At 40.8% G+C, this 72,089-nt stretch overlaps 2 protein-coding genes and 2 long non-coding RNA genes across 5 annotated transcripts; 1 reads left to right on the top strand and 3 right to left on the bottom strand.

The window, feature by feature from the left end:
- Positions 1-11,328: 11,328 nt before the first annotated feature.
- On the top strand, positions 11,329-12,970 carry LOC132889797 (5-beta-cholestane-3-alpha,7-alpha-diol 12-alpha-hydroxylase-like). Its single transcript, XM_060926638.1, has one exon. The coding sequence runs from the start codon at positions 11,329-11,331 to the stop codon at positions 12,865-12,867; it is 1,539 nt and encodes a 512-aa protein (XP_060782621.1). The 3' UTR covers positions 12,868-12,970.
- A 10,415-nt stretch (positions 12,971-23,385) lies between these two features.
- LOC132883286 (zinc finger BED domain-containing protein 5-like) lies at positions 23,386-30,685 on the bottom strand. The gene has a single exon (XM_060916709.1). The coding sequence runs from the start codon at positions 26,405-26,407 to the stop codon at positions 25,457-25,459; it is 951 nt and encodes a 316-aa protein (XP_060772692.1). The 5' UTR covers positions 26,408-30,685; the 3' UTR covers positions 23,386-25,456.
- Positions 30,686-31,615: 930 nt separating this feature from the next.
- On the bottom strand, positions 31,616-51,415 carry LOC132883290 (uncharacterized). The gene is made up of 4 exons (XR_009654299.1): positions 50,925-51,415; positions 34,560-34,664; positions 32,343-32,550; positions 31,616-32,094 (listed from the first exon to the last, which is right to left on the bottom strand). It is a non-coding gene; the product is annotated as an uncharacterized LOC132883290 (long non-coding RNA).
- Positions 51,416-60,272: 8,857 nt separating this feature from the next.
- Positions 60,273-63,194, bottom strand: LOC132889795 (uncharacterized). 2 transcript variants are annotated; one of them, XR_009655095.1, is made up of 3 exons: positions 63,070-63,194; positions 60,939-61,017; positions 60,273-60,751 (listed from the first exon to the last, which is right to left on the bottom strand). It is a non-coding gene; the product is annotated as an uncharacterized LOC132889795 (long non-coding RNA). The 2 variants fall into 2 exon arrangements; XR_009655097.1 differs by having other exon boundaries at positions 60,964-61,017.
- Positions 63,195-72,089: the final 8,895 nt, after the last annotated feature.

Here is a 72,089-nt window from a genome sequence, read left to right as displayed (position 1 = left end):
TCAAAGAAGAAGCCGTATCTAAACACGATCCAGAAGCGCAGACGTCTTCTCTGGGCCAAGGCTCATTTAAAATGGACTGTGGCAAAGTGGAAAACTGTTCTGTGGTCAGACGAATCAAAATTTGAAGTTCTTTATGGAAATCAGGGACGCCGTGTCATTCGGACTAAAGAGGAGAAGGACGACCCGAGTTATCATCAGCGCTCAGTTCAGAAGCCTGCATCTCTGATGGTATGGGGTTGCATTAGTGCGTGTGGCATGGGCAGCTTACACATCTGGAAAGACACCATCAATGCTGAAAGGTATATCCAGGTTCTAGAGCAACATATGCTCCCATCCAGACGATGTCTCCTTCAGGGAAGTCCTTGCATTTTCCAACATGACAATGCCAAACCACATACTGAATGAATGAATGAATGAATTTATTTATTTCGAACATGTATAAAAATGTATGTAACTATTTGTACATACAAAAGAAAGAAAATGAAAAAAAGTGACAAAAAAGAATAAATAAAATAACATAAAAAGCTAAGACATTACAGTACACCGCACATTGTTCGAAAAAGGAGTGGGAAGAAGTACAATACTTTTTTTTTATTTCCCACCCGTTTTTAACTACCCCGAAATCCAAACTACATTAATACACCTATAAAAATATATACCATATATACACTTCATGATTATCCATATAAATATATAATTACAAAAATATATACTACATACTATATATATATATATATATATATATATATATATATATATATACACACACACACACACATTATATATATACACACACATATATACATATACATATATATATATATATATATATATATATATATATATACACACACACATTTACACACATACAGATATACATACATACACATACACATACACTTCATAAATATCTATATAAATATTTAGTTACAAAATTAAATATATACTTCATTCCATATATACACTTCATAAATATCTATATAAATATATAATTACAAAAAAATATATATATACTTTATACCATATATACACTTCATAAATATCTATATAAATATATAATTACAAAAATAAATATCTACTACATACCTATCCCTGTAAATACGAAGATATCTATCCCATAAATAAATATATACCATATACTAAGTTAGTTCTAATATAACAATCAACCCTATTCTATTTATCCCTTATCATCCTCCATTAACATACTTCCTCTTCAATATACTTATTTAAAAATATTTTTTTGTACCTTTTTTTAAACAGATTTATATTTGCACTTTGTTTTATTTCTGTCTCCAGTCTGTTCCATAAAGTCACCCCACAGCTCGATACGCACATGCTTTTCATATTTGTTTGAACCTTTGGTTTTTTAAAATTTAGGTCTCCCCTTAGATTATATCCCCCCTCTCTCTCACTAAACATTCCTTGTATATTTTTCGGCAATAGATTATTTCTTGCTTTGTACATTATTTGTGCTGTTCTGAATTTGACCAGATCCATAAATTTCAACATGTGTGATTTTATGAATAGTGGGTTTGTGTGATCTCTGTATCCTGTTTTGTTTATTGTCCTTATTGCTCTTTTCTGTATTGTACATATCGGCTGCAGAGTGGTTTTGTAGGTGTTTCCCCAGACTTCGACACAATAAGTCAGATATGGCAAAAATAATGAGTAATATAGAGTATGCAAAGATTTGCAATGAAGAATATATTTTGTTTTCCACAGAATTGCCGAGCACTTTGCCAGTTTTGCTCGTACGTATCCGACATGAGGTTTCCAGCAGACTTTAGGATCCAAAATCACACCAAGAAATTTAATTTCCTGTACCATTTCTATCTTAGTATTGTCTATTATCAATTCTACATTACAATCTATTTTGTGTCTCCCAAACAACATAATCTTTGTTTTGCTTAGATTTAATGATAATTTATTTTTGTCAAACCATAGTTTTAGTTTATTTATTTCAGTTGTGATTATCTCTAAAGTCTGCTGCAAATTCTCACCGGAACAAAAAATATTGGTGTCATCTGCAAACAAAACAAATTTCAGTACTTGCGAAATTGTACATATGTCATTGATATATATTATGAATAATTTCGGACCTAATATTGACCCCTGTGGTACCCCGCATGTAATGTTCATGAAATCAGATTTATGGTCACCTATCTGCACAAACTGTTGCCTGTTTCTTAGATAGCTCGACAGCCAGCTCCACCCAACTCCCCTAACACCACACTTTTCTAGTTTACTTAATAATATACTATGATCAATAGTATCAAATGCTTTTTTTAGGTCCACAAATACTCCAATTGCTATTTTTTATTGTCTACACATTTTGTGATTTCCTCTATTAGTTCCATTAGTGCCATCGATGTTGATCTGTCCGTTCTGAATCCATATTGACTGTCTGTAAGGAGGTTGTGTTTTTCAATGAATTTGTCCAGTCTATCTGAAAAAAGTTTTTCGAGTATTTTGGAGAATTGGGGGAGTAAAGAAACAGGCCTGTAGTTTGTGAAATGGTTTCTATCTCCATTTTTAAACAATGGTATCACTTTTGCAATTTTCATTTTGTCTGGAAATGTACCTGATTGAAAAGATAAATTGCAGATGTGGGTGAGTGGTTTCACAATTCCCTCAATAACTGTCTTTACTGTTAACATGTCTATATCATTCCAGTCTGCAGAGGTTTTGTTTTTACATTTTCTTACAATTTGGATAATTTCTTCCTCATCAGTTGCAGTTAGAAAAATTGTACTTGGATTTCTGTCCCCCATATCTTCTATGTCCCCACATTGTGTTGTCTCGGGTTCCTTTATTTTTGCCGCTAAATCTGGTCCCACATTTACAAAGAATTGATTAAAACCATTCACCACATCCTTCATATTATTTATGGTCTTATCATTTTCAGTGTAGTACTCTGGGTAATTTGTAGTTTTGGATCCATTTCTCACAATACCATTTAGTACAGTCCATATACCTTTAATATTGTTTTTATTTTTGTCCACTAATTTATTATAATAGTCTTTCTTACATATCCTTATAATATTAGTTAATTTATTTTTATATTTTTTATATTTTTCCTCTGCCTCTATAGTTCGATGCTTTAAGAATTGTCTGTATAATATATTTTTCTTTTTGCAGGCGTTTTGTAGCCCCTTGGTGACCCACGGACTATTTGTATATTTATGTATATTACTGTATTTCTTTATAGGACAATTTTTATTATATAGTTCATTGAATATTATTAAAAATTCCTCATATGCTTTATCAACATCTTTTTCTTTATAAACTACATTCCAGTCCTGTATTATTAAATCATTTTTTAGTGCAATCATGGTTTCTTCAGTTTTCACTCTTATATATTTATAATTTTTAGTATCCTTTTTCTTGCTATAATTACAGTAATATACATTAAAAATAGGTAGGTGGTCACTGATGTCTGTTAATAGTAGTCCACTCTCTATATTATTTTCCAGGATATTAGTAAATATATTATCTGTTAAAGTGGTGCTGTGAGAAGTGATCCTGCTTGGTCTGGTAATAGTTGGGTACAGTCCCATACTGAACATTGAATTAATGAACTCTTCTGTCATTTTGTGTTTCTTATGATTAAAGAGGTCAATGTTAAAATCACCACAGATGTACATGACCTTCTGAGTTGATTTTATAAACATACTTTCCATCCAATCTATAAAAACTTCTATGCTTGATCCAGGAGATCTGTATATACAGCTCACCGTTATATTTTTCATTTTTTCACAGCATATTTCTATTGTAATACACTCCATCCAATCATCAACAGCTACCGTCATTTTATTATTAATTTTATATTCCAAACTATTATCAACATATATTGCCACTCCCCCTCCTCTTTTGTTCTTTCTACTGATATAATTTAATTCATACCCGTTCAGCTCAAAATCTACTCCCATCTCATCGTTGATCCAAGTTTCTGATATGGCTATTATATTGAATGGAGTATTGAACTGACTGAGATATTCCTTCATTTTATGGAAATTGGCATACATACTTCTGGTATTGAAATGAATAATTGATATCTTATTTCCGTCTCTGATCTTTGCATTGTATTGATATTCAGTGTAATACCGGCAGCTGATATTGATGTTGCTGAAAAGATTATTTTCCGGATCAGTATTATTTTCCATATCTTGTATTTTGTGCTCAGTATAAAGGAAAGTGTCCAGTTGTTGTGTCCAGTGTCCAATCCTTGTGTCATGATTGTAAGTTGCTTTGATTGGCTCCCTCAGAATTTGTCCAGTTCCCCAATATCTCGGATGACCAAGATCTTGGCCTCTTCTGGAGATCCCTTCAGCTTGATGAAAATCTTGCAGTTTTGTGTCCAAGTGTTTTGGATTTTCCCCTGTTTCCTTAGTAGTCTCGCCTTTTTTGCAATGTCTGCATTTTTTTTTGTTAAGTGCTCATTTAAAAACACATCTGAGCCTTTCAGTTTCTTCCCTTGTTTTAACAGTTGCATCTTATGCTTTCTGTTGGCAAATCTCATTATTACCACCGGTTTGCCTGTGTTGCTTCTCCGTGGGAGAGGGTGACATGCTTCGATGTTACTGCTTTTTACCTCAATCCCCTTGGAGTGCAGGAATGCTAACACCTGTTTCTCCACAGAGTTAGCATCCTCCTCATTCAGTTCCTCTCCATCTCTTCTCGCCACTGCTCCAGCATATGAGCGGGGTTGAATTTGCAGTCCGGTCACAATGATGTCATTTATCCGGGTATACTGCTCCAGCTCCTCCACTCGGTTCTCGAGAATGGCGATCCTCTTTTCCTTCTCCTTGTTCTGCAGCCTCAGAGCTTTGACCTCTTCTACCAGGTCCAAGATGGTCTTCTGCTGCATCCTGACAGCAGAGATTTCTTCACCCAGAAAGTCGATACTGCATCAATTACAGCATCATGGCTGCATAGAAGAAGGGTCTGGGTACTGAACTGGCCAGCCTGCAGTCCAGATCTTTCACCAGGGATGAGAATTTTCCACCGATCGGCGGATTTCTGACTTTTTCAGACCAAAATGATCGTTTTTGAGCATGCGCGCGCAACATTAGGGTCTGCATCACGCATCTTAGAATGTGCGCGCACGAGGGAGACTGTGTGCAGCGTTGCCAGATACTGCTGATGTTTTCCATCCCAAAATATGTTCCAAACCCGCCAAAATGCACTTAAAACCGCCCAATGTGGCAACACTGCCTGTGTGCTTGTTCATGTAGCGCATGCCAGACAAAGAGCATCCTGATTGGGTTACTCAGCAAAATAAGCCAATCAGCTTTCAGTGTGGGTGGGCTTTTATCTCTTTTCTCGAGGACCGGAGTTTTCAGCTGAGTCAGTGCAGCCTACAGGATCGGCATGGCAGAGAGAGCGCGCGCCCCCAAAAACCAAAATACAAAACCCACTTCAGCTCAGATTACACAAAAGAATCTCCCTGTCTAATAATCTCCCTGTCTAATAGTAATATCCCTGTCTAATAATCTCCGTCTAATAATAATATCTCTGTCTAATAATCTCCCTGTCTAATAATCTCCCTGTCTAATAATCTCCCTGTCTAATAATCTCCCTGTCTAATAATAATATCCCTGTCTAATAGTAATATCCCTGTCTAATAATCTCCGTCTAATAATAATCTCCCTGTCTAATAATAATCTCCCTGTCTAATAATAATATCCCTGTCTAATAATCTCCCTGTCTAATAATAATCTCCCTGTCTAATAATCTCCGTCTAATAGTAATATCCCTGTCTAATAATCTCCCTGTCTAATAATAATATCCCTGTCTAATAATAATCTCCCTGTCTAATAATCTCCCTGTCTAATAATAATATCCCTGTCTAATAATAATCTCCCTGTCTAATAATCTCCCTGTCTAATAAGGGTCAACAATAATGACAGTTTCGCGCTATGTACTGTTTGCAGCAGTGGTTTCAGCATTGCCCATGGTGGCTTAAATGATTGTAAAGGACATGTTGAGGTGAGGAGTGTCAGTTCATATGCATTATATTTAGGTCTACAACAGGCTGTCATGAAAAGACCAAACTTACTGAAGATTTCCGTAAAGTAACAATGTATGAATATACATCATATATATCAAATACACGTCATATATAAGTGTGTATCTTTTATAAATTGGGTTAGCTTATCTAATGTAGCATGTTGGGGAGAATCATAGTATCGTATCTATATTTCTGATAAAATTTTAGGTATTGGATTGGATTAACTTTAATACTCCCCAAAGGGGAAACTCAGTGCCACCATCAACATACAATGATACCGTGTATAACTCTCCTACTTATTGCTCATTTCATAGGGGATGGAGGGGGAATTGCTGGCATGTGCCACGTGGGAGCGTCTGGCCAAATTTTTAGGCCGAGATGAACTTATAGTTTTTGATTTAAAAAGATTTTCCAATATGTAATGCCCATTGTACATGGCTGTTCTTTAACTCAAAATCACCATCTTGATCTTCAAATTGACTGTATGGTATATGTATTACATTACACAACATCCTGTCCAGATAAAACCTCGTTAGTACACACAACAGTTGAAAGGGAAGTGATAAGTGATGTTGAATGTTGCCTGCTTAATATGCAAGACCTCCTGCTACCATGATAACATCAGAAGAAAGCTTCAGAGAATTATATGATAGAACTTTTTTCTGGTTTGCACTTCATTTTAAAGGATTAAAGTATTCAAAGACATGAATAGCAAAAATGCAGAAATATAATACTGTAGAGCTCGTTTATATTAAAAGGTGCATTGATTTTTTGAAGTCATCAAATGTGAATTGATTAAAAACAAGTCTCTTGTACCATATTAATCATTTTCACCTGGGAGTCCACCAAGAAGGGGAATTTATTTCCAAATAAATTGCAACTTTTTGCTGATAAAATTAATGGTTTTGGGGTAAAAAAAAAAAAAAAAAAAAAGCCCAAAATCATTAGCCCCTGGAACCCCTGGGCCCCGCCCCCCGCCGCCCTGGTTTTTTCAGACTTTTTAAATATTTTTCATTCTCATCCCTGCTTTCACCCATAGAAAACATTTGGTGCATCATAAAATGGAAGATACGACAAAAAAGACCTAAGACAGTTGAGCAACTAGAATCCTACATTAGACAAGAATGGGTTAACATTCCTATCCCTAAACTTGAGCAACTTGTCTCCTCAGTCCCCAGACGTTTACAGACTGTTGTAAAGAGAAAAGGGGATGTCTCACAGTGGGAAACATGGCCTTGTCCCAACTTTTTTGAGATGTGTTGTTGCCATGAAATTTAAAATCACCTAATTTTTCTCTTTAAATGATACATTTTCTCAGTTTAAACATTTGATATGTCATCTATGTTCTATTCTGAATAAAATATGGAATTTTGAAACTTCCACATCATTGCATTCCGTTTTTACTTACAATTTGTACTTTGTCCCAACTTTTTTGGAATCGGGGTTGTACATGGCACACTTAATTTTTCTGTGTAAATACTGTGAAATTACAGTAGATTCACTTAGCAGTGCATTAATTCTATCTATTCTATCTACAGTATCTATTAGTGAAGTACAATGACAGATGCACACTATGCAAGAATGAATAACTCGCTACTATTACAATTACAACCCCAATTCCAAAAAACTTGGGACACTGTGTAAACATAAACAAAAACAAAATGGCAAAATTTGCAAATCAGGGAAACCCTATATCTCATGGGAAATAGTACAAAGACAATATATCAAATGTTGAAACCAAGAAATTTTAGTGTTTTTGAAAAAAATATATGCTCATTTTGGAGCCAGCTCCACAGAGCCAGGCAACTGTGAGCTAGAAGAGAGTGTGTGTTCTGTTGCCTTTGTTTTGTTTTCTTGACTTATGTACAGTGACTGAGTTTGAGAAAGGCGCTATATAAATTATTATTATTATTATTATTATTATTATTATGGGTGGCACGGTGGTGTAGTGGTTAGCGCTGTCACCTCACAGCAAGAAGGTCCGGGTTCGAGCCCTGTGGCCGGCGAAGGCCTTTCTGTGCGGAGTTTGCATGTCCTCCCCGTGTCCGCGTGGGTTTCCTCCGGGTGCTCCGGTTTCCCCCACAGTCCAAAGACATGCATGTTAGGTTAACTGGTGACTCTAAATTGACCGTAGGTGTGAATGTGAGTGTGAATGGTTGTCTGTGTCTATGTGTCAGCCCTGTGATGACCTGGCGACTTGTCCAGGGTGTACCCCGCCTTTCACCCGTAGTCAGCTGGGATAGGATCCAGCTTGCCTGCAACCCTGTAGAAGGATAAAGTGGCTAGAGATAATGAGATGAGATGAGATCATTATTATTATACTTCAGTAGTTTTAGTGTCCTTCTACTCAAGTAAATACACAGTGAACCATTTGACTGTACTGTCAGTCACGTTGATTCAGTCGAGTTGATTCCTTCCCTGCATCATTTCCACAGTGTGGCCTCAAGAAGGAGCAGTTTGGGTCTGAGGATTCAGTCAGCTGTGCAGTAGATAATGCAACAGAAAAGGTAAATGTTGATGTGAAAGGATTTTAGGACTGGAGGAATAATTTTTGGGGCAATTAGATGAGTCTGACAGTAAGTTGTGTCCTGTGGAATTAGGCGTGTTAAAGTGGCACAAACTGAGGACTGTGTTTGAAAAATACACCACGTCAGACCATTGAATTGAACCTAACAGTGGCTGCACTTGGGTGCATTATGATAATGAGGGCTTGTACTATAGATATTGATCATGTTTAAATGCTGTCCTGGTACCCTTTAAAGAAAAAAAGTGTATTTACCTTGAATAGTTTCCTGTTGCTTTCCTGATGAATGTAAGCTTCACTGGAAATATTCAAGAACTTGAACTAGGCCAGATATAATTTTTCCTCTTTACTTTTTTTGAGTTTATGCAAATTCATAAAAAAACAGTCTGCAGCTCACACACACACACACACACACACACACACACACACACACACACACCTGTCCTTTATCCAAATAAGTTCCAGTTGAAATGTACAGTGGTGCTTGAAAGTTTGTGAATCCTTTAGAATTTTCTATATTTCTGCATAAATATGACCTAAAAAATCATCAGATTTTCACACAAGTCCTAAAAGTAGATAAAGAGAACCCAGTTAAACAAATGAGACAAAAATATTATTCTTTGTCATTTATTTATTGAGGAAAATGATCCAATATTACATATCTGTGAGTGGCAAAAGTATGTGAACCTTTGCTTTCAGTATCTGGTGTGACCCCCTTGTGCAGCAATAACTGCAACTAAACGTTTGCGGTAACTGTTGATCAGTCCTGCACACCGGCTTGGAGGAATTTTAGCCCGTTCCTCCGTACAGAACAGCATCAACTCTGGGATGTTGGTGGGTTTCCTCACATGAACTGCTCGCTTCAGGTCCTTCTACAACATTTTGATTGGATTAAGGTCAGGACTTTGACTTGGCCATTCCAAAACATTAACTTTATTCTTCTTTAACCATTCTTTGGTAGAACGACTTGTGTGCTTAGGGTCGTTGTCTTGCTGCATGACCCACCTTCTCTTGAGATTCAGTTCATGGACAGATGTCCTGACATTTTCCTTTAGAATTCACTGGTATAATTCAGAATTCATTGTTCCATCAGTGATGGCATGTTGTCTGAGGGAGTTTTTCTTTGCCACCATCGCCACAGACTTGCTCATTGGGGGTAGATTAGGGATAAAATTAGCTCATGTTTTAAGTCATTCAAATTTTGTAAAGCTGCTTTGCGACAATGTTTATTGTTGAAAGTGCTATACAAATAAACTTGACTTGACATTACAATAATCCAACCTCAAGGTAACAAAGGCATGAACTAGTTGGCATCATGTAGTGACATTATATTTCTTATCTTAGCAATATATGAAAGAAATATATGAAAGATATGAAAGAAAGCTGTCTGGGTAATGTTATCAATATGAGTTTCAAACGAATGACTGGGGTCAATGATCACCCGAGGTCTTTTACTGCTGCATGTACAGTAAAGAAACAGAAAGGCCATCCAGAGTTACTGTGTAACCAGAAAACCTACTTCTAGCTGCATGTGGTCTGAGTACAAGTACTTCTGTCTTGTCAGAGTTCAGCAGAAGGAAGTTGATAAGCATCCAGTGTCTAATGTCCTTTACACATTCCTCAGTTTTATTAAGCTGGTGTCTCTCATCTGGCTTTGCATCTCACACGTCACAGTCCGGTCCAGTCCATCCATGCCTTAGATTTGAGTCTTGGGTCCTCACTTCACCTCAGCTCGCCACTCGTGACATCACATAGTTTTTCCTTGCTACCACTGCCACAGGCTTGTTCATCAGGGATAAATACATTTATTTGGGATAGAATTAGCACTATGTTTAAAGTTTTTAATTTTCTGTAAAGCTGCTTAGCAATAATGTCTGTTGTTAAAAGCATTATACAATGAAACTTGGCTTGACTTGACCATTTATATCAACAAACTGATAGCCATCAGTAAAATAATTCCTGAGCCAGGAGATGGCTGTTCCCATAACTCCCACAACATTTTCTAGTCTATCCAGGAGAATGGAATGATCAGTGGTGTCAGAAGCTGCACTCAGGTCAAGCAGCACAATAGCCCTGATCAGAGGCCAACAGTAGGTCATTTACTATTTTAACTAGTGCTGTCTCTGTGCTATGATGAGGTCTAAATTCTGACTGATACATTTCATGAATGTTATTCATATGTAGATATGAGCATAACTGCTGCGTCACAGCTTTTTCAAGGATTTTGGAGATAACTGCTAGTTTAAAGGATTTGAGTACTGTGGCAGCGATGGTGTGGTTGAGTGTCAGCTGTGAACAGCAAGGAGTCAGGTTGAACCAGCAGGTAAAGTGCATGTGATGGGTTACGCCTGTGTCTAATTACTGGCTGTCTATTAATTTGTGTCTCTGTGTGTCTTTCAGATACCTAGTAATGAGAGACAGCTGTGTCCGGCAATCTGTGTGTGTGTGTGTGTGTGTGTGTGTGTGTGTGTGTGTGTGTGTAGAAATAGTGAATACAGTACAGTGCTGAATGGGTTCTACTGCTGAATATTTTCTTACTGGGAGTTTGGAGACTTTCCAGTTCTCACTCATTCATGAATGCTGTGGTGTGGGTTTGTATGCTATACAACATGGAACAATGGGTTTTGATATCTGAGATGATCTACATAGCACTACAGGGATCTAAAGTACAGAGGATGGGTGGAGTCTGAGCTCCATGTTTTAAAACAGGCACAAAGCTGAATTCAGAGTGCACACTGTACACTGTTGACACAGAGAGAGAGAGAGAGAGAGAGAGAGAGAGAGAATAAATACCATGAGCTTTCTGCTGCAAATTCTTCTTGCTTTGATCATCTCTGTGCTTGGGGGACTTTACCTCCTCGGAGCCTTCCGCCGTCAAAGGCCTGGAGAACCTCCTCTGGATAAAGGTCTTCTGCCATGGCTGGGACATGTTCTGGAGTTCAGAAGGGACACAGCAAAATTTCTTGAGAGGATGAGAAAGAAGCACGGGGATATTTTCACTGTGCAGCTGGGAGGGTTTTACTTCACCTTCCTCATGGACCCACTGTCCTTCGGCTTGGTGGTTAAAGAGGCCCGGGCCAAACTGGACTTTAATCAATTTGCTAGGCACCTGGTCCGACGTGTTTTTGGCTACCATCCCTTAGTAGAAGATCACAAGCTCATACAAGCATCCAGCAACAAGCATCTGATGGGTGATGGGCTGGTGATGATGACACAAGCCATGATGGCCAATCTGCAGAACCTCATGTTGCACAGTATTGCATCTGGAAATGGTGGTGACAGGCCATGGCAGGAGGATGGGCTTTTTGCTTACTGCTATAACATCGTGTTCCGTGCAGGGTACCTGGCACTTTTTGGAAATGAGGTAGCCAAGACCCCAGAAACTGTGAACAAAGCAAATGAAGTTGACAGAAAGGAGTCAGATGAGCTCTTTTATGAGTTTCGTAAATATGATCAACTTTTCCCAAAACTGGCCTACGGAGTTCTGAGACCTTCTGAGAAAATGGAAGCAGAGAGGCTGAAGAGGCTTTTCTGGAATGTTCTTGCTGTGGAGAAGGTGAAGAAAAAAGAGAACATTAGTGACTGGGTGTCTGAATCACAGCAGATGCGTTCTGAGCGTGGAATGCATGAGTCCATGCAGGACAGACACATGTTCCTGCTCCTGTGGGCATCCCAAGGTAACACTGGTCCTGCATCATTCTGGCTTCTTCTCTTCCTTATGAAGCACCCAGAGGCTATGAAGGCGGTGAAAAATGAGATCGATGACGTTGTGCGTGAAACTGGACAAGAGGTGAAGCGTGGTGGCCCACTGATTAACTTGACTCGAGACATGCTCCTCAATACCCCGGTTCTGGACAGTGCTGTGACTGAGAGCCTGCGCATGACGGCTGCTCCTGTGCTTACACGAGCCATACTTGAGGACATGAGCCTGAAAATAGACAATGGGCATGAATACAAGATCCGCAAAGGTGACCGTGTGGCCCTCTTCCCCTATACTGCTGTCCAGATGGACCCTGAGATTCACCCTGATCCACACACCTTCAAATACAACCGCTTCCTCATGCCGGATGGCAGCAAAAAGACTGAATTCTACAAACAAGGAAGGAAAGTGAAGTACTACAACATGCCATGGGGTGCCGGGGTCAGCATGTGTCCCGGGAGGTTCTTCGCCACCAATGAGCTCAAGCAGTTCATCTTCCTCATGCTCACCTATTTTGAGTTTGAGTTGAAGAACCCAGATGAAGAGATCCCAGACATCGATGTGAGGAGGTTCGGATTCGGGACGATGCAGCCAACACGGGAGATCCCATTCCGATACAGGATCCGGTTTTAAACAACAAAAATGGTCAATCTATTAATCTTTTACACATTACCTGCATGCTAGACCACAGTTTATTACTATTATTATTTGGATAACTATTAATAGTTCTGCTTATAATTTGTGTGAAAGTAAGTTTTATTTTGATTTATTGTATGAACAGCACTTTCAGGTTTGGGAAGAATAAAATAATAATAATAATAATTATTATTTCTTCTCTGGACTTTTATGTTTATAATACAATTGGGAAAATGTGACATAGAAATATTGACTTAGCCCTAAGCAGATTTGTAAACTAATTGTTTACTTGCGTGATACATGAGTGCCTGTATAAAACACAAACAGTTTGCACAGTGTGAAAGGTTTCAGAAACTCAGTTCCAGCATCAGATGCTCGGAATAAATGTTTTCCTATCTTACAGGGTATGTTTTAGTAAATAGATACACACATTTCTCAGTACACTTTTTCAAAACTCTTCACACAGTCCTCTTTACTAGTGTGCAGCTTCAGACTGCTGTAAAACTACTGAACACAACAATAATGACCTAATTCAAACAAAGTCCAGTTTAGGGAGCAAACTCTTGATTTGAGCTCATGTGGAGCACTCAGACTATTTAAAACCAGACCAGGTTATGAATTCAAGACATTAAAAGCAAAAGGGAGATGATACATTTTCTTTTTGAAGAATTATGCATTAGTATTGAACATACGGTTCACACCTGTATCGTACACTGTGTGCTAGATATGAAGAAAATGATAAAAGCCAATAATTCTGAGTGCACAATTTAGTAAGATATGTAAGAGCTGAAAGAGAATCGTCACCTTGGGGAAACCAGATAAATGGTTATTTAAGGGCTATGTTCACAGTTTGTGCCCTTTAGGCTATGGAACAGTAGCGGAGTTTTAGCTGTAGAGGATCATAATCCTGTCATGTTACACAGAAGGACTGAAGTTCCAAGATCTACCTCCAATGGGGATGAAATCCAGGCTGGACTTTGGATCCTCTGAAGACAGCGCTGAAATACAGAGATGGTGGTTTCCAGTAAAGAATATATTGTGAAGCACTGAGTAAATTTAGTGCCAATTCAGCATCACTATAATTCAGTGGGGACTTGCAGCAGAAGGAAGCCAGCCATGTTATCTGGCAGGTGTGAATATGCCACACCCAACACACCAATCGGAGTGTACATACTTTTGCACATGAGTTGAGAGTGCAGTTTCACTCGACTCATGACCAGTGTGAAAATCCTGACTGAGTCATGCTTCTGAGAGCCAATGTTCTGAATGCTGAACCACTCATCACCATTGTTCGCATCAACCAATCACTGATCACCATGACTCCCAACAACCAATCACTGATCACCATTATTCCCCTCGACCAATTATTGATAATAATAATAATAATAATAATAATAATAATAATAATGTACACTTATATAGTGCCTTTCTCAAACTCAAGGTCACTTTACATAGTTGGCCATTAGGGGCCATGGTGCTGAAGGACCTGCCACCCAGGGTAGAGAGTCTGGTGTGGGGGGCAGCAAGGAGGTTATAGCTAGAGGATCTGAGAGAGCAGGCTGGAATGTAAGGAGTCAGAAGATCACAGATGTAAGAATGAGCAAGGTTATGGAGAGCTTTGAAGGTGAGTAGTAAGAGTTTATATTTAATTCAGGACAGAACAGGTAGCCAGTGAAGCTGAGAAAGGATGGGGGTGATATGAGCAGATTGTTTGGTATGGGTGAGGAGTCTTGCTGCAGATTTCTGAATGTATTGTAGTCTTTGAATGGATTTGGTAGGGAGGCCAGTGAAAAGGGAGTTACAATAATCTAAGTGGGACATAATAAAGGAGTGGATCAAAGTTTGGGCATCACTAGTGGAAAGAAACGCGTGAAGCTTGGCAATGTTCCGGAGGTGAAAGAAAGCAGTCTTGGTGAGGGATTTAATGTGGGGATCAAAGTTGAGTGAGGGGCCAAGCAGTTTTCCAAGGTTTCTAACAACAGATGAAGATTTAACAAGTGCACACTGAAGCTGGAATATTTGGACAATGGAGATTTGGGACCGATAAGCATGATTTCTGTTTCATCTGTGTTAAGATTTAGAAAATGATTCTGCATCCACAGCTTTAGGTCTGATAGACAGTCATTGAGGGAACTGGGGGGGGGGTCAGTGGGGGGGTGTAGTGAGATATGTCATCAGTGTCATCCACCATCAGAAGAGGAGGAATAATCACCATCATTCCTACTGACCAATGACAGATCACCATTTTTTTCCATCAACCAATCACTGATCACCATTGTTCCTGATGACCAATCACTGACCACCATTTTTCCATAAACCAATCACTGATCATCATTGTTCCCATTGGCCAATCATTGATCACCATTTTTCATCAACCAATCACTGATCACCATTGGGGCGGCACGGTGGTGTAGTGGTTAGCACGGTTGCCTCACAGCAAGAAGGTTCTGGGTTCGAACCCAGCAGCTGGCGAGGGCCTTTCTGTGTGGAGTTTGCATGTTTTGCCTGTGTGGGTTTCCTCTGGGTGCTCCGGTTTCCCCCACAGTCCAAAGACATGTAGTTAGGTTAACGTGGGGCGGCCTTGGGCTGAGGTGTTTATCTAAGTATTATTCTTGACCAAGAAGGCAGTAATTTATTTGTGACAAAAAATTAAGTGATGTCATTTTTAAGTTAGTTTATAGCTAGGATTGTGATTTAAGATTGTTAGAGTTAACCAGTTTCTTTAATGTTGAATCTGAAGTTGAAATAATTGAATGTTCGATGTAATGGTAGCCTTATTGCTGAACAAAGTGTTAAGATCCTTTATTATTTTGGACTATTGCATATACTATGGCAGGGATTTAGATTTAATTGTTAGATCTAAGATGCATTTAGTGATTTAAGTTAGTTTTATAGTTTTAAATTAGTTTTATAATTACAGAATATAATTTAGGATTGTTAAGACTTTATGATTCTAATGTTAAGAACATATTCTTGATATGAGATGTTTTGCTTATGACTGTCTTTGTTTAGGTTTGTTCTTATTTTTTGTTTACTTTCTTATAACATATCTTTGTTGAAAAATTCCATCATCATCTTAAGTACATATTGCCCTATGTTATATCTGACCTGAAGGGGTGTACGTAAGCAATGACCTTTAAAATCTGTCTGTACCTTGCTATCATGTCATATCATCAGAAATATGTCATTATGTTATGATTTACACACACACACACACACACACATACATCTGAACATTCCATCAGAACAGTGATGTAATTAAAATGTGACCTGCTCTCACACACACACACACACACACACACACACACACACACACACACATAGATACAGATATCAAAATGATGTCACTCACTCACATAGACACACACATACACACATTTATGCACACACACACATAAATATCAAACAGTGATGTCATTTACACACAGATAACACTCACATATAATAACCCTCTGTATTCTTGTCTAATTGGGGGAACTTGCGAATAAAGATGTGAACTACATTGGGGTTCCTGTCTTTCTTTGCGACTGACCCCCCAGACGTCTGGGTGGTACGAGGGCGGGGGTCCCGAGAAGTAAGTTGACCGTTTCCGACTGGGTGAACCCCAACAATTTGGTGTCAGAAGTGGGATACTTCCAATCAGGTAAGGGGTCTCTTTTAATTGATTAGTTGGGGGGGACTTCCGCCTGGTTGGTAGTATCAGAAAATAAATAAATAAATAAATAAATAAATGTTTATTATGTTATTGGTAATCCTCATGTATAGGCACGGGACGTTTTTTATTTTGGTGAACCTCGTAGACTTTTGTTTACGGAATGTTTTTTGGTGAACCTCGTGGAAGAGATACGGGAAGATTGATTAAACCTCGTGTAAAAGCACGGGAGGGCTATCCTCGTAATTTGTTTACGGGACGGTGATCCTCGTGAAGTGAAGGAGCTGTCACAGGAAGAGCGTGCTTTTTATGTTAAACCCATAATAATTACCCTAATTAATCTCGGGACTGATTCCTTCGTGCCACCATGGGGGGAAAAATTGTATTGTATTAATTGTATTAAGGTAACCGGACCCCGAGAAACAATCCACGGGATTGGATGAATTGCTGTGGTTTAGCATTCTACACAAATTCTAGACAATTTGGCTGGCTCAGTTTTGATTTATCCTCATTCAGGTATTTGCAATCTCTAGGAGCTGTGTAATGTATATTTTAATTGTTATAGCATTTATATAAGGCATTACTGGATATGCACAAAATAATGAAACAACAAATCAGTACTCTGGACATGAACAGTCAGAACTGTGTTCCTGGTGTGCATAAATGTCAAACCTTTGGTCAATCAAACCTGTATAACCAACTTCCAAAATCCTTATTTCCCTTATAAAATCCTTATAAGATGCAAATTAAAATGATTTACCTAAAATTTGAATGATAATTAACAATGATATATTCCAGTTACTTTTTATTCAATATTAATAATAATAAACTTTAAGAATGAATACAAGCTTCAATGTTTGACAAAAAAACAAACAAAGTGTAAATGTTATGCGCTCTTTTATCATTGTGGGAATTGATTATAGCTCTAAATAAATATTGAAGTTTTTTTTTTTGTTAAAAAGAATCCGTATAACTTTATTTGTACGCCCGTATACTATGTTTATTGAATCAAATCCGGATAAAATACGGACATTCTGTATATTGTGGATTTTAATCTCAACGAAAGCTTCACTGAATCGATTCTTTAGAACAAACTCGCATGCGTGTGAATCAATTTACTTGATTCTTGACTCAGAAACTACGGAAACCTTATTTGTATTCCTGTTTTCAAATTGTAAACAATAATCACACTCTCATGCTGCATGAAATTAAAGTATGAACTTTCCTCAAACCATTACGTGTGCATGAACTCAACAAATGCAGTCCATGCGTCTGTATCGATTCGCTCGATCGAGTCATTTTTATGTTTCGTCCCGAAAAAGATCCGAATCGTTTGTGAATCTCATCACTGTTACGGGAGGAGAGAAGAGATCCTCTTCCCTTAACACAGAAAAATCTGCTTCTTAATCAGTTAGTTCCAGCGTTTGGTGAGTAGATCATCTGTATTTTATATTCATTGTGTGTCAATAGTCCGAAACTTGTAACTGGAAATTCACGAGTGGTCTGCGAGGTGATCTCTGAACAGGTCCCTGAGCACTCTACAAGTCTATTAATGTGTTTTAATAATTAATAGTGCAGCTATTAATGCAGTTTCATGTCTAGAGCTTATAAATGATGAATACGAAGTAGTTAAAACTAAGACAGAAGTATGTGACGGCAAAATTGTGATGATTATGTGTTAATAACATTAGCACTCCAGTTCCCATAATGCTTGTGAGCTGGGCATGCGCACTAGATGGGAGAGAACAGATATGGAAAAGGTGTAATAAAAGGCATCAAATATATTTACCCTACTTGTGAATGGAAATGCCGAAAGTTTAATGTTTGACCTAATGTTTAATGTTGATCTGGAACATTTTAAAACTGATCGTGTAGTGGTATTTTTATTAATCATATGTAATTCTAACCTTTAAATATCCTATATGGACCCTTTTCACGTGACGTCACGACAAACACGGCCGCCATTTTGGACATGTACTACCAGTAGTTTACCACAGCCAGCATTGAGGAACGGCAGCAAAGAAAGTGTTTATTTTCAGCAAGACTTCCATCATGCCACTATATTGTTGTGCACCTGGATGTAGTAACCATCAACAAACAAGGCAAGGGTTATCATTTTATCGGATCCCGACGGAGAAGATGGATAGCGGCCATTAAAAAAAATTAACAGATTGGCAGCCCTCGGCATACCAGCGCTTGTGCAGTGACCACTTTGTTGGAGGTAAGACGAATAAAATTAGCCAGAAAAGGCATTACATTGCTGTTAACATTCTGTAGTGGCGAGTGTGTAACCAAATAGGCTAAAATAACCCATTGTAACCTCTTTGTTCTTCTGTAGTAGCTATTAGCTAACGACATTAGCTAGCGTTGTGTTCCTTTGCTGTTGGTAGACTGTAGGACAGATCAGAGGCAGTGTCCTACAAACAGCGCTTAATTTGAGGGGGAGCAAGCCGGAGCGCACTCCGGAACCTCGGGCGTTGGCTCCGGCAGCTATTTACACTGGATCCGGTGATCCGACACCTCTTTTGACTATGTAACAAAAAAAAAAAAACAAATAAATAAATAAAAAAATGCAAGTTTATTTAGTGTTAATGTCTGATTTTGATATCTGTCTTGTTGGTGATTTCTCTCATGAAACGACATCCACAAAATATCTGCAGATGAACTTAATTTGCAGTGTTATTACAAAACATGCCCAGAAGCGCAGCGCCCCGCCCCGCCCCCTTTTTTCCCGCACCGGAGCCGCTCATCCTCTGCGCTCCGGGACCTCCCACTTTACAAATTAAAGCACTGCCTACAAATAAGTGTTCAAAACAAGAGGAACATGTATTTGTCTCTTAAATCCAGGCCGTTCCCTGTAATCTGTAACAACGGTTGGAGAAAGTAATGGCAAATAGTGAGTGCACAAACCGTAGAAGGGAAACTGTACACAGCGCCAGGGCAGTGTGATGGTATGTCTACTTTTAGATTGTGTTAGCTTATCAATGAACACACTCGTCACTCGACGAGTTTCACGTCTTTACGACGGATACTTAAATGTGTGTTAGGTATTATTGTTGCAGTCTAAGCAGTCATTGTAGCAGCTAGATGAGCGAGAACCGAAAGGGTCTGTGCCATAAACCGTTATTTCTGTACGGCGTTGCTAATGCGTCGTTACTGTTGTTATTTCTCCCTCTGCTCGCCCTGTAAATGCCCTACGTCGCTGGATAGCGAAGGTGTTTTCTGCATCTCGCTCCTTTTTCTTGTATGTTCTCCGTTTGTCGCCTTCCTCGCATTCAAACCAATTCGAGCCGAAGTCTGCTACATGTCCAAAATGGTGGTTGCGTTTACGAAGGTCACGTGACTGAAAAGGGTCTATAGAGATCTTGCATTCACGTGACCGGAAAGTACACAACCGCCATCTTGTCGGTCAAAAACACCGCTGAATACTGCTGCACTCGTGTACAGAATTTCAACCGATGGACTACACGGCTCATTTTTCTAATGAACAGATAACTAGGTATATGTCTAAAATAAACGATCTACAGATTTGTGACCCTTATGGCTTACCGGATGGAGTTTTCACGACCGGATTTTGAACTGCCAGCGGAATACCCGGACGTGTATGATTACCTCATCAACTTTCCCTCGCTGTTCAGTGGTGAAGCACTGCGTGCTTATAAATCTCTGGACAGTTATCTTTACAGAAATTCAGGATTTGTCAGCAACTCAGATGTGGCATCTTGTAAACAAGAATCCTCATTGGACGGGTAAGTCACTTAAGTATTGAGTATAGCACTGACCAGCCGATTATAGAATAGAATAAGGTAATTCCAAATCATCCGTGTTGTTTACCATGGATCTGGCATTGGAGAGATAGAGGCTTAGCAGTGGAGGTTTGAGTAGCTGTTTTCTGAGCTTAGTCAACAGGCCGGCTCTGCAGCCTCGCTTTTGCTTCCGCTCCCGGCACCGCCTCCTTCGCTTTGCTTCCGATAACAATCCACGGAGACCCCGCTGGTCTTGCTATCCCGTCCGGAATGTTTTTTTTTTTTCTCGTCCGGAATGTTGTGCATGCGATGGAAATCGCTACAAACTGTCATTTTCTGCTGGAAACCAATGTCCAGTAAGTCCATACGGTTGTAGTGGATATTGAAGTCCGGTACAGATGAACAACACGCAAAAATACACACAAAAAACATAAACGTGCACAGGTAGGGAGAGCTTGTAGCCGCAGCCGTTGTAGTAGAATTGTATATAGTAGGGTTTTCCAGAAGAAAAGGTAGAAGTAAAAGTAGAAGTAGAAGGCGGAATATGGCGTTTGACCGACAAGATGGCGTCTGTCACAATCTGGATCGGCTGTGACGTCACATGCAAGTGCTCCATACTCCTGTTTCTAACGCGTTTTAGTAAATGTGGACTTGTCTTGTCTGGGAAACATGCAATTAGTTCAACAGCGAGCTAACCCGCTTTTTACTTCATTTTTGACATTTTTTGAATAATTGTCGTCCTATTATAAATATAATATTTTGAATAATTGTTCCGTAGCAATATGCTCTGTCTCTTTTCTCAGTCAGCATTGAGATAAGGCTCCCAGACTGTTACAGATAGCTATAATATAAACAATCCATGCAAGAGCATAGCAGACAAGGACACACAGAAATCTGCAATGGGCAGAGAAAATCATTATTTTTTTGGCACTTTCTCACACAATAATAAATTTAATAAGTAATCTCTTTATATTACTAGGTAAATTCCATATACATAAAGTCAAAATGTCCAAGATAACCAATTCTCATTCCCATTAATACTGTTAATTGAATTAAAAATGTATTTTGAGTCTCTGTCACATATCGAATCCAACAAAAAGTGCTTATCAGCTATTCAATTTTATTCAAATTACATTCAGTGAAATTGTTTGTCATTTCAATTTGCCCTGTTTTTTATCTCCTTTTCTTTCTTTAAACTTATTGCTCCTTATGAGGCTAAGCTTAACCATGTTCCTCCTAATTTCAAACTATTGATATGAAATGCTCTGATTAACTGTTTGCTGAGTTTTAAACCTCCATACTTTTGCCTTTAAAAACCACAGAGGATATAGAATAGATAGGCTTTTAATGTTTTTAGTTAACCATAATTTTTTCAGCAAGAAACAGAGTTAACAAACGTTTACTTGAAGAATGTTGAAAAAAAAAAGAGAGAAAAATTTTTCCTTCCAGTGGTGTTTATAAATCGGAGACTTGGGTTTATCTTTATTTAACCATTAAGAAAAGACATCATAAATTATCATGATTATGATACATTGGCTTGTATAAGTATTCATTGTCCTTGAACCTTTCCGCATTTTGTTGCACTGCAACCTGGAACTTAAATGGAATTGACATGAAACTACACAAAATATGATTCAATATTCATGTGCATCCTGTTTATGTTAAGCAGTACCTCTCTCTCTGGATCGATGTCTTCCTACAGTCTCTTCTCGAGCAAGGCGTGGTGAGATCGTGCACCAGCTCGTACAATACACCTGTCAATCCAGTACCTAAACCCGATGGTACCTGGCGTTTTACACAAGATTTACGTAAGATTAATGAATTGATTGTTTATTCTGTAATGTCACAGGTTCCTGCTCATCATTGCTGTTTTTCCATTAATGATCTCTGTTCTGCCTTTTTCCATGCACATGTTTGGACTCAAGGTTTCATTGACTCTCCTGCTGTTTTTTTCAGCTGTAATTCATAACGCACTCTGTGACCTTCTCCCTCCCTCAGGACTCTGTGGTCTGTGTGTTCTGGTATCTGCTGAGTCACCAGAAATCTGCCAAGACACTGACACTTGCGCCTGCTCCAACATCTGGCGCACAAGGGCTTTAAGGTTTCCAGAACCAAGCTGCAATATTGCATGGACACTTAAGTATTTGAACTTTTGAAGTTTTGAACTTTCTCAAGGCTGTCATTCTAGACACAATACGCCCTGCAACTAAACATGCACTGATGTCTTTTCTGGGTCAGAAAATGGATCCCTGACTGCTCTTTATATGACAAGCTTCTCCGTTCTGCAATCTCTCATCACGATCCACTGCAACATCCTTTGACCTGGACTGACACTATGGTGGTTGCTTATCACTCCCTCAAAAGCACCCTTTGTTCTGCCCCTGGGGTTACCTGATCACTTCAAGCCCTTCCACCTCTATGCCTGTGAACAGCTGTTGGCCCGGAGCATGGGGGGGGGGACTGCAGCATTGTGTGTTTTTATCCAAAACATTAGACATTGTTGCTCAAGGCTTACCTGCGTGTCTAAGGGCTGTCTCCACATGTGCTTTGATGGTTTTAGATGTGGAAAAATTGGTTTTGTCTCACCCACTGATCTTGCACTCGTCACATCAAGTTAAACAGGTGTTGCAAAATTTACAGACCCATTAAATTAATTTATCAGTAATTTAATAGATAATCAAATTAACATATGACTGTTTATTTTCTGTTCTACTAACGATCTCGATATTCGTGTCTTTTGATAATGTAGGTCACGCTCTCGCACGCCTCCTTAACTCTCGGGATGACATTGATATTGTCTGTCTAAAAATTGTACATACTACTAGTATCAGGTCTGATCTCTCCTCCAGCCCTCTAGGGATAGGGGAAGTACTCTTTGTTGGTGGTTCTTGTTCTAAACGGTTCTTGTTTTATAATTTATAATATTTATCATACCTCTGTGGTTACTCTGTGTGTTCACTGCCTGATATTCTGCATGAGGCATACGCTCTTCCTTTCTCATTTGATTTTTGTCATCTTGATTGTGAACAAATTCTCTAAATGGGTAGAAGTTTTTCCTTGTTCTCGAGAGAACACGAAGGTAGTTACTCGAACTCTGGCAAAAGAAATAATACCTAGTTATAATAATAATGATACATTTTATTTATAAGTGCCTTTCAAGGTACCTAAGAACACTGGACAGTAAAAAAGAAAACAAACAATAAAAGCAGAACAATAAAATAATAACAATGAAATAATAAGAAATCAATAATAATTATTGTTATAGTTATGGGGTTTCAAATGCCATAGACTCAGACAAAGGTACCCCTTTCACCTCAAAAGTCACACAAAACCTTTGTAAGTATCTCTAAACTAAACTGGTGTTTTCACATTCCTCAATCCTCTGGTATTGTAGAACGTACTAATCGAACACTGAAAGAAAAATTAATTAAGGCCATGCAGGACACAGGTTTGGTTCTGTAATCCATAATTCATTCTGGCTGAAATTCGTGTGACACCAAGAAATTCTCCCCTGGAAGAAGGGAACTCCGGCTCCGGGTACCTCTGATTTGAAAATGCATATGGATGAGTATTCTGCAGCCCTTATAGATAAGTTGCATAAAATTTGTACCAAGGTCAATAATACAATATTATCTCCACCACACATCCCTTTCACATGGGAGACAAGTGCTGGTGTGACTTTTTGAACGATTTGGACAATTGGGAAAACCTAGATATAGTGGGCCTGCAGACATAGTTGCCATTACTTTTACTGCTGTTTTAACTGATCTTTTTCCACAGTGGATCCATGCCACGTGATTGAAGAAGGCTCCATAACAAAGTTGTGTTACAATGACAAGTTTGCTGCTATTAACGCTTTTTTGTGTCCCTATCTAGTCTCCCTCTGGCCAGTTTTCTCTCTCTCTGTCTCTCTATTTCTGAGCTCTACACAGATTCGACTGAGAATCCTCAAGACGTTGTGAACAAAGAGGGGAAGAGATCTCGCGCCCCGTTTGGAACCAATCATCCCCACTACAACCATGACAGTCCTCATCACGGGTTTCGTGACTTCATTGTTGTTCGGGGCAGGGCTACCCGCCCGAGCCTTCGTGACTGCTTCATCTTTGCTCGGGGCAGGGTTACCCGCCCGAGCCTTCTGGACCACTTCATTGGTCGGAGCAGGGTTACCCGCTCGAGCTGGACTTCGAGACAACATCTTCTGGACTAACTTCGCTAACTGGACTGCACAAGCGCACACCACACGAATGTGTTATGTCTTTCATCTGATGCCGTCTTCTACTATTATTACACATCTCTATGCTCTGAAACTCTGTATTCTTACAGGACTCTGTTCTCACTATAGGTCGATATGCCTTCTAATTTCATTTTCCCTCACTGTTTTAGAACAAATTACTCTGAAGGAAGTAGCGTGTATTTGGGACGAATTAAGAGGTTTTGAGTTTCTCTAAGCTCCGGTGAGGTGGGACGAGGGCTGATCGGGCATGCCCGCCCTCTGAGCACCAATATACGTCAAGAAGGGCAAAGATTAACTCAAGATTAATTCTCGATGTAATCACGAGGTGATAATGATCAAATATGATCCTAGGATTTGATAATAGTGATACTATTATCAAAGGGGGGGATTGTTAGGTTTATATAAGTATTATTCTTGACCAAGAAGGCAGTAATTTATTAAAATGGTGACAAAATTAAGGATTAATTTCTGTTCAGTTAAAATGACCTTCTCTCTCGGCTGGACATTGTTTGGGAACATTTTGCTTGTTTTGATATGAGATTTGCTTGTCTTTGTTTAGGTTGGTTCTTATTTTTTGTTTACTTTCTTATAACATATCTTTGTTGAAAAATTCCGTATTTGCGTAAGCAATGACCTTTAAAATCTGTCTGTACCTTGCTATCATGTCATATGATCAGAAATATGTCATTATGTTATGATTTACACACATGCATACATCTGAACATTCCATTAGAACAGTGATGTAATTAAGATGTGACACACACACACACACACACACACACACAGACACAGATATCAAAATGATGTCACTTATTCACACCCTCCCATAGACACACATACACACACACACACACACCCCTCTCTGAGGTCACATACAAACACACACACACATTCGACAGACACAATAGCCGTTTAGAGAGATTATAATTTGTTATAAAAGGTGTTTGTAATCTTTCATCTTTGGTGAGAATACTGTGAATAAACAGCAGTGAAACTGATCTCTGGTTCTCTGTTTTTTTGCGGTGTTCCGTCCCAGAATTCTGCAGGTGGTACGAGGGCGGGGGTCCCGAGAAGTAAGTTGACTGTTTCCGACTGGGTGAACCCTGACAACCATTCAATACCATTGGAAACTACAAAAGAATTCAAAATGTCAAAAATTGCCTCAGCAGTTGAACGGGTTGGCAGGGGTCTACAAAACAAAAGGTCTTCTTTTATTTTGCCATTCTTTTCGTATCGAATGTAGGCAAGCAGATTTGATACGTTGGCAATGTCAGTTGATTCGTCCAGTTGGATGGCATAAAAACGGCTCCCTTTTATGTTCTCTATCAGCTGATGTAGCACATTGTCTGCCATGTCATCAATTCTGCGCTTGACAGTGTTATCCGACAGTGAAAGGAGTTTGATCGGCTGCACTGCTTTCTCTCCCAACATCACCTCAACTATCTTTTTAGTAGCTGGAAGAATCAAGTTCTCTCCATCAGTGTGTGGTTTTCCCGTCTTAGCGATGAGCTTGGAGACCAGATATGACGCTTCCACAGCCTTTGCATTGTCACTGCCCCTGGCAGTACCTTCCATTATTTTTCTCTTGCTCTGGTATTCTTTGAGCTTGTTCTTAAAGAATTGTAGTGGCTTGTTCGCATACTCCCCATGCTTTGTCTGGAGGTGACGGCGCAGTTTACAGGGCTTCAAGGCTTCATTCGAAAGTGTTTCGGAGCATACCAGACACAGTGGGAGTTGTTCAGCCTCTGAGCCAGTCCAATAAAATCCAAGACCCAGGTACTCATCACTGTATTTTCTTAGGCATTTTCTTTTCTGTTTGGCAGGGTGATGATCACTTGTAGACTCGCCCTCAGCCTCTGGAATCTCTTTTCTTTTAGTTCTCGCTGTTGCTAACCACCTATCCATTTTGATGCACCTTTTTGGCGCCTAAACTAGCTTAACTTTGTATCCTCACCATGACAACTACCACTTTTACACTGACTTTGCCGCGGATTGTAACGAGTCAACAGCCAATAAGGGGTTGCAACGTTCATCCTTTTACTTTGAAAACCACAAATATAATTCAGGAGATGGTAGCATTTTTTTTATTATTATTTTTGGACACTCAGGCACACACAAATATATTAAGATTTTTAGAAAATGATTTGACGGCCCCCTTGCAATGCCTCCGCGGCCCACCAGAGGGCCGCGGCCCACAGGTTGAAAATCACTGCCATAGAAGCATTAAACTACAACTAAACTTTATACATTTTCGCTATGTCGTGTATGATGCGGCCTAGAGGTCCATTACGATGGCGTTTCCCTAGCCACTCATTCCACTCAATCCACTCAATCAAGCTGCTCCTCCTACTCAAGCGAGTAGGACGCTTCTTTGCTTTGCTCCTGCTTTCTTAATCTTTATTTCTATACTTTACTTTCTCATTGAATTTCCACTATTTTTTTTCTCATTTTATTTTTCATCTTTATAAGCTTTTAATTTAATTTTAATTTAATTTCCACTTTTTTTTTTTAAATGCCAGGAAGCAAAAAATCCTGCAAAAAATGCATGGAATTAGAACAGAGGATTTCTATTCTGGAATCAAAGATTAATGCTCTGCCAAAGACGGACGAATTAAAAGCGATATCTAAGGAAAGGAGTACAGAAACAGTGGCTGAGAATGCAGAGATTGCACTCCGACAGACTGAGGACATTGCAGATCAAGTGGAAGAATTCATAACTCAAGCTGTGCAAAATGTGAGTACTGAAAACTGGCAAATGATGGGTGCTAAGCCCAAAAACAAAAACAGAAGAGTAATTACTTCAACACCAGCTCGTTCTACAAATTACAATAGGATCTACAATCCTATGGAAAATCCACAGCCCATAAGGCTTCAGAACAAATTTGAATGCCTCAGGGATGTGGAAGAGGATTTGTCAAGCGGACAAACACATAGTAAAAAGAGATCACACCAAGATCAAAGAGCTGTGGGAAGAGGCAAAAAGCAGCTCGTAACACCACCTGATCCCACAACCCTTGTTCTTGGTGATTCCACTGTAAGACAATTAAAAGGTTATGAGATGATTATTTGTTGTCTTCCAAATGCATCCATCTCTGACACCAAAGACAGCATTTTGAAACTCATGTCCGAGCATAAAACTATTAAACGTATTGTTGTGCATGTGGGAGCAAATGATGTTTTTAGAGAACAGCTGTTTGTCCAAGATGATTTCAGAAAACTTTTTTCTGAGCTCTATAAGACTGGAATTCAATCTTTTATCAGTGGCCCACTCCCAGCGAGAGGAAGTTTTGCTTTTTCTCGACTCTTCAGTCTTAACACCTGGCTTGGAAAAACTTGTTCTTCATTTGGTATGAACTTCATAGACAATTTTAACCTTTTTTGGAATCGCAGAGAATTTTACAAGCCAAATAGCACTGAACTCAGCTGGATTGGAGCCAAAGTCTTAGCAGACCACTACAAACTTGCAATCTTTTCTCAGCCAGCACCGAGGAAAACAGTTGATAAGATGTCACAGACTGACATAGTTACAAAGCCTAAACAATCATCTTTGCAAGTCGTCATCAAGGACACAAACATCTGTCTTGCAGGCCTCCCAACATTCAAGGACAGACGACTCCACTTCTCCTCGGATGGATTTCCCAAATAGCATGAAAAAATTGCTTCCAGTGGCTACACTCTCTTTTTCCAGCCCAAATCTGTCGCGACAAGCAGTGTACCCAGTTCATCAAAATTGTGTTCGTCCAGGACTTTCAGCTGGCTACAAATCTTTTTCACCATCCAAAAGATACATGTCATCTCCAATCCTTTCACCCTCAAACCAAATGGAACATTTAGAAAGTCTTGTTTGATGTACTCTGGGTCCCTGCAAATGGGTGTAGTGTTGAAAAAAAGCTGGGACCCAATGTTGACACTGTTCCTGTGTTGATAAGAAACAGAAAACATAGAGCACATTTAACCCTGGGGGTGAACCAATCTAATCTCCTTCCTGTTTTAAAACAGCATCAGAGTGCACAACCAGATATTACTTCTAGAATTTCTGTAAAACTAGCTCTTCTGAACATTAGATCACTTTTAAACAAGTCATTTTTAATTAATGATCTTATTTGCAAACACAATCTTGATTTTTTGCTTCTAACTGAAACCTGGCTGGATCAAGCAAAGAGTGCTACCACCCTTATTGAAGCAGCTCCCCCAAATTTTAATTTTTTGAATGTTACCCAACAAGGGAAAGGTGGAGGGATCGCAAATATATTCAAAGTCTCTTTTCAATGTAAACAATCCTCACTTGGTGATTTTATGCCCTTTGAACACTTGTGTGCACTTGTTACATGCTCTCCTAACATATTATTATTAACTATTTATAGGCCTCCGAGACATTCAGCCAAAGTCTTTCTTGAAGAGTTTGGTGAACTGTTATCAGTCATTTGCTTAGAGTTTGATTGTCTTATTATATCTGGGGATTTTAACTTGCATGTAGATAATACTGATAACATTTATGCCAAAGAACTACTTGCAATTATTGATAACTTTAACCTAGTACAACATGTACAGGGGCCGACCCACTCTCGTGGTCATACTCTTGACCTCGTCATCACAAAGGGTCTTACTGTTTCTAATACTGTTGTTGACCTGGCCTTATCTGATCATTTCTGTGTTTTCTTTGAAGTTTCTATGTCTCCTCACATTCAGAATAGCTCAACGACTATAGGTAGGAGAGTCATAAAAGACAACACGTGCTCTTTTTGAGCAAGCTCTCTCTCAGAACTCAACCAAAATGTCAGACTCTGTAGATGATTTACTGGAATTTTTTAATTTAAATATGACCCAAATTATGGATGATATTGCTCCATTCAAAATAAAAAGAGTCAATGATAAGCAGAAAGCACCATGGAAGCAGTACCCGGCTGTTAAACTGCTAAAGAGAGAATGTAGAAAGACTGAAAGAAAATGGCGCAAATCTAAACTTCACATCCATTATCAAATCCATAAAGAGATGCTTTGTAATTACAATTATGAAATTCGTAAAGCAAGACAGTCTTTCTTCTCCAACATCATCAGCAGGAATATGAACAATGCCCGTGTGCTATTTTCAACAGTAGAGAAGCTAACTAATGCCCCACCACAATTAGCACCTGAACTTCTCTCAGTTAATAAATGCAATGAGTTTGCATCCTTCTTCAAAGGTAAAATTGATAAAATACGACAGAATATTTCTCATAATATATCTCAGTTGCAAAAAATTGAAAAACTGCAATCACTAGTGACACAGATAGATAACTTTAACACAATGTCAGAATTTTGTTTAATTGATTATGAGACTCTTGAAAAATCTGTACAAAATCTCAGTTCCTCAACATCTGAATTGGACATTCTGCCCACCAACTTTTTTAAGTCTGTTCTTCATCTTATAATTACAAATGTGCTTCAAATTATAAATACATCCTTGGAGACTGGCGTTGTTCCTGTGTCCCTAAAAAAAGCTGTTGTAAAGCCCCTTCTTAAAAAAAATAATCTGGATCCTTCAGTGTTAAATAACTACAGGCCAATATCAAATCTACCATTCATCAGGAAAATCCTGGAAAAATTGTCTTCAATCAATTAACTGCCTTCTTGATATCAAACAGCCATTTTGATCATTTTCAGTCAGGATTTCGTGCCAATCATAGCACTGAAACAGCGCTGATTAAAGTTATAAATGACATACGTCTTAATACTGATGCAGGCAAAACATCGGTCCTGGTATTACTGGACCTCAGTGCAGCTTTTGATACTGTTGATCACAACATACTGCTATATCGACTTGAACACTGGGTTGGATTGACTGGTAAAGTTATCAATTGGTTAAAATCATAGTTAAAAGATAGAAGCTTCTTTGTCACCCTGGGAAATTGTTCCTCAACGTCAATGTCCTTGACCTGTGGTGTCCCCCAGGGGTCGATTCTTGGACCATTACTTTTCAACCTTTATATGCTCCCACTTGGGCAAATTATCAATAAAAATTCTATTTTGTATCACTGCTATGCAGATGATACCCAAATTTATTTTGCTCTATCACCTAATGATTATGCCCCCCTTGAATGTCTCTACCAGTGTATCGATCAAATCAATAGCTGGATGTCACAAAATTTTCTTCAGCTGAACACAGATAAAACAGAAGTAATTCTATTTGGAAAAAAAGATGAAAGACTCAGGATTACCACTATTCTTGACACAAAAGGGATTAAAACTAAAGAAATGGTTAAAAATCTTGGTGTTTTCATTGACAGCAAGCTAAACTTTGACAGTCACATGAAAGCAATGACTAAAACGGCATTTTATCACCTAAAAACATTTCCAAACTAAGAGGACTTGTGTCAAAAAATGATCTGGAAAAACTAATACATGCCTTCATCTCTAGTAGGGTTGATTACTGCAATGGCCTTTTCACAGGCCTGCCAAAAAAGACCATCAAACGACTTCAGCTGGTTCAAAATGCAGCGGCGAGGGTTCTCACACGAACAAAAAGAACAGAGCACATTACTGCAATTCTAAGGTCCCTTCACTGGCTTCCAGTAAGCTACAGAATTGACTTTAAAGCATTGCTGCTGGTGTACAAATCTCTAAATGGTACAGGGCCCAATTACCTCTCTGATATGTTGCAGCGGCCTAACCCAATCAGATCTACCAGATCAAAACAGAAAAATTTACTATTAAAACCAGTTGTTAAAACAAAGTATGGTGAAGCAGCTTTTAGCTACTATGCAGTACATCTATGGAACCAACTGCCAGAGGACATTAAAAATGCTCCTGCTGTTGGCAGCTTCAAATCTAGGTTAAAGACCAAGCTGTTTTCAGATGCTTTCTGTTAAATAATTAATATTGTCTTCTTTACATTCTTTATAATCTTTACTTCTCTGCATGTTTTAAATTTACTTTAACTTTATCCTATTTTATTCTTTATTCTATTCTGCTGGTTTTTTTTTTCTCATCTTATTTGAACTACTACTTCATTTTATTATTTTATTTTTACTATTGTTTAATTCTTATTATTTTCTTTTAATTTCTTTTAATTATTTTAATTAATTGTTTTAGAATAAAAATAAAATTATTTTATGTAATTTTATTTCTCTATTGTTTACTGTTTTTGTTTTTACTTCTGTAAAGCACATTGAACTGCCATTGTGTATGAAATGTGCTATATAAATAAACTTGCCTTGTCTTGCCTTGCCTCAATCACTTTTAAGTGATCCTTCAGCATTTTGTCTGTGCGGTTACCCCGGAGCCTCCAAATTCTCTCTTTGTATGTTCTCCACGCCCTTTCAATATGCTGGGTATGTGCCCCAGTATGACCATCCACAAAATTAATACTATGATTGACCGTAAAATGCCTATAGCCCAGCTGCGGTAACTGACAATAGGCGCGCCACTGGTCACTTATAATTGATGACCCCCTTCTTGCATGTCTGGTAATGACTGGAAGCAGGTCTTGTCTTCTCCTTTTCTTCGCCAGGTGGAGAACGGGCTTCGTCCTTTTTCCTCTTTTATATACCCCCAACATTCCAAACACCCATTTTTTTTCTTCTCCAGGCACCGGCCACTCTGCCTCTACCATACTGGAAAACAAACAAAATAAGCAGGACCCATGAGCAATGCAAAAAAAAAAAAATCTTCATAGAACTAAGACTGACTCTAAAACCAGTGACAATAACCCTGTTAGTCTAGTAAACTAGATGAACCCTAGCGGCCAAAAAAATACTTTTGCCTGGTGGCAATGCTATACTGTAATGGTCTGACTCGCCAGGCAACCTGTTTGTACCATTCCAAGTAATTGTAAGCATATGATTGCAATAATTGTACTTACTTTTCTTTTGTGCCGGAAATTGCTCTCATCAATGGCAATGAATTGTTTTCGACCCCCAAGCCGTTGCCCTGTTCTCCCTCTCAATCGCTGCATTGCTGCCACACAGACAGCACAGAGTTTTTTTGCCATCTTGGTGAGGGTTGCTGAACTTCCTGTAATGCCATCCTCCAACATGTCCTCCTGTCAGAGCCGAAGTCCTTGAGAGAACCTTAAAAATCAGGGAAATGCATGAAATACAGAAGCAGCAGGACATGTAAATAGCCAGTATAAGAAGCCTTTATGTGTGTTATTCTATTTTCTAAATGACCCTTATGTACTAAACATGCTACTTTTAGAATGAATAGACTTGAATTGATTGAAGTCAACAATACCACGTAAGCAGAAACACCAACCATTAATGGTGTGTGTAACATGATTGTTGCCATAAGGATCATAGGTCAAATGGTTACCATACCAGTTTTTCTATTTTAAGTTGTTAAATCATGACTTCTTTTCCTTTTCTCCATTTTGTTATACATTGTTAAAAGACAAGTTCGTCTTGTCTAGAATGCAATACCTACTGTTTCCCACCAAAATGTTGACATTTGTTCCTGTCTTTGTTATTTCGCTAAGTTGGAAATGCCTTAACCTGGTTTTGATTTGCTATATATGTGCACTGTCAACTGGTAGGAAACACTCTATCGCGTCCAGGCAACTCAGAAAATTAGCTAAAAGTGTTAAATGCAGAATGTTTTTTGCTACATAGACTGATTGCACGTTTAATTGGCTTTTGGAAGACAGAGATGGCATGTACCTGATTTATACACTTGTTGTTACAGAGTGAACCGGTCAAGGTGCAATGCGAAATGCGTTGTTCATTCTTAAAATGAAAAATTAAGCAGTATGCAGTCTCTTTTACTGCCTTCTTAACATTTTGGCATATTTAGCATAATTACCCTACCATTGATAGCGTGTCTGCAGTCTGCTAATCAACCATAACTGAGGTACACTGAAGCCACATGCACATAGCAAGCACACTTAGTAATAATGTCAATTTTGTTGGCAGGTTAAAGGGGAACAGAGGGCAATATATAGAGTAAATATAACAATAAAACACACATTAACGAACCTTATTCAAGACTTACAAAAGTTTTTTGTTCTAAGGTTGGAAAGTTATAGTGTTTTGAAAGTAGCTCGAGCAAACTATTTCCGCAGTTTGAACAGCCCGCCATGATATTAATTTTATCCAGTCAGAATGCACATTCATTTTCTCTGCATAACACTCATGACGTATGTATGTGCCCAGTTGTGTTGGCTCATTGAGGTTGGGAATAGCACGTGTGAATCAGAAAGTAGGATGAACTGTAAGTGATCGGCTACACAATGCCACAGTGTGTTGCTTTCGGGTGTAATAACAGGACCGATGGAAAGCAGAACGATCCTCCAGACATGTCTTTTCACTCGTTTCCGCTGAAAAACACCAAGCGAGTTCGAGCTTTCTTCTCTTCTTTCGTCATCACCGGAGTGGAGAGTACCTCTCCTAGGTTCAAACTGGTACCCTTCTAAGCCATAGCCTGCTTGCAGTGTGTCTTGCGGGATCTCTTCGTATGATTCGACAGAGCTGTCGCTTTCACTTGATGTGCCCGACGCCATGATTACATGCTTCTCTCCTAGTGCAGTGGGTAGGGCTGACGTCACGGTCTTTTAAAAATGGCAATTCTTGTGCCGTTTAGCGTACCGACTATTATATTTACAATTACCAAGATATTTCGTTGTTTTCTAGTATATAAATTTGATAGAATACTTAAGAATACGTTACTTTGTCACATCAGCAACTGTATATATTATATTTGGTACCCCTTTAAATAGTGTTTTAACAGCTGTTATGTGCATAGGTTGTTTCATGACTATGCTGGTACAGCAACAAAAAGATAGGAGTGTGGGGTGTGTATATGCGTTCATATAATGTGAGTTATCACCTAGCAGAAAAAGAATGCTCAGAGCTACAAAGATGTATGCAGGTTAAGCTCACAGTTGGAGCATGTACAGTTTTTTCCCTTGCATATTTGCCACTTAATGTAACAGATCTCTGAATCTCTAAATTTGTGACTTTTTTGCTCACAATATTACCCCCCTCTCTAAAGAAAATATTTATACATGGCCCTAATACACCTTTATTCCGTTCACACCTGAGAATAGTAAAATGTAAGGAGAAAAATAAGGAGAAAAGGAAATTACCTGTGCACAAACTTCAGCCAGTCAAACAGGGTGATTTTTGAGTGGCCGAAAATGGATCTGTCCCTGATGGACTTTCTCCTTTTTCTGTTGCCCCTTATGCACCTCCTGTAGGTAAGGAAAGAGTGGCGAGTTGAGGGCATAAGAAAACCACATTCTGTTCATTCTGTTCCCTTGCAAAACATTTGCCTTGACTTAACCTTTACACTTAGACTAAGGTTCTGGCACAGGTAAGGAGTGTATACATTTGCCAAGAAACTTTTAATTGAATGTGCCTTTTTAAGCCCACAGGTCAAAACTTAAAGACACTTGACCCACCCAACAGATAATCTATAATATAATATAATATAATATAATATAATATAATATAATATAATATAATATAATATAATATAATATAATATGAAAACAGGGCAGCACAGTGGTGTAGTGATTAGCGCTGTCGCCTTACAGCAAGAAGGTCCGGGTTTGAGCCCCGTGGCCGGCGAGGGCCTTTCTGTGTGGAGTTTGCATGTTCTCCCTGTGTCTGCGTGGGTTTCCTCCGGGTGCTCCGGTTTCCCCCACAGTCCAAAGACATGCAGGTTAGGTTAACTGGTGACTCTAAATTGAGCGTAGGTGTGAATGTGAGTGTGAATGGTTGTCTGTGTCTATGTGTCAGCCCTGTGATGACCTGGCGACTTGTCCAGGGTGAACCCCGCCTTTCGCCCGTAGTCAGCTGGGATAGGCTCCAGCTTGCCTGCGACCCTGTAGAAGTATAAAGCGGCTAGAGATAATGAGATGAGATGAATATGAAAACAATACTTATAATACTTTAAAAACTTAGAACTTTAAACCTGCCCTTATTTGTCAAATAGTACCTAGGAGCATTTAGCAGTGTCTACTGCCATCTTGTGGTCAGATTTCATAGCTGTGAGATTGTAATTGTAATGCAACTCAGTGGAGCTCTGAATTTGACTAGGAAGTTGTCTGAGCCAGTTGGCTGTTTTGTGTTACAAATGTTGTATTCAAGAGAGATAACATTATTTTGAATGTTTGTGGAGGTGTTATATTGTGTGTGTGTGTGGGGGGGGGGGATCCCACACCCATTTGCTGGTGTACAGCCAATGCCTGCCAGTGCTTGATCAAAATAAGAAAGTGAGGACTAGTTAGAAAAACGGGTTCATTTCTCCTATGTTTCTGTTTACACGATAATGAAGGAGAGAAACAACAGACAACTGAGGTGAGCAACAAAGACAGACAATGAAGTCACAGCACAGTTGTAGGAAGATTTGAATAAGACAGAACACTTCAATTTATATCAAATTATTCATTCATGATAAAGTTTTAATGACCATAGAGATAGTGCACTTCAATTGAACTAATTCATGTTCATTTATGTCAACAGTGGAGAGCAACAGACAGACAGAGGAGGGTGTGCATGAATGGTTATGAGTATGAAGAAGACCCTGGTTTCAGTCTCGACTGGAGGACATACTGCATGTCACAACCCCACAAAGTATAGAGACAAAGTTAGATAACAGAACTTATAATGAATAAAAAAAATGTCTAAATTAAAAGATTTGAAGTGTGCTCGTGTATTTGGGGGGTACGGGAGTCGGGGGCCAGATGAAGTCCACTTTTGGGGAAAAAAGATCCCCCCCCCCTCCACAATGCTGGCTACGGGCCTGAGTGATTTGTGCAACGCTTGAGTACTAGAGCCGTAGCCTACCGAAATAAAGCCAACAGCTTCAAAACAGTAGGCACACTGAGTATGTTAGCCTATATTCTTTTTCAACTTTGTTAAGTAATTTGATACGCCAAGCCACTTGCATAAGAAGCCGCCACTTGGTTTTACTGTAGACCGACACATCAGCTGAATAAAATATACATGACCATTTAAACGTAGCCTATCTGTGAAAGGTTTTGTGATGGTATATTGTAAACCTCTTATGTGACCTGTAATTTAGTCTCGTTTCTTTAATACATACCAAAATTTTCGGCGTGCGTTTCGCGCGCGCATTGCGGACCTCCCCTGTTCTAAGATCCTGGCTATGGCATCATCTAGATAAAACTAGGTCATGCTCCTATAGCGGCCTTATTGTGCACAAAAAAGGTTGCATCTCCATGCAATATAACAAGTGGACAAATATGGATAACTATAGATTGCAATCAAAACGCCTACGCCTACACCATAAACCATTGAATATGACTTACCACTGAAAGCAGTCATTGCAATTGCTCCTTTCAAGCTTCATTCGATGTCCACATTTGTCGCATTTCACCTTCTTTGCCAGTAGTTTTTTCTTCTGCAACCATTTTATCAGCTTCATACGTTTTTTATCTGTGTGCTGCTTTCCCTCTGTAAGCCCTATCAATTTTCGAGCTAACCGAGTCATTCTGATTTACCAAAGTCAGTCTATTCTTTAAAAAAGTTTCTGGATTTTCTGTCTGAAGTGAACTCGCCAGAATGCGCTTACTCCAATGACGTACATGTCGATGGCGTACTCTGATTGGTTGTTTTGAAGCACTCTTTTGACATTGAAACTAGACATTTATCTTATACGTTAGTCATGGCTGCGAGTGCAACGAAAGCTAACACACGGCAAAAGGGTAAAAGCAGGGGCCCTAACGTTTCTGGTTTGATAGCTCCTGGCATCATACCAGAAACGGCAGAACCAGAGAGGGTTGTTGTTGGCAGTTTGACCAGCAAAGAGGACACTTCCCCTGGTAGTGCAGGTAAGCATTTCATCCGTGTGCAAATATGCACTTTTAAGTATTAACGCAAGAAGATAGAGGTAATGTATTGTGCACGTGATCATTGGAATTCCCGACAGGAGGAATAACACCCGAAGGTGTGCATTAAAGGGTTTTAAGTCAACTCCCCATCGCATGTATTTAATAGATTGTACATCGAAACTTTTATTTCGGCCCATGGTCAGTTAGCTGCGTCATTCAACCAACTTGCCGCGCTAGCAATACTAACCGACTGGGTTAATTAGCCTTTTGTTGGATCAGCATTTCTTTTCTTCTTTTGTGCTTGTTTGGTGTGCTTAAATATCAGTCTCGTCAACGTCACTGTGTATTTTTGTGGCATGTGAAATCAATTGCATAACCATCTAATTTCATAAAGCCAGTGTCCGATTATGTTAACTGTTCAGCTACAAGGCCTTGTAGAGAGGTAGGGAGAGAGAGAGAGAGAGAGAGAGAGAGAGAGAGAGAGAGAGAGATGTAATCAACATAATAGATTATAGACATCTACATTAACGAAACAATAAAATGACATCTTCTCCCAAAAGTTTCCTCTCGTGCACCAACAGCCCCAACAGCAAAGAAACTTCTGGACATGTCTAAAAAAAGAGAAGATTCTCTGACCAAGAAAATTGCTGATCTGACTGAGGAAGGAGACTCTCTCGGAAGAGCTGTCACAGTGTAAGTATTTTATTATTTCTTAATGCTTAAAGTGCCGGCTCAACCGTTTCTTAGAGCATTACACTTCACTTAATTTCCACTGCACACATAAATTTACTGACCAACCCCCAAAAAAATGCTTATTGTGCTTGTAGTGAATTAGTTCAAGCAGAGTGGGTGCTTGAACATGGGTTGTACAGTGGGGGCAATAAGTATCAAATACTGATTTTGGTGGGTTTGCCCACTAAGAAAGCATTGGGCTGAGTTTCCCAAAAACACTTAAGTACAGTAATACTTAAAGGTGAACTCCGGCAGATTTGAAGCTAAATCCCATTGCTAGAGGTGGTCGAGTAATGACAGTAGCCAAAAGACGGTGAAAATTGGTGCTCCCTGTGCAAAGTTTGGGGGCAGCCGTGGCCTAATGGTTAAGGAGGTGGTCTTGCATTCATAAGGTTGCCGGTTCAAATCCCATACCATCCCAGTACCATGGCTGAAGTGCCCTTGAGCAAGGCACCTAACCCCACATTGCTCCAGGTTGTAACCAATACCCTGTAATAACTGTAAGTCGCTTTGGATAGAAGTGTCAGCTAATGTAATGTAATGATGTGGGCAAATTCTAAACCTCCACGTAAAACAACAACTTGCACACTACAGAAGCTTGACATCGCTTTCTAAACCATCACACAACATAATCGCAGACTTACCTGCGCTGCGCATGCATTCCAGAATGTTTGTATAAGGGGAAACTCATGTATAGGCTACAGAGAGTCAGTCACTCCATGACAATAACAATAACTTTATTTGTATAGCACAATTCATACATGCAGCTCAATGTGCTCAAACAGTTGGATTACAAAAAAACAATGATAATAATAAATACATAAGTCACTTAGATGTTTGAATGTTTAGGGCATGCCAGGTGGCTAGCTCAAAAGTTAAAAGTCATGTAATAATGAAGACAGAAAATGACATTAAATAAAAAAAAAAAATGAAATACATAAAATCATAAGAATCAGAAAACTTAGAAAAGGCCCCTGGTGGTAACGGGTGAGACAGGCAGCCAGTGCAGGGCCACTGGAACAGGAGTGATATGATCTCTCCTTCTGGTCTTTGTTAAAATTCTTGCCGCAGGATTTTGAATGAGCTACAGTTTATCAAGTGACTTTTTTGGGAGACGAGAGAAAAGTGCATTGCAGTAATCTAATCTTCTAGTAACAAAAGCAAATAGAACTGCTTCGGCACCGACTCTCTCTCATCAGTGCACTGAAGACACACACACACACACACACACACAGACTCTCTCTCTCACTCCGGCACCGACTTGGTCTTGTCAGTGTGCTGAAGTCGCAAACAGGGACAGGCACACAGAGCCATAAATGGCATAATTTCTCCTGTGGGATGAGAGAAGACACAAACTCAATACTTATCTATTACTATGTGGGACAAATTTTTGGACATGCACATTGCTGGAATGGGCATACACGTTGTGCACACCTTGTGGGGGTGTGCTGTAATGGTCAGAAATTCAGCAGGAGCGGGCAGGAGGAGGATGAAAAAAAAACAGTTCTGTGCAGTTCTCTACTGTGACACACTGGTCAAGCAAGTTTTGTACATACAGACTAGGCTATATCATTCAGATCATACATAGCAAGAAATAAAGTGATGTCACAACTGTTTTGTAATGTTATGCCTTTCCTTCACAATAGACAAGAAAAAAAGAGTGCTGCAACTAAGGCCATGTACACACATAGCCGGGTATTTTTAAAACCGAACATTTCCCCCCCTCCGTTTATAAAAATGTTTTATCCACACCACCTCGTCTTTGAAAAAAATCCCTTCCACACATAACCAAACATCTGCGTTTTCAATCACATTCATAAGCATTCCAAACCTGTAGATGGCATTATTTCCCCAAATCCTACCCCCTAATCACATCAGAATAGCCCTCTGTTGGCGTCACTTCCGCCTAAACATAAAACATGGCGCCAAGCTCGTTTGTCTGGACAGACTCGGAGACAGAATTGCTTCTAAACACAATTTTGGAGTATAAACTTCAAAAGACGCAAGAAAACGTTGATTGGGAATCTTATCAGTAGTTGGGCTTCTAAAATTAAACATGTAAATAGCACCTGCACAATAATTAACGCTTTCAAGGCACTACTCCGATCCATTACTCTTTGTCCATGCTTAATCTGGCTTCTGCAGTAAACAAAGGTCGCACGTTTGACGTCAGGGCAGATTTGTTGTCATTTTTTTGGCGCAGATTGTGACGTTCTAAAACGCAAAACTCCGGTTATCTCTGTCTACACGAAAAGGCAAACACGGAGTTTTCAAAAATCTTCACTTTGCCCGGAGTTTTTTTAAATATTCGCTTTTGATGTGTTTTCATGTGGATGACAGGCCAAAACGTAGAAAAATATCTTCGATTTAGCAGATACCCGGCTACGTGTGGACGGGGTCTAAGAATCCAGCTCCGTCTGACTCTGAGATGTCAGATTCTTCATCCTCTGAGACATCATCGTCTTCCTCCTCCTCCTCCTCTGATGGGGGGAATAAGAAGAAGAAGAAGAAGAAGAAGCTCAGGAAGCATCGGAAGGATAAAAAGAAGGGCAAAGGGAAGAAAGCCAAAAAAGAGAAGAGTTCCAGGACGAGAGGTATATTTCAGTTTTTGTACATCTTTCTTGTTTGGGTCGAGAGCAAAGTACTTAATATCACTCAGGGCTAAAGATCTCATCTCATCTCATTATCTCTAGCCGCTTTATCCTTCTACAGGGGAGCCTATCCCAGCTGACTACGGGCGAAAGGCGGGGTACACCCTGGACAAGTCGCCAGGTCATCACAGGGCTGACACATAGACACAGACAACCATTCACACTCACATTCACACCTACGGTCAATTTAGAGTCACCAGTTAACCTAACCTGCATGTCTTTGGACTGTGGGGGAAACCGGAGCACCCGGAGGAAACCCACGCGGACACGGGGAGAACATGCAAACTCCACACAGAAAGGCCCTTGCCGGCCCCGGGGCTCGAACCCAGGACCTTCTTGCTGTGAGGCGACAGCGCTAACCACTACACCACCGTGCCGCCCTTGGGCTAAAGATCACTGTAGATAAAGAAAACAGAATCAGTTGAAACTACTATGTAAATTCATATCCTACAAAACATTCCAGTTATGTATAGTAATGAAAAGTGCATGCGCATATATTGTAGAATACATAGCTGACAAGAGGGAGCTTCATAGTTGCACTTGCCTGTGCTTCTCCAGATATCATCCAAAAAGTTATGCATCGTCAGCATATGCCTTAACAACACAACAATAACTTTTAGGATGATATTTGGAGTGAGTTAAGATGGGTATGTTTAAAAATGTAAACAAACCATGCCCCCATCAGAATGACTAGGGTCTCAGAAAGGGCTGAACAGAAAATGGCACATCGTCTGGTACTGACAAGTCATGGGTAGTGTGAGCAATACAACTGCATGTTGAAATTGGCAGGAGTTTTCCTTTAAGCGTGGATTTATTTGGGATTTGGTTAATTACTTATAGTCGGTGTAACTCTCTCTGTGGTAAAAGTCGCACCATTCATAAAATACATAATGAAGCCGAAAAAGCAGGCTACAGTATAAGTTGCACTAAAACATTAGTCGCATGGTTAACTACCTGGGGTGCGTTTCCCAAACAACCAACCAACTAACCTTTTAACCAACATGGTAAAATGCACCGTTGAACTAACCAACATCCAAAATAACTATTATTATTATTATTATTATTATTACATTACGCAATCAAGTCAAATCAACTTTCATTGTCAGTTTCTTCATATGCACATGTCATACAAGGAAATTGAAATTGCGTTTCTTTCCATCCAATGCAAAAAGACATAGACATACACAGGAACGAAATTTACAAGACAGACATTAAAGTGCAAGACAGGATCAGTAACATTGTAACAAGTAATAATAAAGTGATGAGTGAATTGAAACATTTAACACTTGAAACATTTAACATTTAGGAAATGATCTAGGCTAAGTCTGGAGATCAGAACAAGACTAGTAAGCAGCATATGGGTTTGTTATATTGCAGAGCCCAAGGCAGTTCTTGAGGTAGTTCAGGTAAGGTGCAAAGTCACATAGTGAAGTTTCATAGTCCATAGAGTAGCCCTTCTGTGGGGGCAGCAGCAGTTCCATTGTCCATAGAGTCACATAGTGCAGTTCCGTGTCCGTGGTGGGAGAGAGGGGAGGGAGTTCAGTGTCTTGACGGCCTGGTGGATGAAGCTGTTGGTGAGTCTGGTGGTTCTGGACTGGAGGCTCCTGTACCTCTTTCCAGAGGGCAGGAAGCTGAACAGCTTGTGTGCTGGGTGAGTCTCATCTCTCACAATTGTGAGAGCTTTGCAGGTGAGGCGGGTGGTGTACAAGTCTTGCAGGGAGGGCAGGGGTGCATTGATGATCTTCCTAGCTGTGTTCACTATGCGCTGCAGGGCTTTCCTGTTGTAGTCGGTGCAGCTCCCGCCCCATACAGTGATGCAGCTGGAGAGGATGCTCTCAATTGTCTCTCTGTAGAAGGAGGTCATGATGGGTGGGGTTGCTGATGGGTGGCATGCTTCAGCTTGCGCAGGAAGCTTACGGCTCATTCACACTGCCAATGTGGGCGGTATCCGAATGTGTCCGTGCACAGTCCAGACAGGTTAGAAAACGTGAAAACAGATCATTCCTTTCACACCAAAGCGTGGTGCACGGCCGGAGCACGGACGTGCCCCGCGCGGGAGCCCGGACATGTCCGCATTGCAGCTTGGAAATAGAACTCGAGTCTATTTTCCTGCGCGGGCATGCACGGGCTGTTAGCGGGCTCCCATTGAAATGAATGGCACAAGCGAAGTTCCATTGAAATGAATAGCACAAACATGCATAGGACATCATGTATGTGTTTTAATGCTCTTGGAGGGTCTCTGTAGCAACCCTCTAGACGAATACTTCACACCCCCCACTCCAAGAACCGCTATCGTAGGCTGTTAACATTACACAGGACTGAGAAGAGGCAGTCAGAGACACGGCTCTATCACATCTACTATGCCAAGAGTTTTATCACAATCAATTTCACAACATATTCCATGCATTAACATGGACATATGCAGTTTAAAACATGGGCAGAATGCTGGGGCTAGATGCTGATTCCCGCAGATAGAATGCGCACGCAGATTGTCCAGTGTGAAAAGGAGAACTGAACACCCCGTGAACCTCCCGCGCACGCACTGCCCCTGTCCCCGTCCGCGCACGCTAACATTTGTATATGAATGAGGCCTTACACTTAGCTGACGCTTTTTGTCCAAAGCGACTTACAGTTATTGTAGGGTATTGGTTACAACCTGGAGCATTGTGGGGTTAGGTGCCTTGCTCAAGGGCACTTCAGCCATTGCCTACTGGTTAGGGTAGGGTTTGAACCCGCAACCTTTTGATTTAAAGACTAGGGATGCACCAATACCACTTTTTTGAAAACCGATATGAGTGCGAGTTGAGATTGAATTAATGTGCTTAATTTTACCTTTATTTACCATACGGTTTTTATAGGCTGCCATAGTGTTCCAAGCTGTTGAATAAAATCATGTTTGTGCCTCATCGATGTAAACTACGCTAACTCTTATCTTTGTCTTGTGTGTGTGTTTGTGTGTGTGTTTTATATGTTCATAGCAACAACTCCAGACGATGTAATTAGGAGATATCAAAAGGTCTTGCAGGCCTATCGGCAGGGGAGGAACCTCCAGGAGTCTTACAGAGCGCAAAATGTGGACCGCAACACTATTTGTGTGGGGTCAGCCATTGTTGAGCTGAATGCAATTTGTCCTGAAAAGTTTGAAGAGCTTCATGCAGCCTTTCCACGTGGTGGAAAGTTGCTAGATTTTTCTAAATTATGCCGCATTGAGCTTAACAACAACCCTGAGTGGCTGGAAGAAATTGAAAAAAAAAAGAAAAGAGGTGAACTCCTACCAGTGAAAAAAAGAATATAATGTCAGTGTGAGAGTATGTGCACTCACATGTCCACTCAGTTCCATGCAGTTCAGTGCAGCAAGTATTTCCCCGGCCTTAGGGGATGTAGGCTCTTAGTTGTACTTAGGATAGGGCCTTTTTTGGTTGATTGTATTTTATTTGTTTGTTTTTGTTCTACTTCTGTTTTCCATTGTTTGTGTGACTTGCAATAAAAAAAAACAATGTTTGATATTTGTACTGGTTTAATTGCACAATGTGTACAGCAAGTGATATCACCGTCAGATCACTGACCAGTGTTGAAGGATTACATTTGCTACCGACAGGGTGTACAGGAAGTATGAAAGTCATTTGTTAACATTAACAGTTCATTTATAAAAGGTAATAGTGAGTTATACATATTGAATTAAGTCTTGGTATATGAATGTGTGTTTTTACTTCAGACAGGGGGGTACAAAAACCTTTGTAAATGACTTGTAACATTAACAGGTCATTCATGAAAGGTAATAGTGTGTTATACATATTGACTTAAGCTTTTGTATATGAATATGTGTTTTCCCTTTAGATTAGGGGATGCAAAATGCTTTGTAAATAGTTTGTATACACTAAAAGATAATTTATAAATGGTAATGGTGAGTTATACATATTGAAGTAAGCTTTACTATACAAGGATGCATTTTCACTTTATATTAGGGGGTTCAAAATGCTTTGTAAATTGTTTGTATACACTAAAAGATCATTTATAAATGGTAATGGTGAGTTATACATATTGAAGTAAGCTTTACTACATGAGGATGCGTTTTCACTTTAGATTAGGGGGGTGCAAAATGCTTTGTAAATAGTTTGTATACACTAAAAGATCATTTATAAATGGTAATGGTGAGTTATACATATTGAAGTAAGCTTTACTACGTAGAGGAAGAACAGGATGAGAGGAGGGAGGAGGAAGAGAGGGAATGTAACGATCCCCAAGAAGCCATCCCAGCAGCACCCCCAAGCAACCCAGGAACAAGGCCATCCCCACAAACCAGAAGCCTGAAAACCTTAGTGCAGAAGAACAGAATGAAATGGCCAAAGTCCAATGAGACGGAGGAGAGGAGAAGACTGGATGAACATCTGAGTGGACTGCTCCAGAATGCTCTGCGTGGATCAGTAGAATCAAGGCTGAACCTGTTTGGTGAGATTTTGTATGAAGAATGTAACAGCAGGCTTGGCGCAGTTGTCAGCCGGAAAGCTGGCAAAAGGGCCAAGGGAAGGAGGGAGAAGGAAATCGAGGACCTGGTGATAGATAGAAGGTGTCTCCGGAAGCATTGGAGGAAAACAGAAGACGCAGAGAAAGAGGGTCTAAAGGCCCTCTGGAGAGACATCAGAAGAAAGCTGGCTGCCCTACGAAGGGCCGAGCGCATCCGACGATGGAGGAAAAGGAAGGAGAAGGAGAGGGCGAACTTCTTCAAGAATCCATTCCGGCATGCACGAGGCCTTCTGGAGGAAAAAACCAGTGGAGTGTTGGAGGTATCCAAGGAGGACCTAGAGAAACACATCCAGGCCCAGTATAGTGACCCAGCCAGGAGCGAACAGCTGAGCTCACCAGGCTATGTGCCCAAGCCAGCTGAACCAACAACAGAATTCGACGTGTCTCCCCCTAAACTCAGCGAAGTAAGGCAAGTTGTCCACAAGGCAAGGTCATCATCAGCACCAGGGCCAAATGGAGTTCCATACAAACTTTACAAGAACTGCCCACAAGTGCTGAAACTCCTGTGGACACTGATGAAAACTGCCTGGACTAAACAGACTATCCCTGCCGAGTGGCAGAGGGTGGTAGCAATCCCAATTCCTAAAGAGCAAAACTCTAGAACCCTCGATCAGTTTAGAAGCATAGCCTTGCTGAATGTTGAGGGGAAGATCTTCTTTTCAGTAATGGCGAGAAGAATGACTGCATACCTCATGGCCAATGGATATATAGACACCAGCTGTCAGAAGGCAGGGATTCCTGGTTTCCCAGGGTGTGTGGAACACGCCTCAATGATATGGGATCAAATCCAGACAGCAAAGAGGGAGAAGAAGGACCTGCATATAGTGTGGCTAGACATAGCGAATGCATATGGCTCAGTGCCCCACCAACTTATCGCATTTGAATTGGACTTCTTCTATATCCCCACTAATATTAAGGCCATGATAGCAAGCTACTTTCAGGACATGCACATGTGCTTCAGGCTGCAAAACTTTACCACCAAGTGGCAGCAACTGGAGGTAGGCATTGCCATGGGGTGTTCCATCTCCCCCATCCTCTTTGGGGCTGCGTTCGAGGTCATTCTAACGGGAGCAAGGCAGGTGGTGGGGGGAGTCAGACTGCCGCAGGGACAACGGCTTCCCCCATTACGAAGTTACATGGATGACATCACATGCCTTCTGCAAACGGCTCCATGCATGTCGAGGTTGCTCAGATGATTGGACGAGCTGATTAGCTGGGCTAGAATGAAGTTTAAACCGGGCAAGTCTAGGAGCCTCTCTATGCACAAGGGAGAATGTAACGACAGGGCCGCGTTCACCATAGGAGGAGAAAACATCCCCCTCATCGCTGACCAGCCAATCCGCAGTCTGGGAAGACAATATACATCTAGTCTCTCAGACAAGTCGATGGGGAGGACCATTCTGCAGCAGCTATCAGCAGGCCTGGAGAAGATCAACGCCAGCCAGTTGCCCGGAAAGTACAAGGTGTGGTGTTACCACTTTACCTTATACCCAAGAGTAATGTGGCCGCTGAAGCTCTGTGAGGTCACCTCCTCAGCTGTAATTCGGATGGAGACAAAAGCCAATGCCTTCATCCGTAAATGGCTGGGGCTCCCAAAGTGCTTTTCAGCAACAGGCCTGTATGGATGGAATGCACTCCAACTGCCCCTGAAGTCCATCACCCTTGGGTATAGGCAGGAGAAGGCAAGGGTTGTAATGGAGTTGAGGGAGTCTTCCGATGCAGCGGTGAAGGACCAGTGGGCATGGGTTAAGATGGGGAGGAAGTGGAAGGTGGAGGAGGAGGTGCAGAGGGTAGTAAGCAGGATACAACACCAGGAAGTGGTTGGCATGGTCCAGCTAGGGAGGGCAGGCCTTGGATGGAGGGAGCCACCCGAATGTGGTCCAGAGCAAGTAAGAAGGAGAGGAAGGACCTGGTGGCTGCTGAGATGGCCAGGATGGAGCAGGAGGAGCTCAAAGTCAAAGCCATCGCTCAGGGCCAGCAGGGCCATTGGACAACACGGGAGGGGATGACGAGAAAAACTGTCAGCTGGGTGGATCTCTGGAAGACATAATATCATCAAAAGATTCAGAGAATCTGGAAGAATCTCTGTGCGTAAGGGTCAAGGCCGGAAAACCATACTGGGTGCCCGTGATCTTCGGGCCCTTAGACGGCACTGCATCACATACAGGCATGCTTCTGTATTGGAAATCACAAAATGGGCTCAGGAATATTTCCAGAGAACATTATCTGTGAACACAATTCACCGCGCCATCCGCCGTTGCCAGCGAAACCTCTATAGTTCAAAGAAGAAGCCGTATCTAAACATGATCCAGAAGCGCAGACATCTTCTCTGGGCCAAGGCTCATTTAAAATGGACTGTGGCAAAGTGGAAAACTGTTCTGTGGTCAGACAAATCAAAATTTGAAGTTCTTTATGGAAATCAGGGACGCCATGTCATTCGGACTAAAGAGGAGAAGGACGACCTGAGTTGTTATCAGCACTCAGTTCAGAAGCCTGCATCTCTGATAGTATGGGGTTGCATTAGTGCGTGTAGCATGGGCAGCTTACACATCTGGAAAGATACCATCAATGCTGAAAGGTATATCTAGGTTCTAGAGCAGCATATGTTCCCATCCAGACTATGTCTCTTTCAGGGAAGACCTTGCATTTTGCAACATGACAATGCCAAACGATGTACTGCATCAATTACAGCATCATGGCTGTGTAGAAGAAGGGTCCAGGTACTGAACTGGCCAGCCTGCAGTCCAGATCTCTCACCCATAGAAAACATTTGTCGCATTATAAAATGGAAGATATGACAAAAAAGACCTAACACAGTTGAGCAACTAGAATCCTACATTAGACAAGAATGGGTTAACATTCCTATCCCTAAACTTGAGCAACTTGTCTCCTCAGTCCCCAGACGTTTACAGACTGTTGTAAAGAGAAAAGGGGATGTCTCACAGTGGGAAACATGGCCTTGTCCCAACTTTTTTGAGATGTGTTGTTGTCATGAAATTTAAAATCACCTAATTATTCTCTTTAAATGATACTGTGGCAGCGGGGGCGTGGCCAAGCAGCAGTCTGTGAATGGAGGGCGGGGTCGGGGAAGGTAAGTGGCTAAGTCATTACACCTGGTGTCAATTAATGTGTGTGTGTGTGTGTGTGTGTGTGTGTGTGTGTGTGTTTGTTTGTTTGTTGCAGGGATGGAGTATAAAGGGAGGGGGAGAAGAGAGAAGAATCTCTCCCCTGACCAGAACACGTGTGTTGCGTGTGTGACTGAGAAAAGCTGAAAAGCTAAGGAAAAGAGCAAAATAAAGTGTCTGTGTGAACACTTACTCTCGCCTGCCGTGCTTCTGTGCCCCACCCATATCAGGGATTACTACAGATACATTTTCTCAGTTTAAACATTTGATATGTCATCTATGTTCTATTCTGAATAAAGTATGGAATTTTGAAACTTCCACATCATTGCATTCCGTTTTTATTTACAATTTGTACTTTGTCCCAACTTTTTGGGAATCAGGGTTGTACTATGGTCACTTAAAGATTAACAACACCCACAAGTAAACTCCTTTATCCTGACAGATATCCATACAAGACATATTTGAGTGTTCACTTGATCAAATTTGTTCTTGTTTTTGGGGACCGGATTTTATTTTAAAAGAAAAACAATGTGCCTTGGCACTGACATCTCACTGTCTCTGATCTTCAAATATCATGCTCTGAGTACAAATTATGTGAGAGAATCTGAGATTATGATGTTACTTACTCACCACATGAATTCCTGAGTCTGAGATCTCACAGAGACATCACTTCTAAACTCTCACCTCTCACCCAACTCCTGATAAGCCCAGCACCTGTCAGCAGATACGCTTTTTTCATTTATCCCTGATGCTTATCTTCAGTAACTCAAGCAATATTTATCCAGCAGTGACTTGCTAGGTCTATCCTGCCTTCACTAGATCGCCTTTAGCTGCCCCGTCAATAGACAAGAGCATTATCCAGGACACACCACAAGGAAGTGGGGCTGGAATTTGCACCCCACTTCTAAACTGATAACATTACCCAGATAGCTTTCTTTCATCTTAGAAATATTGCTAAGATAAGAAATTTAATGTCACTACATGACGCGACGCGGAAAAACTAGTTCATGCTTTCGTTCCCTCCAGGTTGGATTATTGTAATGCCTTACTGTCTGGATGTTCCAATAAGTGCATAAACAAGCTCCAGTTAGCTCAAAATGCAGCAGCAAGAGTCCTTACTAGAACTAGAAAATATGACCACATCACGCCTGTCTTATCCACACTGCATTGGCTCCCAATCAAATTTCACATTGATTATAAAATACTACTATTGACCTTTAAAGCACTAAATGGTCTCGCACCACAGTACCTGAGTGAACTTCTGCTCCTCTATGACCTGCCACGCCTACTTAGATCAAAAGGTGCAGTCTGTCTGCTGGTACCTCATATAGTGAAGGCTACATCAGGGGGCAGGGCCTTTTCTTACAAATACCCACATTTATGGAACAGCCTTCCAAGTAATGTTCGGGACTCAGACACAGTCTCAGCGTTTAAGTCTCGGCTGAAAACATATGTGGCAGATCACAGAATCCAGGGACACATGTCGGCCCGGGGGCATTTTGAGTTATTGACAGATTCAGAAAGTACAGTTTCTAAGCTTTCCAATGATGCCTTCCATGTGGAGATCTGACAATATTTGAAGAATGTGTGGCCTTTTGAAAGTGTATACCTCTTAAAACAGGAAAGGGAGAAAATCGCCCTCAAAGTTTTCCATCTCAGGTACTCTGGGTGCAGGGCGGGCACATAATGGTGCTCATTTGCATGACATTAAGGAAAGCCCTACCCCCTACGAGCTAGCACGATACTACTTTCATGTAAACAAAGATCACCACGTCAATTTTCCTTCCATGCAAAGTATGCCCAAAACAATTATGAAGTACAAAAATAAGTCCTAAAGTATACTTTAACGTTTTGTGGTTGAAAAATTACTCACACCGTAAGAAAGAAAGAAAACACGATGATGACACAACTAACACAACGCTAGTTTCATGTAAAGCCTCGGTCACAACCGGCCATACAGTACGCGCTCCTACGGCCGGTCTACACGCAAAAAACGCAAGAAACACACGGAGAGCGCGCATGAAACGCACGAGAGCGCACGTGTGAAAAGCACGAGAGCGCGCATGTGATGTGCTGATTTTCGAGCTGCAGACCGGCCGCAGAGGTTCTTTGTCATGTCAAACAAACTCTACAGGTGTAACAGACCGCGTTCAGTGGCAGGTCGAAGGCAAGGAAGGACGGACAAGGACTGGCTCCAACTCACTTTTATTCTGGTGAAACAGAAAATAATACAATGCAGCTGCTGTTCATTTGTAGATCTGTAACCTCCAGCATAGACAACTCTTTCTAGCTGGAGTGTGATCGTATAGTGATTAACTTTAAGAATTATCAAAGTGAGACACGGAGCCATTTTCTTTTTACACACGCAACAAGTGCAAACATTCTACGATAACATTCCCTCATTAAACAGCGGGACATTCCATTACAACATTCCATTGTTGGGTAAATGAACAGGACAAGAACTACTTTGAAATGATCCACACTAAACATCAACAGTACTTAATATTTGATTCCTTAAAGTTACAGGGAGAATTGAATCAGACAAGCAACGAGACAAAATACACCTCAGTTTTCTGCATTTCAATTACGTTTCTGAGACATAAAATAATGACAACGCCTACCTGGTGAAACAGAAAATAATACAATGCAGCTGCTGTTCATTTGTAGATCTGTAACCTACACGGAATGATTGAGATAGTTAGCTTACTGTCCACGGTCAACAACAAAGAATACAAGTGTGCTCTGACTAGCAGCGAACCGACTAGCAAGTTCATAACGTGGTCAGAAATGATCATTCCAAAATAACATTACAATATTAATGCACAATCGTTTGCAACTCCATGACCGTGTAGCAGTATTACTCAAAACAACATTTTTAATTGCAAACCTTAGTATGCACACATTTATAATATTACAATTATGGATATACACGGAGCATTATACCACTGAACTTACCTCCAGCGTAGACAACTCTTTCTAGCTGGAGTAAGCATCGTGTGCAAAAACCCAACCTACTGCAGCTGCAAGAATACACCACCAGGTGGCTCCAAACTCGTATAAATCACAAGAACCAAATATTTTTAGTGAAATTCACCAAGGACATTTCCAACTCTGTTACACAGGCGCTTACGTTTTTTTCAGGTTGCAAGACAAACTTACGGCCAACGCGAGTCTTTCTCCATGAACAAAAGAAACACAGCAATTTGGGAAACGCCAAAAATCACACGGCCAAAAAATCGTACGTCTGGTTGTGACCTAAGCTTAACCAAACCACAACACTCTCCGTTACATGCAAAAATAACCACACAGCCTTAGATTAATAAACTTACCCCATCAGAAAGAGAAACGGCGCCTTGCACACACCAATGCCTCCGATGGAATATAATCCTAGAACGGTCTGTGTATCATCCGATCATTCAAGTATTCCATTCAATCCGGAAAACGAGGTTGCATTTTTTTTTGCTAGAAATGGTGATGTTTGATGTAAATACCGTGTGTCTGTTTGCTTCGCGGTGTTTGCTCCTCTGCGCTCTGTTTAGTAACTCATTCCATAGTGAAATCACACGCCTGTATGCAGGTTAAGTAGCCATGCGCTCAACTCGGATCATAAAGCTGATTCGCGGAAAAAACAAACAAATGACTTAAATCTTCATGTGAATGGCCCATATGGTAATTTACCCACACCCCCCAGCAGGCTACAGTCCTGACAAAAACGAGACAATTTGCAACAAAAAATGTATGCTTTTCCAACAAAACAATCTATTATCTGAAATACTGATTGCATTCTTCAAGATCTCAACTTGCACATGATGGAAAAAAACAAAAATCACAAATTTCGAAAAAAAAATGCTTCTTTTGCGATTATCTCGGATTCGTTTCGGCCGACATGTGTCCCTGGATTCGGTGAGCGGTCACATATCTGTTTAGTGAAGCCTTTTGTTTATGAGGTAAAGGTGTTGATCTGGAGGGTCCTCAGACAGAGTGTTTTGGTAAACTGGGATGTATGGATGCTGTCAGTCCCCACTCGCTTGCTCACTCAAGTTTGTTGACGGTGCAGTGGCTGCTGCTTTATGTCCTGGGGCTCCCTCATGCCTGTGTTACCTTCTGGCTCTCCCCTTTTAGTTATGCTGTCGTAGTTAGTTGCCGGAGTCCCTGCTTGTACTCAGTGCAATATGTATACTGTTCCTACTTATTCAGGTGACATTGGGCATACCTAACAACCTGTGTTTTCTCTCCCTCTCTCTCCCCCCCCCCAAATCTGTCCCTCTGAGTTACATGGAGTCAACAGGAAATCTTTTGGTGGAGAGGGTGGAGACCTCGACTGGCTCTCATAGCCTGCAGGGAATAGGACATCAGACATTCTGTCGCATGTCCCAGACCCGGTGAAATGTAACTGAATTGTCTTGGCCAGCCCTAAGGGTCCCATCTGCATCTGCCTGCACTCACTCTGTTCTATAATTCCAACTGTCTCATTGCTGAGGAGTGTGCACCCATCACCCAATCAAGCATCCAGTCAGAGCAGGTTATGATATTTTTTAACCATATTAACATGCCATTATTGTGTATTATGCCTGATGTCAGGACTCTCATCTCTGCAAGCCTACCACACAGACTGAATACTTGTGTTATTTTTAGACATTGACACCTGTTGCCTACACTTATTCAGGTGACATTGGGCATACCTAGCAAACCTGCCTGATCCATCCTGGTGCCCTGTGGCTGGTTGGAGTCTCATCACATCGCTCCTGTGGAGGATGGCCCCATGTGGACAGTTGAAAGTCATACCTGGAGGACGCTCTGGACTCTTACAGTAATGCTTTTATGGCTGAGGACTACAGTTGATTTGCTAACTTTAGGACTACAGTTCTCATGAATAGTTTTGCACTCAAGTTTCCATCAATGAAGAGTTTATAACATCAACGAAACTGACTTCATGTTAAAACTGTTAATATTATAGTCATGCTGTCTGTTGTTGCCTAAATGAGGATGGGTTCCCTTTTGAGTCTGGTTCCTCTCGAGGTTTCTTCCTCATGTCGTCTGAGCGAGTTTTTCCTTGCCACCATCACCACAGGCTTGCTCACTGGGGATAGATTAGGGATAAAATTAGCTCATGTTTTAAGTCGTTCAAATTCTGTAAAGCTGCTTTGCGACAATGTTTATTGTTAAAAGCGCTATACAAATAAACTTGACTTGACTTAAACCAGTAAAAATCACATGATTACAGAAAAATTTCTGATTACATTTTTTTGAATATGAAGCCTTTATTTGTCACTCAACCATTACAGCACAGACAAGTTCTTTATCTGCATTTAACCCATGTGAAGCAGTGAAAATTCAGAGAGAGAGAGTGAGATTTTTTTTCTTCTTGGCTGGGTGTGTCTGTGGCTAGGGGACCTTGAATGGCAGGTTTTAAGCATGATATGTGGAATATGGAAGCCATCTTACAGTGAGGTGGGAGCTTGAGTTTGTAGAAGACCTCGCTGACCTTGCGCACTATCTTGTATGGGCCAATGTATACGGCTTGAAGTTTTTTGCAGGTGTTGGGTTCCCTCAAGTCTTTAGTGGATACCCACACTCTGTCCACTGGGGCATACTCTGGGGTCTCCCCTCTGTGCTTGTTGGCTTATTACTTGTACTTTGAATTGACATGCTCCAGTCTCTGATGGACCTCCTCCCATACCTGTTGACTCCTGGAACCAAGAGTCTCCTGCCAGGATTTGAGTGGGTACATTGTCCCAAGGGAAAAGTGGTGGTTGATAGCCTAGAATGCATTGGAAAAGGGTTAACTGAGTAGCAGAGTGTTTTAGTGAGTTCTGTGCATATTTGACCCAGGGGAGGAATCCTGCCCAGTTTTTCTGGTTCCTCATGCAGAAGATTTGGAGGAGGCAACCCACATCTTGGTTCACACACTCCACCTGGCTGTTGGATTGAGGATGATATCCTGAAGTGAGACTTACTGATACTCCTAGCCTGTCCCTGAATTTGGACCAAAGTCTGGAGATGAACTGGGGACCCCAGTCACTAACAATGTCTTCAGGAATACCATAATAGTAGAAAATTTGATTGAACAACAGCTCTGCAGTTTCAAATGCTATGGGTAGGCAGGGTAATGGGATGAGCTTAAGTGCCTTGGAGAACTGGTCTATGATCATCAGGATGACTGTATTGCATTGGGATTGAGGTAGGTCAGTGAGAAAATAAATGACAATATGTGACCAGGGGTGCTGTGGTACCGGGAGAGGACAGAGTTTACCAGCAGGTGGAGATCAAGGTAGCTTGGCTTGGGCATGATGAGAAGTCCCTCTGGATGGGCTGTCTGTTGGTCGCTGATGGCGCAGTACAGTTCACTCAGTGCCTTGTCCCTATCATTGTTGTTGCAGCTGGGAGGAATGTAAACTGCAATAAGCAGGATGGCAGAAAACTCCCTCGGTAGATAGAAGGGCCGGCACTTGATGATCATAAACTCCACAAGGGGTGAACAGTGTCTGCAAACTACCACAGCATCCTGACACCAAGCATCCCTGATGTAAACACAGACCCCCACCGCCGGTCTTACCTCCTTACCTCTGTCTGCTTGGTAGCATGTTAGCCAGTCGAGCTGGATGGCAGAGTCCAGTATGCTGTCGTTGAGCCATGTTTCCGTGAACACAAAAACACAGCACTTTCTCACAGCCTGCTGGGTTGCTCTCAAAAGGTGAATATAGTCCAGTTTGTTATCCAAGGAGCATACATTGGTGAGTATGATGGACGGTATAGCTGGCTTGTGTGGATTACCCATTAGGCTGGCCTGGATACCCCCGCACTTTCCCCGCTTCTGCCGCCTCTCGCACTGCCTACGGCGCTTCCTCTGCAGGTGTGCAGCAGTAGTGGTGGTCGATGTCAAAGCAGGCCACCGGAGTAGGCCAAGGTCATGTAGCTCCTTAGCGTGTGCCGGGTTTAACTTACAGAAAAAAGTGTTGCCAATGTCAAAAAGAGTCCCACGGCTGTATGTGCACCTCAGGACGAACAAATGCGATGAAAGCATACAAATCACTCGAGCACACTGATGAAGACAGACATGTAAACACCACATTATCGGGACAGAGAGGGGCTGCTGCGTCCGCATGCGCTGCCATCTTGGTTGAGAACCCAAATTGTTGTTGCCCAAATGAGGATGGGTTCCCTTTTGAGTCTGGTTCCTCTTGAGGTTTCTTCCTCAAGAGGAACCAGAGGTGTGAGAGAGGGAGGTGTGGTGGGGCATACAAGACATCAGAAACTTCAGAGACTGTGATGTGTCAACAGGAGACTGGAGTGCACCACTGGCAGAGGAGCTAAATTGCTTCTTTGCTCGCTTTGAAACATCTCAGTAGCACTCATCTGCTCCAGCCCTGCCCCCACCACCACACAGTTCCTACACCACTCCATTCACTGTACAGGAGCATGATGTCAGACGGGTACTCCTGGCAGTGAACCCCAAGAAAGCTGCCAGCCCAGATGGAGTACCTGGTAAGTTGCTCAGACATGCGCACACCAGCTCGCCCCTACCTTTACCAGGATCTTTAACCTCTCTCTGGCTCAGGCAGTCATCCCGCCCTGCCTAAAATCAGCAACAATAATCCCAGTGCCGAAGAAGTCTCCCGTCACCAGCCTGAATGATTACTGTCCTGTGGCCCTCACCCCGGTAATCATGAAGTGCTTTGAGAGACTAGTTCTTCAGCACATCAAGGAAAAACTACCCCCAGACTTCGACCCCTACCAGTTTGCATATTGCGTGAACAGATCCACAGAGGATGCCATCGCCGTAGCTCTCCACTCTGTGCTAAATCACCTGGAGCAGCAGCAGAGCTATGTCCGCATACTCTTTGTGGATTACAGTTCAGCTTTTAACACAATAATCCCGGACATCCTTATCAGAAAACTGGCCACTCTCGGCCTCCCCCCTCTCACATGTGCCTGGCTAAAGGACTTTCTTACCAACCGTCCCCAGATTGTGAGACTTGGCCCCCACTTCTCCTCCACCCGCATGTTGAGCACTGGCTCTCCACAGGGCTGTGTGCTGAGCCCCCTCCTGTACTGCCTCTACACCCACGACTGTAGTTCGACCCACAACAACAACCTCATCATCAAGTTTGCTGACGACACCACAGTGGTCGGACTCATCCCAAAGGGAGACAAGGCAGCCTACAGAGAGGAGGTCCTGAAGTTGGCAGCCTGGTGTTCAGAGAATAACCTCACTCTGAACACCAAGAAAACCAAAGAGCTCATCATTGACTTCAGGAAGCACAGCACTGACCTAGCCCCCCTTTACATCAATGAGTATGTGGAGAGGCTCCACACCTTCCAGTTTCTCGGCATCCTCATCTCCGCCGACATCTCCTGGTCAGAGAACATTACAGCAGTCATTAGAAAGGCTCAGCAGCGGCTACACTTCCTGAGAGTCCTCAGGAAGCACAACCTAGACTCCAACCTGCTGCTGACCTTCTACCGCTCATCCATCGAGAGCCTCCTAATGTACTGTATCACAGTATGGCACGGCAGCTGCAATGCTGCAGACAGGGAGAGGCTCCAGAGAGTAGTAAAGGCAGCACAGAAGATCATCGGCTGCCTTCTCCCCTCCCTGATGGACATTTACACCTTCCGCTGCCTCAGCAGAGCTAAGAACATTATCAAGGACAGCTCCCACCCTGGCTTTGATCTGTTTGACTTGTTGCCCTCAGGGAGGTGCTACAGGTGCATCAGGACAAAAACAAATAGATTCAAAAACAGCTTCTATCCAAAAGCCATAACCGCCCTGAACTCGGATATGGTCTGACTTTATAGTCTAACCCCCCTGTGCAATACTTCATAAGGTGCAATATTTTATTTTATAATGTGACTCTTTTTGTGCAATAATTTATAATGTGCAATACTTTATAATGTGACTCTCTCTGTGCAATACTTTATAATGTGTAATACCTCACTCCATAATGTGAAACACAACACATACGCCTCAGGACTGTGCACCTTACCCCCCTTACCTTTTTTTCTTCTTTCTCTACACACTGTTTGCACTGTTATTGGAGTTGCTTTTAAACTCATTGTACATGGGAATAGTGACAATAAAGGCATTCTATTCTATCTCATGTTGTCTGAGGGAGTTTTTCTTTGCCACCATCGCCACAGACTTGCTCATTGGGGGTAGATTAGGGATAAAATTAGCTCATGTTTTAAGTCAATTGTTGGGGTTCAACCCAGTCTGAAACGGTCAATCGGTCAACTTATTTCTCGGGACCCCCGCCCTCGTACTGTACCACCCAGACGTCTGGGACGGAACACCGCAAAAAAACAGAGAACCAGAGATCGGTTTCACTGCTGTTTAATCACAGTATTCTCGCCAAAGATGAAAGATTACAAACACCTTTTATAACAAATCACAATCTCTCCAAACGGCTATTGTGTCTGTCGAATATGTGTGTGTGTGTGTGTGTGTGTGTGTGTGTGTGTGTCTCTATGGGAGGGTGTGAGTAAGTGACATCATTTTGATATCTGTGTCTGTGTGTGTGGGTCGATCTGACATCAAAACAGACCTTGGCGTCGTTCAGACAAATACACATTTCATATCAAAATAAACAAAATGTTCCCAAACAATGTCCAGCTGAGACAGAAGGTCATTTTAACTGACAGAAATTAATCCTTAATTTTGTCACAAATATATTACTGCCTTCTTGGTCAAGAATAATACTTATATAAACCTAACAATCCCCCCCTTTGATAATAGTATCACTATTATCACATCCTAGGATCATATTTGATCATTATCACCTCATGATCATATATGTGATTACATCGAGAATTAATCTTGAGTTAATCTTTGCCCTTCTTGACGTATATTGGTGCTCAGAGGGCGGGCATGCCCGATCAGCCCTCGTCCCACCTCACCAGAACTTAGAGAAACTCAAAACCTCTTAATTCGTCCCAAATACATGCTACTTCCTTCAGAGTAATTTGTTCTAAAACAGTGAGGGAAAAATGAAATTAGAAGGCATATCGACCTATAGTGAGAACAGAGTCCTGTAAGAATACAGAGTTTCAGAGCATAGAGATGTGTAATAATAGTAGAAGACGGCATCAGATGAAAGACATAACACATTCGTGTGGTGTGCGCTTGTGCAGTCCAGTTAGCGAAGTTAGTCCAGAAGATGTTGTCTCGAAGTCCAGCTCGAGCGGGTAACCCTGCTCCGACCAATGAAGTGGTCCAGAAGGCTCGGGCGGGTAACCCTGCCCAGAGCGAAGATGAAGCAGTCACGAAGGCTCGGGCGGGTAGCCCTGCCCCGAGCAACAATGAAGTCACGAAACCCATGATGAGGACTGTCATGGTTGTAGTGAGGATGATTGGTTCCAAACGGGGTGCAAGATCTCTTCCCCTCTTTGTTCACAACGTCTTGAGGATTCTCAGTCGAATCTGTGTAGAGCTCAGAAATAGAGAGACAGAGAGAGAGAACAAAGATTCTCGGGACACAGAGAAAACGTTAGTAGCAAACTTGTCATTGTAACACAACTTTGTTATGGAGCCTTCTTCAATCGCGTGGCATGGATCCACTGTGGAAAAAGATCAGTTAAAACAGCAGTAGAAGTAATGGCGACTATGTCTGCAGGCCCATTATATTGTTTTCTCAATTGTCCAAATCATTACTTTAAAAAGTCACACCAGCACCTGTCTCCCACGTGAAAGGGGAGTGTGGTGGAGATAATATTGTATTATTGACCTTGGTACAAATTTTATGCAACTTATCTACAAGGGCTGCAGAATACTCATCCATATGCATTTTCAAATCAGAGGTACCCGGAGCCGGAGTTCCCTTCTTCCAGGGGAGAGGGAAAGGTCTTCCAAAAATAATTTCTTGGTGTCACACGAATTTCAGCCAGAATGAATTATGGATTACAGAATCAAACCTGTGTCCTGCATGACCTTAATTAATTTGTCTTTCAATGTTCGATTAGTACGTTCTACGATAATAGAGGATTGAGGAATGTGAAAACACCAGTTTAGTTTAGAGATACTGACAAAGGTTTTGTGTGACTTTTGAGGTGAAAGGGGTACCCTTGTCTGAGTCTATGGCATTTGAAACCCCATAACTATAATAATAATTATTATTATTGATTTCTTATTATTTTATTGTTGTTATTTTATTGTTCTGCTTTTATTGTTTGTTTTTCTTTTTTTTTTTTACTGTCCAGTGTCCTTGGGTACCTTGCAAGGCACTTATAAATAAAATGTATCATTATTATTATTATTATAACTAGGTATTATTTCTTTTGCCAGAGTACGAGTGAACTACCTTCGTGTTCTCTCGAGAACAAGGAAAAACTTCTACCCATTTAGAGAATTTGTCCACAATCAAAATGACAAAAATCAAATGAGAAAGGAAGAGCGTATGCCTCATGCAGAATATCAGGCAGTGAACACACAGAGTAACCACAGAGGTATGATAAATATTATAAATTATAAATATTATACACCGTTTAGAACAAGAACCATCAACAAAGAGCACTTCCCCCATCCCTAGAGGGGTGGAGGAAAGATCAGACCTGATACTAGTAGTATGTACGATTTTTAGACAGCCAATATCAATGTCATCCCAAGTATCATCCCGAGAATTAAGGAGGCGTGCGAGAGCGCGACCTACATTATCAAAAGAGGATGTGACACGAATTTCGAGATTGTTAGTAGAACAGAGAATAAACAGTCATATGTTAATTTAATTATCTATTAAATTACTGATTAAATTTAATGGGTCTGTAAATTTTGCAACACCTGTTTAACTTGATGTGACGAGTGCAAGATCAGTGGGTGAGACAAAACCAATTTTTCCGCATCTTAAAACCATCAAAGCACATGCAGAGACAGCCCCCAGACACGCAGGTAAGCCTTGAGCAACAATGTCTAATGTTTTGGATAAAAACGCACAATGATGCATCCCCCCCCCCCCCCCCCCCCCCCCCATGCTCCCCAGAGGCTGTGCCTTGGTGTTCACAGGCATAGAGGTGGAAGGGCTTGAAGTGAGCAGGTAACCCAGGGGCGGAACAAAGGGTGAGGGAGTGATAAGAGACCACCATAGTGTCAGTCCAGGTCAAAGGATGTTGCAGTGGATCGTGATGAGAGATTGCAGAACGGAGAAGCTTGTCATATAAAGAGCAGTCAGGGATCCATTTTCTGACCCAGAAAAGACATCAGTGCATGTTTAGTTGCAGGGCGTTTTGTGTCTAGAATGACAGCCTTGAGAAAGTTCAAAACTGCAAAAGTTCAAATACTTAAGTGTCCATGCAATATTGCAGCTTGGTTCTGGAAACCTTAAAGCCCTTATGCGCCAGATGTTGGAGCAGGCGCAAGCGTCAGTGTCTTGGCAGATTTCTGGTGACTCAGCAGATACACACAGACCACAGAGTGCTGAGGGAGGGAGAAGGTCACAGAGCGCGTTATGAATTACAGCTGAAAATAAAACAGCAGGAGAGTCAAATGAAACCTTGAGTCCAAACGCTATCTCCTCATGTGCGTGGAAAAAGGCAGAACAGAGATCATTAATGGATGATCTATTAAATCATAAAATCATAAAATCATAAATGATGAGCAGGAACCTGTGATATTACAGAAGAAACAATCAATTCATTAATCTTACGTAAATCTTGTGTAAAGTGTCTCACCACGCCTTGCTCAAGAAGAGACTGTAGGATGATATGGATCCAGAGAGAGAGGTACTGCTTATTATAAACAGAATGCACATGAATATTGAATCATATTTTGTTTAGTTTCATGTCAATTTAAGTTCCAGGTTGCAGTGCAACAAAATGCAGAAAGGCTCAAGGACAATGAGTACTTATACAAGCCAATGTATCACAATCATGATAATTTATGTTTTTTCCTTAATGGTTAAATAAAGATAAACCCAAGTCTCCGATTTATAAACAAAAAGTTATTCAAGTAAACGTCTGTTAACTCTGTTTCTTGCTGAAAAAATTATGGTTAACTAAATACATTAAAACTCAGCAAACAGTTAATCAGAGCATTTCATATCAATAGTTCGAAATTAGGAGGAACATGGTTAAGCTTAGCCTCATAAGGAGCAATAAGTTTAAAGAGAGAAAAGGAGATAAAAAAACAGGGCAAATTGAAATGACAAACAATTTCACTGAATGTAATTTGAATAAAATTGAATAGCTGATAAGCACTTTTTGTTGGATTCGATATGTGACAGAGACTCAAAATACATTTTTAATTCAATTAACAGTATTAATGAGAATTGGTTGTCTTGGACATTTTGACTTTATGTATATGGAATTTACTTAGTAATATAAAGAGATTGCTTATTAAATTGATTATTGTGAGAAAGTGCCAAAAATAATGATTTTCTCTGCCCATTGCAGATTTCTGTGTCTGTCCTTGCCTGCTGTTCTTGCATGAGTTGTTTATATTATAGCTCTCTGTAACAGTCTGGGAGTCTTATCTCAATGCTGACTGAGAAAGAGACAGAGAGACTATAGAGACGGAACAATTATTCAAAATATTATCTCATCTCATCTCATTATCTCTAGCCGCTTTATCCTGTTCTACAGGGTCGCAGGCAAGCTGGAGCCTATCCCAGCTGACTACGGGCGAAAGGCGGGGTACACCCTGGACAAGTCGCCAGATCATCACAGGGCTGACACATAGACACAGACAACCATTCACACTCACATTCACACCTACGCTCAATTTAGAGTCACCAGTTAACCTAACCTGCATGTCTTTGGACTGTGGGGGAAACCGGAGCACCCGGAGGAAACCCACGCGGACACGGGGAGAACATGCAAACTCCACACAGAAAGGCCCTCGCCGGCCCCGGGGCTCGAACCCAGGACCTTCTTGCTGTGAGGCGACAGCGCTAACCACTACACCACCGTGCCACCCTCAAAATATTATATTTATATTAAATATTATGACGACAATTATTCAAAAAATGTCAAAAAATGAAGTAAAGAGCGGGTTAGCTCGCTGTTGAACTAATTTCATGCTTCCCAGACAAGACAAGTCCACATTTCGCTAAAACGCGTCAGAAACAGCAGTATATAGCATATTTAAAGGCTAGAATTATATATGATTAATAAAAATACCACTACATGATCAGTTTTAAAATGTTTTAGATCAACATTAAACATTAGGTTAAACATTAAACTTTTCAGCATTTCCATTCACACGTAGGGTAAATATATTTGATGCCTTTTATTATGCCTTTAAACAGGAAGTGGTATAATACTCAATATTTTAAAAATGATTCCTGATAAATATCTTCAAATCTGAAAGTGATATTTGATTTGGCTGAATTAATCAAACTCTAAGCCTTAAATATATTTCTTCTGTTTTTACCATGTCTGTTTAATTTAAGTGAATGTTTTAAAATGGTTTTTGTGTTGTATTTGCTTGTACAGTTATTTCATTATTTAAGGTCTGAATGCATAGAATTACTGCCCAAATCTGATGAGACGAGAGTTTTGCCCTAAAGAGCTGCTTTTTCTTTTATCCAGTGCGCATGCCCAGTTCACAAGCATCATGGGAACTGGAGTTCATCACAATTTTGAAAACTTCGTATTCATCATTTATAAGATCTAGACATGAAACTGCATTAATAGCTGCACTATTAATTATTAAAACGCATTAATAGTCTTGTAGAGTGCTCGCGGACCACTCGTGACTTTCCTGATAACTTTTCAGTTACAAGTTTCAGACTATCAACACACAATGAATATAAAATAAAATACAGATGATCTACTCACCAAACGCTGAAACTAATTGATTAAGAAGCAGATTTTTCCTCTGATGATGTTAAGGGAAGAGGATCTCTTCTCTTGGATTTCTAACAGTGATGAGATTCACAAACGATTCGGATCTTTTTCGGGACGAAACATAAAAATGACTCGATCGAGCGAATCGATACAGACGCATGGACTGCATTTGTTTCAGTTCATGCACACGTAATGGTTTGAGAAAAGTTCATACTTTAATTTCATGCAGCATGAGAGTGTGATTACAATTTGAAAACAGGAATACAAACAAGGTTTCCGTAGTTTCTGAGTCAAGAATCAAGAGTGAATCAAGTACATTGATTCACACGCATGCGAGTTTGTTCTAAAGAATCGATTCAGTGAAGCTTTCGTTGAGATTAAAATGCACAATATACAGAATGTCCGTATTTTATACGGATTTGATTCAATAAACATAGTATACGGGCGTACAAATAAAGTTATACGGATTCTTTTTAACAAAAAAAAAAACACTTCAATATTTATTTAGAGCTATAATCAATTCCCGCGATGATAAAAGAGCGCATAACCTTTACACTTTGTGGTTTTTTGTCAAACATTGAAGCTTGTATTCATTCTTAAAGTTTATTATTATTAATATTGAATAAAAAGTACCTGGGATATATCATTGTTAATTATCATTCAAATTTTAGGTAAATCATTTTAATTTGCATCTTATAAGGATTTTATAAGGGAAATAAGGACTTTGGAAGTTGGTTATACAGGTTTGATTGACCAAAGGTTTGACATTTATGCACACCAGGAACACAGTTCTGACTGTTCATGTCCAGAGTACTGATTTGTTGTTTCATTATTTTGTGCATATCCAGTAATGCCTTATATAAATGCTATAACAATTAAAGATACATTACACAGCTCCTAGAGATTGCAAATACCTGAATGAGGATAAATCAAAACTGAGCCGGCCAAACTGTCTAGAATCTGTGTAGAATGCTAAACCACATCCAATCCCGTGGGTTTTTTTCTCGGGGTCCGGGTACCTTAATACAATAATACAATTAATATAATACAAGTTTTCCCCCCATGGTGGCACGAAGGAATCAGTCCCGAGATTAATTAGGGTAATTATTATGGGTTTAACATAAAAAGCGCGCTCTTCCTGTGACAGCTCCTTCACTTCACGAGGGTCACCTTCCCGTCAACAAATTACGAGGATAGCCTTCCCGTGCTTTTACACGAGGTTTAACCAATCTTCCCGTGGCTCTTCCAGGAGGTTCGCCAAAAAACAAAAGTCTACGATAAAAACGTCCCGTGCCTCTACACGAGGATTACCAATCTCATCTCATCTCATTATCTGTAGCCGCTTTATCCTGTTCTACAGGGTCACAGGCAAGCTGGATCCTATCCCAGCTGACTACGGGCGAAAGGCGGGGTTCACCCTGGACAAGTCGCCAGGTCATCACAGGGCTGACACATAGACACAGACAACCATTCACACTCACACCTACGGTCAATTTTTTTAGAGTCACCAGTTAACCTAACCTGCATGTCTTTGGACTGTGGGGGAAACCGGAGCACCCGGAGGAAACCCACGCGGACACGGGGAGAACATGCAAACTCCACACAGAAAGGCCCTCGCCGGCCCCGGGGCTCGAACCCAGGACCTTCTTGCTGTGAGGCGACAGCGCTAACCACTACACCACCGTGCCGCCCTAGGATTACCAATAACATAACCAAAATAATAAACAACTGTTTTTTTTTTTTTTTTCTGAGACCTCCAACCAGGCGGAAGTCCAACCAATCAAACTAATCAATTAAAAGAGACCCCTTACCTGATTGGGGGTCCCCGTACAGGCCACCAAATTGTTGGGGTTCAACCCAGTCTGAAACGGTCAATCGGTCAACTTATTTCTCAGGACCCCCGCCCTCGTACCACCCAGACGTCTGGGACGGAACACCGCAAAAAAACAGAGAACCAGAGATCGGTTTAACTGCTGTTTAATCACAGTATTTTCGCCAAAGATGAAAGATTACAAACACCTTTTATCAGGGCCGGAGTGGGCCCTGTTTTCAGTCCGGGAGTTTAATTCACATTCAGGCCACTTTGAAATGGAGGAGGAATTTGAGTACATTAAAAAAGATAAAACAAATAACTGTTCTTTCACAATGCTTTTTATTTGGTTTAAATTCAGGTAAACTTCACTTCACTTTAAGAATATAGGTTATAATTCAAATTAACATAAAACGAAAGATAAAAATTAAGAATAAAAGTTGTTTGTACCGACGAACGATTTCATCTAGTATGAGACGGGGCTCCACTTAAAATTGGATGGTGTGTGGCCGCGTGTCTAATCCACATATACATTTATCTGTGTCACCAACATGTCCCAAAGTTCCTTAGTGAAAATATTTGAAAACACATCCAAAGGACATGCATCTTCAGAAATCGGCATCTTCGGCCCGGGTGTGGGAATGAACTTTTACGTCGGGGGCGAAATCCAGCTGACTGCCACTCCAAATAGCAAAGCAGCGAGTATGGCTGATTGTTTCGCGTTATTTAAGATGAATTACACAACACATTTTTAGTCACATAGTCTTAAAATAACGAAAGCACCCATCTCGCGTGCATTTGAACCAATGCTTGTGCATTACATGCCGCATACGCCTCGAAAATAATGGCAAATCAACAATGCTGGGTACTCAGCAACCGGCAGATAAAGCGTGAGGGCGCATTAGGCAACTCAAAAATGGTTAAATGAAATGTAGGCTAAAGCAAGTGTTCGATTCTGCTTAGAATATTGGCATACGGAGTTCCGGTTTGCGCTCGACATGTGAGGCTGCGTGGTTCTCGAGCTCAGCGGGCATCTTTTATTTAACTGTATTAATGAATGCGCAAAGTGGCCAGTGATTGTGAAATCGCGCGTCTGAATGCTTTGTGAGACTTTTGAAGGGCTGATATTGCAGTAAGGACTGTTTTTCTCTTTTCCTCACCTTTGTTTGCAAAATGGCTAACCGACAGAAAGGTGCTACAACTAGCAAAAAAGCTAACTCCGAGGCAGACGCACAATCTCCCCCAGATTTCGTTGAGAAAATTATGGCAGCAATTGAATCGTTGGGATCGAAAATTGACACTCAAACCACTGCCCTTCGTCAAGAGATAGCCTCAGTTCGTCAAGAATTGCAAACGACTGGCAGCTCTTTACAGTCTGCTAACACTCAGAACTCAACGCGCATTGACGACCTTGAGCAATCTACTACAGAGTGGAGCTCTACAGTCATGCGTCTGGAAACTACAGTGGAAAAGCTGCAGGCCAAGGTGCATCGGCTATCTGAAAAATGTCTGGACTTGGAAGGCCGTAACCGACGTCAAAACATTCGGTTGGTGGGAATAGAGGAGGGAAAAGAAGGAAGCAACGCGCTGCAGTTCTGCGCAACAGCGCTGAAGGAGATACTGGGTCTGGAGGAAATTCCACGCTTGGACCGTTGCCACCGATCACTAGCAGAGAGACCCCCTCCCGAAGCGAAGCCAAGGCCCTTCATAATCCGTGTGCATCATGGAGACGTGAAGGATCGCATCCTTCGCATCTCCAGTCAGAAGAGGCAGCTATCATACCAGGGGAAACGCGTGCACATCTTTCCAGATTTCCCTCCTGAGGTAATCAAGAGGCGCGCTGCTTTTACGGAGGCAAGGCAGCTTCTTAAGAATGTCAGAGATGTCAGGTTTGGTTTCCGTTACCCAGCTACATTCCGGATCACGTTGGGAGAGGAGGAAAATTCCTTCACCGATCCTGTGCAAGCCGTCTCGTACATTAAGGGGAACATTCTCCCGCACACTGAGGTATCTGAGGCTACTACAAGTCCGCATATTTGACTGCTGTTTGTCCTTCTCAGTTTATGAATGTTGACCACATATTCATACTACAATGATAATTATATTGTTAATTTTTGTTTTGTGGTTTATGCCAGGAACCTCAGAGACCGTCATTTGTTTCCTTGTAGGTTATACTTCAAGCACTAATAGCCCCTGGGGTTAATCCGACTGATTTTCCTTTCCTACATGTCCTACTTTGAACACTTTTTTCGCTTTAACTTCTCCGCGCTTGTATTAGATTCAGTCAGATCTTTTTTTTTTTTTGGTAGAGCCACTCATCAGCCACTTTTTTCCTCAATATTCAATATGCCGCAGTTTGGTGACGCCAGTAATTTGATGATCTGCTGTTGATGATGATAAAGCAGGCTATATTTTGGCCCTTCTATGTCAGCCTACTATTTCAGATTGTTAGCATAATAATTCATAAGCATTTGCCAGTTATGCGTTTAAGTTCCTGGTTTGCCCGCTGTGCTTTGGGTCAGGTTTGACTATGTTAGTGACCCAAGCTAGAGATGTGAGATGTTTTGGGTTTGCTGCCCAAGGGGTTGAGCACTTTGTTTGGGAAAGTGCTAGAGGGTGGAGGGTAAATGTGTGTTTCTCTATAGTCTTTTTATGTATTGTGTATTTGATTTCTTTTTTTTGTGCCCACCTGTGGTTCCACCTTGTCTATTTGTCAGAGCCAATATGAAAATGTCACTTGTCAGATTGATATGTTTCTGTCATATAACCTATATTGTTCAATATAGCTAATCCACATACAGCATTTAGGGGAAGAGGTCAGTCTGTTAACTTTACTAATTGGAATGTGAAGGGACTCAACCACCCTATCAAACGCACTAAGGTCCTAGCCCATCTTAAAAGTCTGAAAACCGATATAGCGTTTTTAATTGAGACGCATATGCGCAGTTCTGACCATATTAGTTTGAGGAGAGGCTGTGTTGGACAGGTATTTCACTCTTGTTTTACGAGCAAAGCCAGGGGGGCTGGAATTTTGATAAGCAAATCAGTTTTGTTTGTAGCTACTGAAACCATCTCAGATCCAAATGGACGTTTTGTTATTGTTGTAGGTAAACTTTATAATCGGCCTGTCATATTGGCTTGTGTTTACGCTCCAAACTGGGACGATTCTGGGTTTATGAGCAACTTTCTGTCCTGTATACCTTACCTGGATACTCATCAGCTTATTTTAGCTGGTGACTGCAATTGTGTAATAAATCCTATATTAGATAGATCATCAACCCGCCCAATTAGTAAGTCTAAAACAGCTGAATGTTTAGAGAATTTTCTGCAATCTTATGGCGTGTCTGACCCCTGGAGATTCCTTTACCCTACAAGGAGGGAATATTCTTTTTTTTCTCCTGTCCATCATACATATTCCCGCATAGATTATTTTTTCATACACAAGTCCTTACTCCCACTGATTCATAAATGCGATTATAACAGTATTATGATATCTGATCATGCCCCTGTAACACTCTCTTTGATCTTCCCTAACCAAAGAATTAGCAGATTTAGATGGAGACTCAACCCACTACTTTTGTCAGATGATTCATTTGTTACTTACATTAATACTCACATTGACATATTCTTGGAAACCAATGTAAATGAAACAACTTCTCCCTCCTTGCTTTGGGAAGCGCTGAAAGCTTACCTGAGGGGACATATTATTTCATATAATGCTTCAGTACGAACAGCGCGACTGGCCAGACAGGCTGAACTCTCAGAGCTCATTTCTGCTGTGGACAAAATATATGCTACTGCTCCAACCCCAGAGCTGATAAAAAAGCGAACAATGCATCAGGCTGAATTTGACATGCTTTCAACTGGTCAGGCAGAACGAGCCCTTTTGAAAAATAGGCATAGGTCATATGAACATGGAGAGAAACCTGGTAGAGCCCTTGCCTACAGCCTAAGACAGATATCTACAACTCATGTAATTGATCAAATTGAATCTGAAACAGGGTTGGTCTCAGACCCTTCAGATATCAATAGACAGTTCAGTGAATTTTATAGCAAATTATACTCATCTCAGGAGCCTTCTGACCCGATTGTGATGAGGACATTTTTTGAAGGTTTAGATCTTCCTATTGTGGATGAGAACATCAGAAAGTCACTAGATCGCCCTTTTTCTCTAGACGAAATTAATGACGCCATCACATGCATGCAGAGTGGAAAATGCCCTGGTCCAGATGGCTTTCCTACAGAATTTTATAAAAAGTTCTCACCAAAGCTTAGTCCTTTGCTGAAGGATGTATTTGATGACAGCTTTCATAGCCAGTGCCTGCCTCCAACTCTACGCCAAGCGTCAATATCTTTGCTTCTGAAAAAGGGCAAAGATCCTCTTAATTGTTCCTCGTATCGTCCTATTAGCCTCCTAAACGTTGATGTTAAGATTCTCGCTAAGATGCTGGCTCTCCGTCTTGAGTCAGTTCTGCCTTCACTTGTGTCTTGCGATCAAACTGGTTTTATCAAAAATAGACAATTATTTTTCAATATTAGACGTGTATTTAACATCCTTTATACACCATCCTCAAACCAGGTGCCAGAGGTACTTTTATCTCTGGATGCCGCGGCGGCTTTTGATCGTGTGAGTTGGGAATATTTATTTTATGTCCTTCAGCACTTTGGTTTTGGGAACACTTTTATCTCTTGGGTGAAGTTGCTGTACACCTCGCCTATGGCTTCAGTTAGGACTAATGACACTTACTCACCATACTTTCCCCTACAGCGTGGGACCAGACAGGGTTGCCCTCTGTCCCCATTACTTTTTGCACTGGTCATGGAACCTCTTGCAGCTACCATTAGGCAGCAGACAGATATTAAGGGAATTTTAAGGGCACACAGGGAGCACAAAATATCCCTGTATGCTGATGATGTCCTTCTTTTTGTATCTGACCCTACAACATCCATCCCACATATTCTTAACACTTTAAGTGTTTTTGGTAGCTTCTCTGGTTATAAGTTGAATATTGACAAAAGTGAGCTCCTCCCTATTAACGTAGCTGCTAGAAAAATCTCATTTCATTCATTACCATTCAAAGTTTCCAACGAACGTTTAAAATATCTGGGTGTGTATGTTACAAAGTCTTTCTCTCAGCTTATTAAGGCCAATTTTAACCCACTTTTGGAGCGTACCCTACAGGACCTCAACCGCTGGTCTACATTGCCTCTATCCTTAGCTGGGCGTATCAGCATAATTAAGATGAACATCCTCCCAAAGTTTTTATTCCTCTTTCAATGTATTCCATGTTTTCTCACAAAAACCTTTTTTGCAAAAATTGATAGTATTATTTCTTCTTTTATTTGGAATAACAAAAGGCCAAGGATCAGAAAGTTGTTTCTACAAAGGCCTAAAATGACAGGTGGGATGGCACTACCAAACTTCCAAATATACTACTGGGCAGCCAATATCAGATGTCTTTTATATTGGTTTTTAGACCCATCTCTAATGGACACTCCAGGCTGGTTACACATTGAATCTAATTCTTGTAGTCCAGTCTCACTCTCTGCTCTGTTATGTTCATCAATTCCTTTACATTCACCCCAGGATTGTCAGAACCCAGTTCTGCTTCATTCTTTGAAGATTTGGTCTCAGTTTCGTAAACATTATGGTCTTGTTTCCCTGTCAGTTTATGCTCCAGTTACGTCCAACCATCTATTTCCAGCTTCACTTTTGGACCATACATTCTATCAGTGGTTTCAAAATGGGGTGTTGAATATAAAAACGTTATATAAAAATGACATATTTATGTCTTTTGATCAAGTTAGAGAAACATTTCATTTGTCACCAAATAATTTTTTCAGATATCTGCAAGTGAGACATTTTGTACGGAGTCACTTTACCCAATTCCCCTCAATACCACAGTCATCATCTTTGGATGCAATATTAGAAGTACAGCCTGCACTTAGAGGAACCATATCAAGGCTGTATGCTAAGATATTTGATTTGGAAGCCTGTTCATTGATTATAGTAAAGGAAAACTGGGAGAATGATTTGGGTGTTAATATTACAGATGAACAATGGTCTGACATACTTGGAAGAATTCACTCCACTTCTATTTGTGCCAGGCATAGTTTAATTCAGTTTAAGATTGTGCACAGACTCCACATGTCTAAGGTTAAGTTATCCAAAATCTATCCAGAGGTTAATCCTATTTGTAACAGATGCAAGCAAGTACCAGCTACCCTCTTCCACACATTTTGGTCCTGCCCCAGTCTTACTTCATTCTGGGCCTCTATATTTGAAGCATATTCAAATATTTCAGGTGTAAATATTGACCCATGCCCTTTTATTGGACTTTTTGGTGTACCCTCAGAAGATCTGTCTCTCCAAAAGCCTCTGTTAAATTGTATTGCCTACTCCTCACTTCTAGCACGGCGCCTCATTCTTTTGAATTGGAAAAATGATAAGTCTCCATCATTTGGTAGATGGATTTGTGATGTCATGTTTTTCCTTAAGGTAGAAAAGATTAGATACACAATGAATGGGTCAACGGACAAGTTTCATGTTATATGGCAGCCCTTCATTTCCTATGTTGAGCAGCTGACAATGCACCTAGATAATGCGTAACACATTTTGTATACTTAATTATGCACTCTGTCTATATCCTGTAAAATTACTTTGGGATTATTTTGTATCAATGGACATGTCTCCTGCAATATGGCAGTCCCCTAATTCTTTTTTTTCTTCTTTAAATACAGTGTATTCACGTGGAACAGTGGACAATAAATCTGGACTCTGAGTAATTTTCTTTTTACGTAAAATACAGTGGGCTTTTTTTTTTCTTTGCGTTTTTGTTTTATCTATTTGTTTTTTCTCATCTGTTTTTTATTCAATCCTTCATGTTGACTACCTTGTACATCTTAAAAACTCAATAAAGATACATTGACCAAAAAAAAAAAAGAATATTGGCATACGCATACACCTCTTCCAAGTTATATATTTAACAACAATTATTTAACATCAAATATGACTTCTAGGCCTATGTGTTCATAACCACAATGTGCGCACGCCTGTGGAAATGCACGGTGTGACAGCGAGATGAAATAGGCTGGATGAGGAAATAACGCGCAACAGCACATTTGGGACCTCTCATCTCATCTCATTATCTCTAGCCGCTTTATCCTTCTACAGGGTCGCAGGCAAGCTGGAGCCTATCCC

This window comes from Neoarius graeffei, chromosome 1 (assembly GCF_027579695.1).
Source record: "Neoarius graeffei isolate fNeoGra1 chromosome 1, fNeoGra1.pri, whole genome shotgun sequence".
Taxonomy (NCBI): Eukaryota; Metazoa; Chordata; class Actinopteri; order Siluriformes; family Ariidae; genus Neoarius; species Neoarius graeffei.
Note: the sequence above shows the minus strand (reverse complement) of the source record. Positions and strands in the feature narration are given on the sequence as shown.

What these genes read in the sequence shown, in the direction of transcription:
- LOC132883286 (XM_060916709.1), bottom strand. Translation starts at nt 26,407, where the DNA reads ATGGATAGGTGGTTAGCAACAGCGAGAACTAAAAGAAAAGAGATTCCA.
- LOC132889797 (XM_060926638.1), top strand. Translation starts at nt 11,329, where the DNA reads ATGAGCTTTCTGCTGCAAATTCTTCTTGCTTTGATCATCTCTGTGCTT.